At 36.7% G+C, this 72,089-nt stretch overlaps 1 protein-coding gene and 3 pseudogenes across 2 annotated transcripts; all 4 read left to right on the top strand.

Annotated features, from left to right (window-relative positions):
• The first annotated feature begins 7,666 nt into the window (after window positions 1-7,666).
• Window positions 7,667-8,529, top strand: LOC114298601 (putative receptor-like protein kinase At5g20050). The gene is made up of 2 exons (XM_028243213.2): window positions 7,667-8,310; window positions 8,427-8,529. Exons 1-2 carry the CDS (start codon window positions 7,667-7,669, stop codon window positions 8,527-8,529), a joined length of 747 nt encoding a protein of 248 aa, XP_028099014.2.
• A 15,503-nt stretch (window positions 8,530-24,032) lies between these two features.
• Window positions 24,033-50,316, top strand: LOC114275543 (G-type lectin S-receptor-like serine/threonine-protein kinase SD2-5; annotated as a pseudogene).
• Window positions 32,189-41,043, top strand: LOC114260899 (homeobox protein knotted-1-like 3; annotated as a pseudogene). Its single transcript, XR_014338239.1, has 9 exons — window positions 32,189-32,596; window positions 33,855-33,952; window positions 34,125-34,155; window positions 34,609-34,664; window positions 37,480-37,566; window positions 39,636-39,829; window positions 39,924-40,054; window positions 40,400-40,536; window positions 40,623-41,043. The product of XR_014338239.1 is annotated as a homeobox protein knotted-1-like 3 (transcript).
• A 7,294-nt stretch (window positions 50,317-57,610) lies between the features above and the next one.
• LOC114275544 (G-type lectin S-receptor-like serine/threonine-protein kinase SD2-5 pseudogene) lies at window positions 57,611-59,190 on the top strand (annotated as a pseudogene).
• The last annotated feature ends 12,899 nt before the right edge of the window (window positions 59,191-72,089 follow it).

Raw genomic sequence — 72,089 nt, forward strand, 5'->3', positions numbered from 1 at the left:
CCCTTTGTCACTCATGTGACCCAGCCTTTTGTGCCACAAATTTGGTGACGCCTCATCTTATGCTACGTTGAGGCTATCTGAATTCACCTCCACATGAGTCTTGTACAATGTGCCACTTGCCAGTCCTCTAGCTACCACCAAAGATCCCTTTTTCAATTTCCATATGCCTTTGCCGAAGTAGTTCTCATAGCCTTGTTGATCTTAGGCTATCCCTAAGATAAGATTCAGGTATAAATCGGGAACATGCCTGACATCTTTTAACACCATTGTGCACTCAACTTTGGTTTGGATGCGAACATCATCGATCCCTACAATCTTCGAAAAATTGGAGTTACCCATCTTCACTATACCAAAATTAGGGATGAACAGCGGATATACCGATCCGCCAAAACACACCGAACCGAACCGATTCGCCGCATTTTGGACGAATGCGTGATGACGAGCGGACGGTTGCGGATTGATTTTCTCCAATCCGCCAATTTGGCAGACGGATGGCGAATTTGAGATTCCTTTGGCCGCAACCGAACCGCCAAACCGTGAGCACTCTTAATAATTTATAAGACTTTATGTTTTTAATTTGTTTAAATGTTTTGTTTGTGTTTTCAATTGAAAATGAATTTAAATATTCTATTGAAAAAAAGTTTTCAACTTGAATATATTTTTTGAATTGAAAAAAATAAACATATTATTTATCTATATTTTTTGGTTTTTAAATTTAATTCTAAAAATAATAAATAGAAAATATGATATATGCTGGTTGGTTTTTGTTTTTAAAAACATATGTAGATGTAACAATACAGAGACATACAATCTCTACCACTGCCCTGTTCATGGTTTTTGTGGTTTGAATTGTTATTATATTTTAAAAACCACAGATTGTAATACTTTATGTGGATGCATCATGCTGTGATTGTAATATGTGGATGAATCATGCTGTGATTGTAATATGTGGATGAGCCATGCAGTGATTGTGATATTCTAAAGCTTCAAACTTTCCTTTTTTGGATGAGACATACAGTGATTGTAATAGTTTTTTAAGTCATTGACTGTAATACTTTCTTTTTTTTTTTTTCGAGGAAGTACACAAGTTGAATTATATTGAAAATTTATAAAATCTTAAACCGCCAAACCGATTCGCATCCATTCGCCAAACTGCCAATCCACTCAATCCACATCCGCCCGATTGGCGGATAGATGCATATTGATTTTCTCCAATCCACCAATCTGGCGTACGAATGGCGGATTGGAGGTTCCATGGCCACAACCGACCCGCGCCCACCCCTAACCAAAATCACCAGCTTGGTACATACTAAAGAACTCCTTACGGGGCGTGGCATGGTAAGAAGCTGTTGTGTCTACCACCCACTCGGTGTCGCTGTCTAAAATGTGTAGGCATTCTTCTTCTTCAATAGAGAATAATGCAATATCCTCTGAGACAGTATCTGTAGTGTTTCCATCTTCAATCTTTAGGTGTCTATTGTCTTGTTTTTGTTCTTTCTTCAAGGCATAGCAATATTTCTTTATGTGACCCTCCTGGCCATGGTGGTAACACTTGAACTTTGGCCAGCATTTACAATCTCTGGACTTCCCTCTAACTTGAGATATTCATTTGCTACGTCCTCTACTTTTGCTTCTTCCTCTACTTTTACCTCTGTCTCCACCTCTGTCTTTATTTTCTGAGACGAGAGCATATGACTGATCTCCACCCATGTCTTTCTTTCTGGCCTCTTTACTGAATAGAGCATCTTTAACCATGTTCATGGTTAGTTTTCCTTCTGGTGCAGAATTGTTGAGGGACACCACCAACATCTCCCAACTGTCTACCAAAGAACTGAGCAGCAATAGGGCCTGTATCTCATCATCCAACTCCATTTTGACAGTTGTCAGTTGGTTCACCAGATTTTGAAACTCATTGTTGTGTTCAGCAACAGAGATACTGTCTTTCAGCTTCAAATTCACAAGTCTTCTCATCAGGAGGGCTTTGTTCCGAGCAGTCTTTGACTGGTACATACTTTCTAGCTTCGTCCAGGGAGCATAGACATCAGTTTCCTGGGCGACATGGTGGAAGACATTGTGATCGATCCATTGTCTAACCTGGCCAATGGTTTTCTGATTCTTTCACTTCCAGTCTTCGTCATTTTCTGTTGTTGGTTTGACTCCATTAAGCTCAATAGGGTCAAACAAATCTCGGCAATAAAAGACATCCTCCATTCTGGGCTTCCAAATGGCATAGTTGGAAGCATTTAGCTTGATTATGGATCCCGAAGTCGATGTTAATTCCTCCATCAATACTTGTCTCTACAAAAAATAATCTCTATTTGAAAATCAGGCTTCATCGTTGAGTCTGGACTGGTTAAATTAGTCAGAAAAGCACTTCGGATTGCCAAAATAAAAACTACAAATTTTTGAAATTTGATTTGCAAAATCTAACCATATAGATGTGTCTGGAATATTCCAAATAGTTGGAAAGCACTATTGGATCATCAAAAACGGACTCAGAATGGCTCAGATCAAGCCAAAACAGATTGAACAGTTCAGATTGGTGAAATCTGGTGCGGCTAAGAAGCATTGGATAATTCCTCCGGATTGGCTGACGTCAGCGTAGCGTCAGCGGCTCAGCTTGGTTAATAGCTTGGCTTACGGCTCAGATCCGACTTGGACGACGTCAGCGGCCATCATTGTGACGTCAGCTAATGACGGTGGGATGACGTCAGCACCTGGCATACTAGGGATGACACGTGGGGCGCGTGGTACCACGTGAAAGCACATGGTCGCGGTGTCACAAAGTGCATGGGGCATGTGGGGCGCCTAAGGGCTCCTCCGGCGTCCATTTTCGACGGGGCTTTTTCTTGTGTGCTCGTCTCGTCAAGGGCTTCAACCTGGTGTGATCAAAAGTGGATTTCGACCACTTTGAATTCTGGACAATTTTTAAGAACACACTTTGTTTTTTTGAAAAACAACCAAAGCGTCTCTAACACCACTTTGTTAGAATTATGGACACCCAGACAATAAACAACAAACAATCACACATACAAATGAGACATAAATATTTACGTGGTTCGGCCCAATGCCTACGTCCACGGAACTGAAACGAGAGTTTCACTAAAATAGAGAAAATAAAAAATAGAGGAAGAGAAAGACTCTCACTCAACTCACTGCTCTATTTTTCTCAAATTTTTGATACAATTCATCATCTCCCTCCAGTTTCTATTTATACACAAAGAGAGAGAGAGATACGTAGACAAACCCACCATAATTTCTACCTTCTTTATGGTGAGAGTCAATAATGACAAGAACGTGAACAGAAAAGAGAGTCTTGCAAATGCCCAGCTCAAACTTTCACTTGCGGTGGAGGTCCTCGTATGCCATCCTCCTTAACTCTCTCTGTTTTGCATGCAAGTGGGTTGGAGCCAACAATCTCCATCTCCAATGGTGAAGTTACCTACTTCTTGGATCAATGACCCTTCAATTTACACTATGTATACCCAATTTGATGACTTACAACTGGCACCTGTCCTCGACGGATTGTCCGATGACTCAGCCCCACAATTGGTCTGTGGTTTTTATTGCCATACTCAAGAAATTAATGCTTCATGCCTCTTTGGTGTTGTAATCTTCGACAGCGTTGATTATGGCACGACAAATGCACTAAAACTAGTTTGGTCTGCTAATCGAGACCGACCTATTCAAATTAACGCCAGCTTATAATTCACTAAATATGGAGATTTGATCTTGAAAGACTCCGATGGCACTTTTGTATAGTCTACCAATACCTTAAGAAAGTCCGTAGTCAGCTTGAAATTAATCAAATTGGGAAACCTGGTCCTTTTTTATCGAAACAATACAATGGTTTGGCAGTCATTTGATCACCTAATTGACTCCTTACTTATTGGGCAGACGTTGGTTCCTGGGCAGAAGCTTACCTCCAGTACATCTGCATCGAACTGGAGCCGCGATTTGTATTCTCTTACAGTTTAGGATTACAGTCTATTGGCTTATATGGAATCCAATCCACCCTTGCCCTGTTTTGAATCATATTTATTTTTTATAAATTACGTCAAATTCAAGAATGGAAGCTTCAACAGGCAGCTAATCCCTGCTGCATCAACATCATCACCTTAGTGCATGCGGTTGGAACTTGATGGGCATTTGAAGGTGTATCAGTTAAGAGACTCGAATTGGACTGTGGTGGTGGATCTGCTAACATCACAAATTTGTGATGGTAAGTGTGGGTATCCCATGCCGTGTGGTAATTACGGTATCTGTTCTTTAAATGGATAATGTAGTTGTCTTGAGGAAGCCACTGACAGCAGCACTTTCAGGCTAACAAATTATTGGCAACCCAACCTTGGATGTTCCCCTGTTACACTCATTTCTTGTGACCATTCTAAATATCACACCCTTTTAGAGCTTAAGAATACTAGTTACTTCAACTTCAACTCAAAATACACATTCTCATACAACAACATTTATTACTGGGATGGAAAAACATAGTTAGAGGATTGCAAGATGAGTTGCTTGAAAAATTGTTTGTGCAAAGCCGCTTTCTTTGCGTATCATGCAGGATATGATTCAAAGAAAGGTTGTTTATTACTGTCTGAAGTCTTATCGTTTATAAATAATGACGAAGCAGTTGATAACATTATTGTATTTCTTAAAGTGCACAAATCTCAATCACCAACAGATTCTCCTCAAAAGAAATCAAGGCATGTCAAAATCATATTGGGATCCAGTCTTGGAGCTTTCTTTGGTGTATTTTTTATGGTTGCCTTATGTTTTTTCCTTTTCACAAAGAAACAAGAATCCGAAAAAGTTGATGAGTTCTTTATCGATCAAGTACTAGGAATGCCTACTAGATTCTCTTATGAATAGTTGAGAGTCATGACAAGTGAGGTCGATAAAAAGCTTGGAGAAGGAGGATTTGGGTCAGTGTTTCAAGGGACATTAATTAATGGCACTAACGTAGCAGTGCAGCATCTCAATGGTTTTTGTAACAACCCCGACCCATGATTAACGTTAATCTATGCTTAATTATGCCTAATAAGAAATTAACGTGAAAATTTGCACCATGTGTTGCTCTATTTGTGTTTATATCTGTTTAACATAGAAAGATCTGTTTATATTTTTATTCGATTTGCGAATTGAAGGCCTCATCGACATCCGATTCATAAGGTGACTTGATTTGCTTATTATTTAGAATTTTTAGAATTTTATGGTAGGTCCAATTGAAATTCGGTTTGGAATGATTAAATTAGATTAATTTAATGGCTCATTTGATTAGTCTTAATTATCTACCACTAGACAAGCCTATATAAGGCTTCTTGTGTATGCCTACTCACTCTTTTCGCTCATGTCAACACATTTTGAGCTCACACACACAACCAACGTGAGATAAGGAGAAAGAAGAGAAGTTGAGCTCTAATTATTGAGATTGCTAGAGAACTTGTGAATTTGGACTTAGGAACTCAAGGATCAAACTTCTAGCTCTGATCTTGACAAGTTTAGGTAAGAATCCAACCCTTTGTTTGAACAACTATGAAGTGTAAGACATGAACTCTAGAGATTTGAGTTGATTAATGTAAGAATTGGGTTAGAAATGAAGAGCATTGAGCCATACCATGCATGCATGCATATTTTCTCATATTTTGAGTTTAATTTCCAAGAATTACCTTATGCATGTCTTGAATTCACCTTAATTTTGGAAAATCATCAAGTTTCATGTTGTTTTGTAACATTTGATCATGTTTTGAGAAGATTAAGTTCAAAGAAATTCATGTATGTCATGTTCATGGAACATTCATAAATTTTAAGTTGAATTTTTGCACAATTGGCAAGCTATTGGGCCATGATTTCTTGAAATAATCCTTAATTCATGATGTTTTATGAGTTTCTAAGTGTTCCCTTAAGTTTTGGCCCAGAAAATTGAGCTTTGATGCTTTAATATTGAGTCTTGAAGCTTGGAAGCAATTCTAGAAATTCCAGAATTTTGCTTCCACGCTTGAGCGACGGATTCCATGCTCGAGCAACCACTCTGTGTCTCACACTTCCGCTCAAGCGACCAAGGGCCAGTTCGAGCGTGAAATGCATGCTCCCAGAAGTTCATACATTTTGTAGTACGCTCGAATAACAACAGTTGCGCTCGAGCGAGGGCATGTCTCTCACGCTCGAGCGAGTGTCGAGCGAGCGTCAATCGGGAAAAAGCAACCAGTACTTTTTCAAAGTTTGCAGACCACTCGAGCTAAGGAAGTTGCGCTCGAACAGACCCTCACATTTTGCATGTCCACTCGAGCAAGGAAAGCCACGCTCGAGCATGGACCCTATTTTCAACAAGTTTTGAAAAATGTTTTTAAGTACATTTTTGCATCGTCATTCCATCATAAGAATTCCTAGGCCAAGATCAAGACACTACGATGAGGATAAAGGCTAGGAACACACTAAGAACAAATGAAATAAGTTATGTACAATCCGAGCATGTGTTCCAATGTATGTATCTGTCATGTTATATAGGTCACGCGCCTCAAGTTAAGCAAATTGCTTGCTCTACTCGTCTATTTGGAACCATCGGTTATTTGTGAGTAATAACTTAGTAAAGTCGTGTTCAAGTTAAATTATTTTCTGTCTATGAATAAGATCTGTTTTTATGAAATGTTATGAATGATTCTCCAATTTTCGATAAGTATTTATGACAAGTATGTTATCTATTCCCGGACCGAAGGTTCCTTATGGAACTGACAAGTTATCTGTACTCGGTTGGAGATTCCTTTATGGAACTAACAAGTTATCCGTTCCCAGTCCGGAGGTTCCTTTATGGAATTGACAAGTTATCCATACTCGGCCGGGGGTTCCTTTATAGAACTGACAAGTATAATCTATGATGCTCTATATATTATCTATTAGCGCTAACGGATAAACCATTTATGATCAAGCATGAATTCTGAATTCTCTATATGATTTGAATAAGAATACGAATGTGAACTAGCTTAGTCATGGGACATCATTCATTTAACCCTTTACTCTATTATTATTCACTGGGTTCCCGCTCACTATTTATATTATGTATGTAGGTGATCAGGCACATGACCAGGCCCAGAGTTGAGGACTTGGCGTCTCAGTTTTTGTCAACCAACCTTTGCACCTCCCAAGGAGATTCTAGATTAAGTTAAGTCTAGTGGCTGTGTTGTTATAATTATATAAGATTTTGTTCTTTTCCTCCCTGAACAAGTTTCTTTTTTTTTATGTACATGAAATGACGTATAAATACTGCATTTTTTAACGTCACTCGTATGTTTATAAAAGTTTAAGATTATCTATCCCATGTATGTCTTCACAGCTCGATGAACTATGTATATTTTATGTATTTACTTCCACAGCCCCTAATTATACATTATTATGTTATGAAGCCCTTGGTAATCCAAGGATTACTGGCTGGTTATGACGCTAAATCTATAGGGGCGGGTTTGGGTCGTGACAGTTTTGGTCAAGTTAAGCAGTCATTCTTAGCTGAAGTTGAGACAATAGGCAACATTCACCATGTCAATTTGGTGAGATTAATTGGATTTTCTGTTAAAAAATCATATCGACTTCTAGTTTATGAGTACATGTCCAATGGATCTTTCGAAAGCACCAAGAGCTCACTCTTGGATTGCCATCCAGAAGGAAGATCATCATGGATATAGCCAAGGGACTAGCCTATCTCTATGAGGAATGTAGGCAAAAGATATTTCACTTGGATATCAAACTCCAAAACATCTTCTTAGATGAAGACTTCAATGTGAAAATTTCTAATTTTGGATTGTCAAAACTAATTGAAAAGGACCAAAGCCAAGTTGTACCAATGATGAGGGGAACACCAGGTTATTTGGCTCCCAAATGGTTGAGCTCAATTATCATTGAGAAAGTAGGTGTCTATAGCTTTGGTGTCGTGGTCTTGGAAATGTTGTGTGGGCACAAAAATATGGATAGATCTCAACCTAAGGAAGATATGCATCTACTAGGTCAGTTTAAGAGGAAAGCGGAAGAGGAAAGACTTCTGGATATCGTTGATAAATACAATGATGACATGCAAACACATAGAGCAGAAGTTGTGGAGATGATGATGATTGTTGTGTGTTGTCTACAAAGTGATTTTTCCAGGAGGCCTTCTATGTCGGTAGTTGTGAAGGTCTTGGAAGGTTCTGTAGATGTTCAAAGCAATTTGGATTATAGCTTCACAACTCCTGTTGCACCAAGAGCAATCACAGTTGCCGGTAACCAAGAGGATCACATTGGTGCTGCTACTTCTTTATTTGCATCAGCTTTATCAAGACCAAGGTAAAGAAAGTAGACTAAGAACAAATTAGAGTTGATTGCTTAAAGTTTTCTTTTTCTCTCTCTCTTTTTTTTGTCTTTGGTTTTTTGTTTCTTTTTCTTGGACTGATAAATTTTAGGATTTCGATTTACTCTAGAAACATTGCAATGCATGGGAAGAAAACTGTCAAAACATGCCATGAAGGCTTTGTAAAATTCCCTGTTCACACCATTCTAACTTAAGTCTTGTACAAATTTTACTAGCAATCTTACAATCTAGTTGTGGTTTGAAATTTGTACAAAACTTATCTAAGAGTTGAATTTCAGCTTAATTTAGTGAAAGGTCTTGGTAAAATTGCATGTTCACTCACCCAAATCCTCTAAGGTCTTTCATGTATATATATAGTAAGTAAGGCCCTCTTCTACTTAAAGTGCCTAATTGGGCGCCTAAGTTGCCTACCCCTTGAACCACCACTTGTTTGCTGTCACGACCCCAAACTGCCCCTAGTAGGATGGTGTCATGATGGCCGGTAATTCGAGATTACCAAGGCCTCTTACGAGGATTCACACACACACAGAGTATAAATAAGGGGCTTACAAATGTGGAAGTAGTAAATTAAAATCCAAGTGGTCCAAAAGAGCTGTGCATAGATCAAATGAAATGACATACATAATATGATTTTACAATTGGTTGATTAATAAACAAAACATGTTACATCTTGATCAAAAGGGCTTCTTAAGCCGACGTATGCAAAATACAAGTATTACAAGTCGAGAAGCATAATCTTCAAGATTGCCGACATAAAACTAATCGCGCCGACATGACATGAATCCAAAACTTGTAAAACACATCTAGGCGTCGCCGCCATCCTGCTCATCACCTACATATATATATATATATAAAGAGGGTGAGCTTGGATACTCAGTGAATGGTACAAGTGATAAAGGTTTGCATGAATAATAGCCGAAGTCTTTTCAGAACAATAAATATCACAACTTATACAAATCAAGGATGAACCCAAATCATCCATCAAATCTTTCAAAGTTCCAAGAGATGCTTACTAGCATCAACATATTACAAAATGATGACATACCGAACAACAAACCCACGCGGTAAACCGTCAGTGGCAAAACAAGGGAATAATCGACCCGGAATCAATTAAACAAACCCACCCGCACAAGGCCGTCGGTGGCAAGGGAGATATCTTGAACAAGAGTGCTATAAAAGTTTAGAGTCCTCTAGCACAAATGACCTATGTTACAAAGGCTTAAAGTCCTCTAACATGAAAAGGACTTGTACTACGAAAGTTTAGAGTCCTCCAGCATAAGGGACTTTCCAAGAATGTCATCCAAAACAAAGCTAATACTTGATACACAAAATAGGGATAATCATTCATGCTTGATCAAATACTTTTCAAAACAAAGCAAAGCAAAGCTTATCAAAACATGATAACATAGCTTTATTAAAAATACCACTCACATAGTTCTTCGGGTGTAGGCTCAAGGCAAAGATCAAAGACCTATAATCACATGGCAAATACTACTGAAGGAACTTCAAGTAGACAAGAAGAGATGCTCAAAGATGGATATGAAATGCATTCTCAAAACAAGCTTTACATGAATGCAATGATCCCGGCATTCTTCAAAACTAAATCGAACCACACAACCACTGTTTCTCATCACGGGAAAACATGCTGGGCACCAACCAGGTCTTGGCCGAGGTCCCACACCTTCTCGCCGAGATGTGGTCCCGACGGCCACATTCAAAAGCGAAGTCGGGAAAATCTAGGTTTCCCTTTGAAGAACATGACGAACAGGAAGATGAAGAACATGCATGCTTAAATCATGGCTTGTTATTACAAAAATCAAAGATTTCATGCTATGAGTTCGAAAACATGGACCTGGGTGCCCATTCTTGAAGATCTTAACAAGACAAACACAAAACATGGTTCTTGATACAAACTTTCAGATCAAAACAAGACTTTTCTTCATGAACACATGAACACTATCTTCTCTTTCTAAAACTAACTTTAAATCAATGCATGGCATGCAGAACAGATTCGATCGTGCAATGCAACTAGATGATCTATAAGAACAACAAGAGTAGATTAAGATTCTAACCTCAAAACTCGAATCTAACGGTTCAAACTCCAACGATCAAGCTTGGAAGTCTACTCTCTCACTTAAAACTTCTTCCTCTTCTCCCTAGAGCGTCTCTCTCAAAAAGGCAAGATTTGATACAAAATGATATGTTTTCTCAACAGTCACAGACTTAACCCTCTGCCAGGACACGTGGCATTAGCTGATTGGTTCCTCACCAAAAGGTAATTGACTTGACAAGACAAGACTATGACAAAGTGTGTTCAACAAGCTTAGACGGTAAGAGCACTCTGGCAAGTGATGATCTCAGCTAAGGACAAAGCTTCGGCAAGTAGGGTAATAGTGACATCAGCTTGGGAGGACAACACTCGACTAAGCTATGCCACACCTTGGCCTAGATGTGGCACACCTCGGTCTAGGTCATACCAATCCAGGAACAAGATCACTTAGGTGCAAGGACAACATCTCGGCCTAGATAATACACATCTCGGCCTTGGTGCTGCACACCTCGGCCTAGATAGTGACATCCCGGCCAATATGCCAGGGCGAAGGTGGAGGTCAACCAAAGTGATTCCAAGGTACTGCTAAGTGTAAAAGGGGTTCAAAGGTGACTAGGCTAAGGATGACCTCGGCAACACGCCAGGTAAGGACAAAGTATGCGAGTAACACTCAAGCAAAGCAAGGCAAGATTTGCAAATGCAACATGACAAGACAAGATCATACATAAATGTATGCAAGTACGACTAAGTTGGGGTGAGGGTTGTTACATTTGCAGTAGACATGGTATGATAGCATCACCAGTGTGGACTACACTTGCCCTATTTGATGAAGATAAATGATAAGCACCATGTAAGAGGGGTTAACTCGAGCCCACTAAATTAATTGGGCCCAATCAAAAATCCCAAAAATTGGTGAGCACGGAGAAATTATTGCCAAATGGGCCCAAGTGAATTCCATTGAACAGGCCCACGAGAAAGCCAACAAATTGGGCCAAGGAAGACCTATCAAGCAGATGTCTCTAAAGATAGTTCAACAAGCCCATTCGAGGAGGCCCAGATCATACGGGGGTCCGAGGAGGCTAACCATTGCTTTCAAAAAAGATGAAACCCTCGAAGAAGATCCATTCTCCGAGGTATTGGCTTAGTCTTGAAAGGATTCAGAACCACGAACCTAGAGACCTATTTGAGCTCGGACTCAAAATGGTTCGAATCCACAAACCTAGAGATCTGAAGCGCTTGGCTTCGAACGAATTCGGATGCAATTTAGAAGCTGCTCCATTAATGAGTCCTAGAACACTTGTGGGCTCGAAGCTTTCCGGGATCTACACACCAGAACCATGGGCGTGATGGAGTCCGAACAAAGGACCCGATCCCGAGGATTGTGAGTGGAGATAAATTCACTCTTCAGTTAAAATAGCCTACACTCGGGTCGAGGTGGCACGATCTAGGGGGTTCATGAGACTCGGCAATATTTATGGCAGGGCGTTCCCTTGAACTACCCCTCACCCTTCTGCGGCAAGGCATCCTCTGGGACTACCCCTGACCCCTTAGGATAATTGGAGATCATTGGTTAGGTGTGGCTAAGAAGAAGGATTCGCCGAGAGGTTGATCGCATCTTCGGGGTTTTCTTCATCCTCGGAGAGGTCACCTCCTCAGACGGGGTGGTTAGAGAGAATATTTCTCATATGCCTTACACATGGGCTCTATCCTACATCATGAGGTGCCTATAAATAGCACCCACCCATAGCTTTACAAGGGATAGATTTTGGAGAGACAACTCTCGGGAAAGAACTAATTTCCCTTCTCTATTATCAACCTTGAGAGTAAAAGTGAAAGATCCATAGGAGAGCCTTGCCATTATTCTCTCTCTAACTACTTTGCTTTCTATTTCACCCAATCTCTTATCTCCATCATCTCTTTGCTTTTGTGTTCCTAGTTGTGACTATTGAAGAATCTAAGCCTCTCATCATTTCTAGAGAATTCGAATTTTCTTCAAAGATCTTCGAAGATCTTCAAATTTTCCAACAACGTTCTTGAACCCTCTCATACATTTGGCGACTTCACTAGGGACACAAATTGGTTAATGGTTTGAACAAGATTCGAAATCTACACAACTCCGGTGAAGATGGCGGGAGAAGAAAAGGTTTATCAACAATGCTCTTCCAATGGTGGTGATGAGAGGACTCAAGTTCAAGACTCACCTCTCATCCTTGAGGCCATTCAAGGACTCCAACACACTCAACAAGATATTCTCATGACCCTTCAAAATCTCACCCATACCATATTGGTGATGGGTTCGCATTTTGCACCACTGGCAACAAATGGAGGTCAAGTCAGCGCTGGCAAGAATCAACTACTTCATGGTGATGTTGGGAATGGTCAAAATCATTAAGACCCACCCCCAAATTCTCCTTGAAGTTGCTCAAAATGGTGTGCAAAATCAAGTGCTAGGAGGAACAAGTCATGGCCAACCTGTGGCCCATGGAGCGCAAAATCACACAACCGAAGGATCAAGCCATGGTCCATTAGTGGTTAGAGGAGTCTCCGGCGCGATGAATGGTGTTCCAGTGGTGGTGGAAGTTCAAGGAAGGCCTACGAAAATTTCTCTGCCAAATGGTGCTCTGCCCATGCCTAATTTTGTTCCACCAATTGTAAATTCTACTTATGTACCGAGCAGGTCTCCTTTGGTTCTGACGCTGAGTTTACAAGTCCAACCCGGTATAGCCGCAGCGTGCAATAGAATTTATGGGACCCAATTAGTGTCCCATCATCAAATGGCTTGTCCATGGGTGCTGATGGCCAATATCATCATGTGTCTTCACCGATGGTGAATTCTCAACACCCAAATGGCCAAGTTGCTCCAGGCTCGGTCTTCAGGTCTACAATTCAGTTCTGGGAATACCACCATCAAGTTCTCTCCCTCAACAATTTCTCACTCTCGCCGATGTGCAAGCCATGTTTGATCTCGAACGGGGCAAAAGGATTTTACCCTCTTTGCCTGATCCGAATGTCAAGCCACCATACCCTATCGAGATGTTGAGTTATCCATACTCGGAGGGATACACGATGCCGAAGTTCATCAAATTCAATGGCAAGCAAGGAAATACTCGAGAACATGTTGTTCGGTTCATCGAGACTTTGGGGATTCATGGTTCAAATCATGTCCTCAGACTGAGAGAATTCTCCAAGTCCCTCACCGACCGAGCATATAGTTGGTACGTTAACTTGGCTCCAAACTCTGTTCGAAGTTAGGAGGAGATGGTCAACCAATTCCATGCCAAATTCTTTTAAGTGGCCGAGAAAGTTACCTTATGTAAGGAAAAGCAGCAGGAGGGTGAAGGCATTCTCGGATATGTGAAGCGGTTCCATGACAAAGCCATGGACTATTATGAGGCTGTGGAGGAAAGCTACTTGATCCAAATCTGTGTTGAAGGGGCATTGAACGGGTACAAAATGCTTCTTGTTAATCACAAGTTACCTACTTTCTTGGTACTAATTGAAGCATCTCAAAACATCAACGTACCTCAGTCTCAAGAGATCGAGTTCGACATTAGTTATAAAACCAGCTTTAAGACATCCCGAGGACCCTTTGTCACTGCAGCTTCCGCATCTTCTGCCCGAAAGTCATAGGGGAGGAATTCAGAGGTCAGAAGAGAAAAAACTACGAAGAAGACACTCCTTCTCCGTGTAGTGTTGAGGATATGAAGGTCTCAGTTAAAGAATCGGTGCACGCGGGGAACTGAAGTTGGCTTCTATCGAAGAGCTTTTGCCGAAGAAGGACTGCGAGGGCCCCAATTATTGTGTTTCCACCGATCACTAGGACATCCTACAGAAAAGTGCCGAACGCTTAAGAAGATCTTTAGAAAGAAAGTCTAAGTAGGTGAGTTAGAGTTCAAAGAACAAGGCCCCAGGATATCTTGGAAGACATGGCTATGACGGCATATCACGGCCACAACCCAAGCAGTTAGTGAAAGCTTTCCAAATGACCTTGCAACTCTAGGGGCAAATATCAACATTCCACAGAAGAAGTTTATCTATGACATTTACAATTTGCATTTACTGCATTGTCCAAGAAGTTTTATCTTTCTGTTATGAAAAAAAATTTATTTCCTCTATATTGTGTATCTCCATTAGAAGTTATTTTTTCTATATTGTGTATCTTCATTGTGTTATGTTGCTTAAGACAGTTTTTAACTTTTTGTCGCCCCTTGAAGAAGAAGGAGTAGTAGACTCGGTTGCCAGCCAGGAAGGATTTTTTCTTTCCAAATAAAGGAGTGTGCTTCCATCCAGACTTTTGAGGGACAACCCTTGTTTCCATTTGGATTTCTGAGGGACAACCCTTATTTCCATCAGTGCAAGCTTCGAGGGTCTTTCTTGTTAAAGTAGAGTGTGTGCTCCCACTCAGACTTTCGAAGAACAGACCTCGCTTCCATCAGTGCAAGCTTTGAGGGTCTTTCTTGTTAAAGCAGAGTGTGTGTTCCCACTCGGACTTCCGAAGAATAACCCTTACTTCCATTAGTGCAAGCTTCGAGGGTCTTTCTTGTTAAAGCAAAGTGTGTGTTCCCACTTAGACTTCCGAAGAATAGCCCTTGCTTCCATCAGTACGAGCTTCGAGGATCTTTCTTGTCGAAGTAGAGTGCACTCCTACTTGGACTTTCGAGGAGCAACCCTTGCTTCCATTGGTTGCCGAAGAAGAGAGTGTACATCCACTCGGAATTTAGAGGGACAGCTTTACCTCCGCTTGAACTTCTGAGGAACAATCTTTACTTCTGTTAGTACGAGCTTGGTACCCTCGATTGCCGGCCAGAAGGGATCTTTCTTGCCGAAGTAGGGTGTATGCTACTTTCGGACTCCTGAGGGACAGTCTTGTTTCCGTTCGGACTTTCGAGGAACGTCCCTTGCTCTCATTAGTGCGGGTTCTGAGGGCACCGGGGTCGTGGAGTTCTTACGAGAATTCATAGCTACAACGATTACACAAAATTTTGGCATCAACTATTTATTTCTCGAGTACCCACAAGATCAACAACAACAATATCTCCATTCTAGTTAACCTCGATCAAAGCAAATATCAGAGAGATTTCACTATTGTAATACTCAAAACATTCAACATTATAATTCTATTAACATCAAATTTTAATTACCAAAAGTGCTTCAGGCCTTGTTTCTATTTCAGAACAAATTCAACAATAGGAGTTCAGAATTCAGATATGGGATTGAAATATAAAATTAAAATTACACAAATCCTGTATTATCTACCTCAAACCGAAATTGTAAATTCTCAGAGTATAAATCAAGTTTTACAAGCGCAAGGGTTTACCTAAATTTGAAGTCAGAAAATCAAGGAAAGAAGGGTTTGGACTTGTATTTACAAATCTGAGGCAGTAAAAAAAGAGGGTTTCAGAAGTTTACCCACGAATCGCTGAATCACGAAAAGAGGGTTTTGAATTTATCCTCACAAATCCGAAACAATGAAGAGAATGAAGTTTGTTAAATGAAGACCAAGACTGAACAAAATAGAGAGTTTGAGATGGCACTGGAGGGCAGAGATGTAGTAGTGACAACGGTGTCGAGTGATGACAGTACTTAGAGCAAAGGAGCAAGATAGGGCCGTAATGCGAACAAGGCATACCCGAGCTGACACCACTCAGTTGAGTAGATCAGCGGCACAAGAAGCGAGCAGCATGCGTAGGGCCAGCACAGGTAAGGTCACAACGGATAGGGCTAAGTGGTTGTGTTTGTAGGCCGTGGTTGACGACGGCAACATGCAGTGTGCAAGTGATGGTAGTCTTCAGTGGTTATAGAAGAAGAAACAGAACTTAGTTGAAGAAGGTGAAAATATAAAACCTAGTCTTCCAATCTAAAGAGAGAATATGCTGAGAGTAGGGTTTGGCAAAAAGGGCTAAGGATGTATATATATATATATAGTGGGCCTTCAATATTCTAAAATATATATGGGCGAAACATGGCATAAAGGTAAAAAAAAGATTTCTTATTATATTATTAGTTGTCAATCTTATCCATAAGTTATGATGAGTCATAAATCTTATCCAAAAGCCACATGAGGACAAAATATTCCTGAGGGCGTGATGCGAAGTATGACCGAAGAAGTGGAAATATGTATGTCCGAGATATTCAAAATTTTCCATACATGCAAGGGCAAAATGTAAAAGGGGTTAACTTGAGCCCACTAAATTAATCGGGCCCAATCAAAAATCCCAAAAATTGGTGAACTCGAATAAATTATTGCCAAATGGGCCCAAGTGAATTCCATTGAACAGGCCCACGAGAAAGCCAACAAATTGGGCCAAGGAAAACCCATCAAGCAGATATCTCTAAAGATAGTCCAATAAGCCCATCCGATGAGGCCCAGATCATACGGGGGTCCGAGGAGGTTAATCGTTGCTTTCAAAAAAGATGAAACCCTCAGAGAAAATCCATTCTTTGAGATATTGGCTTAGTCTTAAAAGGGTTTGGAACTACAAACCTAGAGACCTATTTGAGCTCGGACGCAAAAGGGTTCAGATCCACGAACCTAGAGATCTGAAGCGCTTGGCTTCGAACGGATTCAGATGCAATTTAGAAGCTGCTCCATTAATGAGTCCCAGAACACTTGTGAGCTCGGAGCTTTCTGGGATCTACGCACCAGAACCATGGCGTGACGGTGAGTGGAGATAAATTCACTCTTCGGTTAAACTAGCCTATACCCGGGTCGAGGTGGCACGATCTAGGGGGTTTATGAGACTCGGCAATATTTACGTAGGGCGTTCTCTTGAACTACCCCTCACCCTTCTGCGGCAGGGCGTCCTCTGGGACTACCCCTGACCCCTTGGGATGATTGGGGATCATTGGTTAGGTGTGGCTAAGAAGAAGGGCTCGCCGAGAGGTTGATCTCTTCTTCGGGGTTTTCCTCATCCTCCAAGAGCTCACCTCCTCAGACAAGGTGGCTAGAGAGAATATTCCCTATGTGCCTTGCACATAGGCTCCGTTTTACATCATGAGGTGCCTATAAATAGTACCCACCCATAGCTTTACAAGGGATGGATTTTTGAGAGACAACTCTTGGGAAAGAACTAATTTCCCTTCTCTATTATTAACCTTGAGAGTAAAAGTGAAAGATCCATGGGAGAGCCTTGCCATTATTCTCTCTCTAACTACTTTGCCTTCTTTTTCACCCAATCTGTTATCTCTATCATCTCTTTGCTTTTGTGTTCGTAGTTATGGCTATTGAAGAATCTAAGCCTCTCATCGTTTCTAGAGAATTCGAATTTTCTTTAAAGATCTTTGAAGATCTTTGAATTTTCCAACAATGTTCTTGAACCCTCTCATACATTTAATCTTGGATGTTCTGAAATTACTACCTTATCTTGCAAAGCTTCAAAATATCGCAAGCTCATAGAGTTAAGTTACCTACTATTACCCATATAATATACATAGTTTTTACAATTTTAGGGGCTGCAACCGCTCCCCCTCACCCTCCCTAGATCCATCCATGTCAGGTCAAATACTACGAACACGTAGACACGATGAGTAGTTGCAAGCAACATGTTTAACTAAATGCTCTTGCAAGGCTGCTCTATTTTGTTCAAGTAAAGTGCACAAAAAAAATTCAAGTGGAAAATGCTCTATATATACTAATAGAGATGATCTCAATGAAGGTCAATATAAAATGCAGGTTAAGTCAGCAATCAGATTTGTAATCAAACTGGTATCCAGCCTCGGAGCGTTTTTTTTTTTTTTTTTTTTGGCCCAGTCTATGTGTCATATATAGTTTTTGTATGTGTTTTCCTTTTCAAGGAAGAAAAGAGAAAGTGTTGAACTTGAGGAGGATTATTTAGATCAAAAAGTACCAGGAATGACCATGAGATTCTCTTACGATTGAGCTCAAAGTCACTAACTGATATAACTTCAAAAGGAAACTTTGGCAAGCATGATATGGATATTGGTCTTTGAAGGAACTCTCTTCTAAGCAATGGCAACAAAGTTGCAGTGAAGCATCTTGATGGCTTAGGCCATGTCAAGAAGTGCTTTTCTTGGTTGAACAAGTTGAGATAATAGGTAGCACTCACCATTTGAACTTGGTAAGATTAGTGGAACATTGTGTCGAGAAATCACTGACTTCTAGTTTATGAACGACACTATTTGGTGCAGTTTATGGCACTGTTTATAACTCTCTCTCTCTCTCTTTTATGTTGAAAGTTCATGTTTGTTTAGTACAGTTTCCACTTACAACTGACAAGACAAACATAGCTATAAGTTGGGTTCAACAAAAAAAAAAACTTATTAGGAAGAAGCAAGGGGAATGTGTCATGGTATTGGAAATCGTTTGTGTATGGAAAAATTAAGATGGTGTACTTCTTGTCAATTTCACCAATACCAAGACCACTAGAAGCTGTTGGCCAGTGCTGTCTGTTACTCACTGCATTGCTGTCATCTGTGCTTTGTTAGAAAATGTTGAGGGAAATTTTATACAATAAACCATAAATATTACTATAAAAAAATCAATAAATATATCGTAAATATGTAAATAAAAACTAAAGTAAATAAATATAAACTAGTGATTATGAGAGACACCTAATCACTCTTTCAAAATTGTTATTATCTACTTACGTGATGTTAGGGAAAATATGTGATTCCCTACAAGTAAATCAATCAATGGGAATAAAAACTAATGCGGAAAAATTAAATCAAAGGCAACACAAGAATTTTTACGTGGTTCCCTCAATGTGAGGTACATCCACGGGATCGAAATCCGATTCTACTATCAACCAAATAGTTTCCAAACGATTACAAATGAGACACGAATGGTCTCACAAAACCACCCTTAGGCGAATTCCAAATAATCACAAATAAACAAGAGGAAAGACCTTACCAAATAGATGAATAAAGAACTTCAGAACCAGAGTTGTAGAAGATCCAAAATAATGAACCAAATCAACCCACCAAATAATGATCAAACAAATTGATGCTTCACAAACCAAATTCCACCGAATTGATTAGCCCGAAATCAATTAGCAGCTACACTGTTTACACCAAATTGAATTGCAGCTACTGCACTTTTTCAGAACACACACAAAACAATATATATATATATATATTAATAAAATTTTTCAAAACGCGTAATGTGTTTTTTTTAAAATTTTTTTTAATTAAAATTGAACTAACTAAAATATTGTTTAAATTTTTTTATATTTTAAATTATTTATATATTAGATGTTTTATAATAAAAATTAAACATTTATAGAATAATTTTTATTTTTTTTTCATTTATTTTTGATGTGGAATTTTATAAGTTTTTATAATACTTTTTAAAATTTTGTGTTAATCATTTCTCTACACCAAATTGACGAAATCAAACTGTAGCACGTTGTCTGTTTTGGTTCCTCCACCAACAAAACTGAAAGATTTGATTTAGTGTTAAACTTTTTAGAAACTTTTATTTTATTTCCCAACCTATAACTCAAAATTAATTCAATTCATATTCTTTTACTAAGATTAATTTTATAGCTAAAATATTCACACAAAAAAATTATCAAATTTATCTGGGCCTTTAATTGTCATCTATAATAAAATAGAAATTGTTGACCGGGTATCAAAATTTCATTTAAAATTTCATTTTATCCCTTAAATTATCTCTAAAATATCAATTAGACACTTGAATATTAAAATAAAATCAAATCAAAAGTAAATATAAAATTAATATTATTAAAAAAAATTGAATTAATTCTTTAATGATAGTTTGAGAGGCAAAATGAAAACAATTTGGATTATAGCTTCACAACTCCTGTGGTACGAAGAGCAATCACAGTTGTTGGGCACCAAGAAGATGCCATTGGTGCTGCTGCTAGTCCATTATTTCCTTCAGTTTTATCAGGACCAAGATAAAGCAAGTAGAATTCTACAAACAAATTACAGTTGATTGTTTAAAGTATTGTGTATTTCTTTCTCTCCTTCTGTTTTAAATTTTATTTTATTTTATTTTATTTTTTGGGTCTAATAAGTTTTAGGATTTCAATTTACTCTAGAATTAAACATCACTATACAAGGGAAGAAAACTGTGGAAACATATCTTGTACAGTTTAATTTAAGAGTTTTATTTGTGCAAATCACACCCCATGATACCAGGATTAAGTGTTTTAGATAGTGTCTTCTTCCATTGATAAAATTTTGACTCTCTCAATTATATTCTTCCTTTCTATCTTTCTTCAAGTTCTTCCATCATCATTGCCATAGAACATACAGAACCACATGAATGTAGTGGACAAAAGTAGATTTTCCGTAGTTTTAATTCAAACATTCTCAAGTTCTGTAGTAAAAGGGAAAAGTATCGATATTTCGTGAGAGATAATGTGAGTTTCCTATGATTCAAGTAACGATTCAAGTAAAACAAGAGAATATCAATTAGTGGGTTTTTAAAACTTTCTTTTCAAAAGATGTGTAAGACGGACATAAACCGGCTTATAGTTTGGAGAAATTCAGAGCCATTTTATGACTAAAATTAATTTAATTAATGAAATATGTTCTTGAATTGCTTGGAAAGAAAACCTCTTGTACATCTCTTAGTCTACAGAATGTGCTTTTTGTTTTTTTTTTTTTTTTCGTCTTGAGCTTGACTGGGAACACAAAAAGAGTGACACATTGAACAAAAAATTCACTTTCAGTTGCCATGTTTTTCTCCTTTGCTTTCCCATGTGTTGCACTATTTTTCTTGCAATCACATTTTACATCGATTCTGCGCATTTTTGTGTCGAGCATTCAATGGTCAAACTGTCCACTACGAAGACCAAGTTCTTGGAATGCACATTTGATTCTCTTACTATGAGCTCAAAGTCAATACTGATAATTTCAAAAGGAAACTTCGGCAAGGACAATATGGATCGGTCTTTGAAGGGACTCTTCTAAGCATTGGCACAAAGGTTGCAGTGAAACATCTTGATGGCTTAGACCGTGTCAAGAGTCTTTCGTATTCAATTCACCATCTAAACGTGGTAAGATTGATCAATTGTTGTGCCGAGGAATCACAGACATTTTAGACCGTGTCAAGAGTCTTTCATATTCAATTCACCATCTAAACTTGGTAAGATTGGTAAGATGTTGTGCCTAGAAATTGCAGACAAGTAGTTTATGAATGTATGTGTAATGGTAGATATTTAACAGGAAACAAGAGGTTGCTCTGCCTTGGCTAATCAGAAGACAGATCATCCTTTGACATAGCCAAAGGACTAGTCTATCTCCATGAAAAGTTCCAACAGAAAAATAGTTCACCTAGATTTTAAGCCCTCAAATATCCTTATAAAAATTTGTCTTGAAGATTGAAAGCAACGGTCAAGATTAAAAGCAAGGCATCCAATGGCTATAAGATATATTTAACTTTGTCTTGAAGAAAATGTGTCCGCGTTTTTTAGAGTGGAACCAAACAACCTTTAAAGGACCACCACCACCATTGCTTTCCCAAAACAAAAACAAAGACAAAAACTGGAAGAACTGGAAGAAACAGAGCTCTATTGGAATTGGATAAACATAGACATAGACATAGACACAGACCACCACCACCACCACCACCACCACCACCACCACCATGGCACCACCAATGGGTCTATCTTGCACTATTTGTTATCATTTTGGTGCTGTTATCATCTTTTTCATAGCGTCTGTACCATTCTTCAACAATGCCCAATTTGCACCTCCAATGGCAAACTTATCTACTATTTGGATCAACAAACCCTCAATTGACAATAGTTTCAACGTTTTTTCTCCTTCAATTCTCAACCCCGTCCTCGAAACATCATCATCCAATGGCTCGCAAATGATCTGTGGCTTCTATTGCCCTTCTACTCAACAAACTCAGCCATCATCATGCCTCTTCGGTGTTGTAATCTTACGAGGTAAAAGAGCATACAAGTCCGTTACAATGAACCCGCAACTGGTTTGGTCAGCTAATCGGAACCGTCCTGTTCAAATTAACGCCACCTTACAACTCACTCGAGATGGAATTTGATATTGCACGACTCCGACGGCACTTTCGTATGGTCTACCAATACCTCCGGAAAGTTCGTCTTCGGCTTGAATTTCACCGAATTGGGAAACCTGGTCTTCTTCGGCAGAAACAATGCAACGGTTTGGCAGTCATTTGATCACCCAACTGACTCCTTACTTGTTGGTCAGACTTTTTTTCCTGGCAAGAAGCTCACCTCCAGCACATCCGCATCGAACTGGACTACCGGTTTGTTTTCTCTTAAGTTTCATGAGGATAACAGTCTGGTGGCTTATGTAGAATCTAATCCACCCTTGCCCTATTTTGAATCACATTCAAATGTGAAATATGTCAAATTCGAAAATGAAAACTTTAATGGGCAGCTAATCCTTGCTGCATCATCGTCGTCACCTCAGTTCATAAGGTTGGATCCTGATGGGCATTTGAAGGCTTATGAGTGGACAGGATGGAATTGGAATGCGGTGGCTGATCTGCTGACATTAAGCATGGGTGAGTGTGGGTATCCCATGGCGCGTGGCAATTATGGCATCTGTTCTCCAAATGGTGGACAGTGCGGTTGTTTTGAGGAAGCCGCTGGCAACAGCACTTTCAGGCAAATAAATTATAAGCAACCCAGCCTCGGATGTTTCCTTGTTACACCCATTTCTTGTAACAATTCTCTATCTCACACCCTTTTGGAGCTTAACAATACTAGTTACTTTTACTTCAACTTCTTACACACATACGCATCCAAAATCTTTTACTTGGATGAAAAAATGGCATTAGTGTTGGGGATCGTGGGCACACCAGGAAATACAAACAAACAATAACACGAGTTTTAACGTGATTCGGCAATCCGGCCTACGTCCACGGGAGCGATATCACTATTTATCAACAAGAGGAGAATTACACACTCAACTCACACTCTCTGTCTCTCTATATAGCTTATTCTCTCTCACTCTAATAACACACACAGAGTATGCACTACTCTTGTATATTGCTCTCAGCCTGTCTGTGTATCTTATTCGTTCTCTTTTCACCATCTCTATTTAAACACTTAAGAGAAGGTGGAGAGGAAAGCTGGCCTTGCACATGGCCAGCTTGATGCCAGCTTGTTCTTTCTCTTTTGTTGGTTGGAAGCTGCCCCACCATGTGGGTAGTGGGTTGATGCCACCCTTACCATGTGGCTGCCACCCTTACAATGGGTTGATATCCAACAATTAGAGGATTGCAAGACGAGTTGCTTGAAAAACTGTTCATGCAAAACTGCTCTGTTTAAAAATGATTTGGGCTATAATTCAAAGAATGGTTGCTTATTATTGTCTGAAGTCTTTTCTTTTATCAATAATGACGGAGGGTTTGATAACATCACTGTGTTTCTTAAAGTGCAGAAATCTCCGACTGCTGAGTATCCTACTCCTTCACCAACATATTCTCCTCAAAAGCAATCAAGGCATGTCAAAATCATATTGGGATCTAGTCTCGGAGCTTTCTTTAGTGTATTATTTGTGGTTGCCTTCTACTTTTTTCTTTTTAGAAATAAAGGAGAATCCGATGAACTTGATGAGTTCTTCGTTGATCAAGTACCAGGGATGCCTACCAGATTTTCTTACAAAGAATTGAGAGTCATGACAAGCAATTTCAATAATAAGCTTGGCGAAGGAGGATTTGGGTAAGTGTTTCAAGGGACATTAAACGATGGCACCAAAATAGCGGTGAAGCAGCTCAATGGTTTTGGTCAGGTTAAGAAGTCATGCTTAGCTGAAGTTGAAACAATAGGCAACTTTCACCATGTCAATTTGGTGAGATTAATTGGATTTTGTGCTGAAAAATCATATAGGCTTCTAGTTTATGAGTACATGCCCAATGGATCCTTGGATACATGCATCTTCCAAAAGCACCAAAAGCTCACTCTTGGGTGGCAATCCAGAAGGAAGATAATCATGGATATAGCCAAGGGACTAACCTATCTCCATGAGGAATGTAGGACAAAAGATATTTCACTTGGATATCAAACCCCAAAACATCCTCTTAGATGAATACCTCAATGCGAAAGTTTCTGATTTTGGATTGTCAAAACTAATTGATAAGGACCAAAGCCAAGTTGTGACAATGATGAGGGGAACACCAGGCTATTTGGCTCCAGAATGGTTGAGCTCAATTATCACTGAGAAAGTAGATGTTTATAGCTTTGGTGTTGTGGTCTTGGAAATGTTGTGTGGGCACAAAAATTTTCATAGTTATAGCGATCCCGGTTTTCCCTTTTTATATTTGTTGTATTCCGGACTTTGGTTCCGTGGAGTTGGTGGTTGTATACCTCGTTGTCATCCTTTACTTCTTTTGTTTGAGTTTTGGGATGGGTTGAGCATGTTTTGAGCAGGTGGGCTGAGCCTTGGTCTAAATTTTTGTTGCCAGGTTTTTAGTCGTTCCATTCGAGCGGGTCGTATAACGCTCGAGCGGAGATTGCACACTCTCAGTATTTTCGTGGTCTGCAAAACTTCTGCAGGTGTGATTTCTACGCTCGAGCGGATTCCCTGCGCTCGAGCGGGTGGCGCTCGAGCTGGCTTGTTGGCGCTCAAGCGGGTAGTACATTTTCGGTGTAAGTTCTGGGAGGAGGTAATCTACGCTCGAGCAGACTGGTTTTCACGCTCGAGTGGATATACTTTATTCTTGTGTCTTGGAGCTCGAGCGGCCCTTCTTGCGCTCGAGCGGACCTAGTTTTTTGTTCTTAACGCTCGAGCGGGAATGCCGTATAACAGAGGGCAGCTGGGCATTTTGAATCATTTTTCTACACTTCCTCTCTCTCTCTCTTACTTTCTAAAAAGATATTTTGAGAGCCTCTCTCTCTAGAAACTCCCTTCTCTTTAGGGTTTGATCTAGTTAGAGTGTTTCCCTTTCCTTTGCCCTTTGTAAAAGTTGTGTTGATCGTCGAGGGCTTCATTTTGATCCGTGGATCTTGTAGTTTGGAGCATTTTGGTTTTCTTCATCTCCTTCCCTTGGGCTCTGAATTTGAGGTAGGGATTCCTACTCACTCTTATGGTCTTTGACATAGATTTTTGGTTGCTTTGATAAAGTGTTGAAGTTGGGTAATTTTGGGACTTAGGGTTTCAAAATGTTAAAAGAGGGTTTTATTATTTTGATTCTAAAATGTGTAATTTGGGTTTCAAAATAATGGTATTGATGTTGGTTGTTGATATATGGACTATTGAGTCATTATTGGAAAGAGGGGTAGAAAACCCTAATTTGTTGTATAAATTAATTGGTATAATTAATTTGGGAAGATTGTGGTTATATGGAATTGAGTTAGAAATAATGAAATTGGCTCATTGTATAGTAGAATAGTGGAGTTGGATTTATTAATCACTCACTTTTGAAAACATTGATATTTTATCTGTTGAAGCTTTTATTATCTGTTTAGAAATAATTGCTTCGGCTACCGGTGGAGGGTAGTTTTCATTGTTGTAGACAATGCATGATGATTAGGCAAACTAAAACTAATCAATTGGTTATGTCATAGAGTATGACGGTTGATAGAATACATTAACATTCTGTATTGATTGATTGCGTATATGACCTATGTGTATATACGTTGTGTATGTGGGAGGAAATAGGGGATGTACTCCACGTTTAGGGGAAGATAGGGGATGGACCTCTAAACCGGATGTTGTTTGAGAGGAGTTAGGGGATGAACTCCACTGATACAGCTCATATGCTTGTCAATTAACGTGTTGATATAGCTTATATGCTTATTTGTTGAAGTGTTGATACAGCTCATATGCTTATCTTTGGAAGTGTTGATATAGCTAATGTGCTTATCTGTTGAAATGTGGATACAGCTTGTATGCTTATCTGTTGAGATGTTGATACAACTAATATGTTTATCTATTGTGAAATGGGAAACGTTTAATATGAGTCACTGTCTCATATAAGTGGTTGGCCAAGTTCTGAGTCGTTGCTGTAAATTGTGAAATTGATAAGAAATGGAAAATGAAATGAAACATGAACACAGTGGTCATGAAATGGAAATGGGTTATGAATTGATTTATGGAACTTGAACATTTATCAATTGCTAATGTCTTAGTTATTGCTCATATTGTGTTTAGCATATCTCTACTGGGCGTTGGCTCACCCTATATGGGACATTATTTTCAGGTACAGGTAGCATGCCACCTCCAAGGACATAGCTTGGATGGTTATGGGAGTTGAAGACTTTTTTTGATTATTTTGTTTGTATTACATGTATATCAAGCCAAGGGCTTATTTTGTATAGAGTTAGTACTCTTCTTTTGTGTAACCAAGTGTTAACTTGGAAAACTGTAAGCCTGTAGGGCATTTGCTTTTGTTGTTAACATGTAATACTGTTGTAAGAACTACTCTGATGAATGGAAAAACGTTGATTTTCTTATATCACTGCATATCTGAGTGATGGATATTATGTATTATTTTGAGGGCGTTACAACTTGGTATCAGAGCGTACCGGGTTCGAATACTTTGGGTACGTGGGAAGTGATTAGGATCACAATGGGTTTGTCTCGCTTGATAGAGACTTAGATGTAGTGTTATGTGCTTATATGATAACATGTTTATGTGACTATATGGGTATGGAATGTAGTTTCTAGGATGTTGATTGGATCCTTGGATTTCTGGGAGTCTTGTTGGAAAAGCACCTGATCAATGCTGTTTCTGATCGGAACTCTAGTAATGCCTCGGGACTGTCATTATTTGGAAATGAAATTCGTAATTGCTTACGTGATTATGTGCTTATGTGGAGTGAATTACAGTTGTTCATGCATTAGGACGTGAGTGTTATAGCTTCGGCACATTTGTAAATGTGCTAATAGTCTTGGTTACCTTTATTAGGATGTCAGGACGAGGACGTGGTAGGCATGGCAGGCGTGGTAGGCAAGAGATGCCTTTACCGGATGATATTCCGGCACAGCAGGAGGGAGTTGGTCAGGCCAATGTGGCCGAGCCAGCGGGTCAGCAGGCTATGAGTGCCTTGGCCCGAGAAATAGCAGGAGCTTTGGGTATTCTCAGAGCTGGGAATCAGGATCAGGCCCACATTACTGAGGCAGGGCCTTTTTTCTTGAAAAGGGAGTTCTTTCGGTCTAACCAGGACGAATTTGTTGGGGATCCGAAAGAGCCACTTAAGGCTGACGAGTGGGTGGAATAGATGGAGAAGACGTTCGAGATGCTTGGCATCGAGGACGGAGCATTAAATGTGACCTTGGCATCCTTCCAACTGAAGGGAGATGCGGATCAATGGTGGAAGTACGAGAAGAGCAGTGTCGGTGGTGCATGGGAGGCGTTTGTGAATGCTTTCTAGGAGAAGTTTTATCTTCAGCTGCTAGGGAGAAGTTGAGGGAGCAGTTTTTCCAGCTTAAATAGCAGGGTTTGTTAGTGGCCGAGTTTGAGGCTACTTTTACCAGTTTGTCTAGGTTTGCACCTGAACTGGTGGCGTCCGAGGAACGCCGTTGTCACTACTACAAAAATAGTTAAAGATCACACTTTGACAAAAAAAAAGATCTCACTTTTATTGGAAGTGTGATAAAAAAAATTATATTGATATTTTAATCACACTTAATTTGATTAAGTGTGATAATATTTATTTTTTATGTCACTTTTCAATTAAGTGTGATTATATATATATTTTTTAATCACACCTTCTAATTAAAAGTGTGATTATATATACACTACTACTTTTTAATCACACTTTTTAAACAAAGTGTGATTATATATATATTTTTTAATCACATTCTAATTAAAGTGTGATTGTTTACATATTTTTTAATCACACCTTTTAATTAAAGTGTGATTATATATACACAATTACTTTTTAATCACACTTTTTAAACAAGTGTGATTATATATATATTTTTTAATCACACATCCTAATTAAAGTGTGATTATTTATATATTTTTTAATCACACATTTTTAATTAAAGTGTGATTGTATATACACTACTACTTTTTAATCACACTTTTTAAGTAAGTGTGATTATATGTATATATTTTTAATCACACATTCTAATTAAAGTGTAATTATTTATATATTTTTTAATCACACCTTTTAATTAAAGTGTGATTATATATACATTACTACTTTTTAATCACACTTTTTAAATAAGTGTGATTATTTATATATTTTTTAATCACACATTTTTAATTAAAGTGTGATTGTATATACACTACTACTTTTTAATCACACTTTTTAAGTAAGTGTGATTATATATATATTTTTTAATCACACATTCTAATTAAAGTGTAATTATTTATATATTTTTTAATCACGTTTTTTTAATTAAAGTGTGATTATATATACACTACTACTTTTTAATTACACTTTTTAAGTAACACTACAAGAAAAGTGGGCTTATGAGACGGAACTTTTTGCGACGGCAAAAATGTGACCTTTTGAGACGGCACAATTTGCCGTCGCAAAAAATATGACTTTTTGAGATGGCACAACTTGCCGTCGCAAAAAATGTGACCTTTTGAGACGACACAATTTGCCGTCGTAAAAAATATGACTTTTTGAGACGGCACGCCTTGCCGTCTCGCAAAAAAAAAAAAAGTGACTTTTTGAAACGGTACAACTTGCCGTCGCGAAAAATATGCCTTTTTGAGACTGCACAACTTGTCGTTGCAAAAAAATGTGACTTTTTGAGACTTCATATATATAGTTACAAAATGGTTTAAATAAATGCAATGGTATTTTTCTATCATAAAAAAAAATTAAAAAAAACGACGTCGTCTTACTCTTTTGATATAACATTTCTCTTTTCATCTTCCTGTCTCTCTGTCTCTATCTCTGTCTCTCTTCTCTTTCTCTCTCTCACTCATCACTCTTCTCTGTCTGTCTGTCTCTCTCTCTTTCTCTCTGTGTCTCTGTCTCTCTTCTCTTTCTCTCTCTCACGCATCACTCTTCTCTGTCTGTCTCTCTTTCTTTATGTCTCTGTCTCTATCTCTCTTCTCTTTCTGTCTCTCACTCATCACTCTTCTCTGTCTGTCTGTCTCTCTTTCTCCTTGTATCTCTCACTCATCTTTCTTCTTTCTCTGTCTCTCTCTCGTTTATCTCTTTTTGCTATTCTCTCTCTCTCTCTCTCTTTTTGTCTATCTCTCGAGCATCTTTTGTCTCTCTTTTTTTTTTGTCTCTCTCTCTATCTCTCTGTCTCTCTCGTTTTTCTTTATTCTCTCTCTCTCTTTTTTTTCTATGCCTCTCTCTCATTAATCTCTTTTCGCTTTCTTTCTCTCTCTTTTTGTTTATCTCTTGTTCATCTCTTGTTTCTCTGTTTTTTTCTGTCTCACTCTCTCTCTATCTTTTTCTCTCTTTGTCTATCTTTATCTCTTTCTCTCTCGGTCTCTCACTCATCACTCTTCTCTTTCTCTGTCTACCTGTCTGTTTGTCTGTCTATCTGTCTCTCTCTCTCTCACTGTTTTCGCCTTCCTCACTCTCTCCCCCATCTCTTCTCTATTTATTGAGCTCCCTCTCGATTTATCGATCCAACCATGTTGGGGACCCCCAGTGGGCGGTGACCCCCAGCACCCCCACCTCCACGTGGGGGGCTGTGAGAGCAAGAGTGAAAATAAATAAATAAATAATTTTTTTTGAACCAATCAGAAAACAGTGGGGGTGGTAGGGATCACTCCCACTGGGGGTCTAGGGCATTTTTCTTATCGATCCACTACAAGAAAATGCACTTTTAACGACCACTTTGTCGCTTTCTCGCTCATCACTTTGTTTCTGTTTCTCTATCTTTCTTCTCTATCTGTCTCTCACTCATCTCTCCATCTCACCACCCATCTCCTCTACCACATTTACCACTATTGCAAATGCCATTCCACTACCACCACTACTACCACTGTTGCCACTCCACCTCTACGATTACCATTACTACCATCATCGCCACCACTCCCTTACCACCACTACCACTACTACTACCATTACCTCTCATCCACCACTGCCACTCCATCTCCTCTGTCTGTCTCTCCCTTTCTCTATGTGTCTCTGTCTCTCTTCTCTCTCTCTGATCATCACTCTTCTCTGTCTGTCCGTCTCTCTCATTCTCTCTGTGTCTCTGTCTCTCTTCTTTTTCTCTCTCTCACTCATCACTCTTCTCTGTCTGTCCGTCTCTCTCATTCTCTCTGTGTCTCTGTCTCTCTTCTCTTTCTCTCTCTCACTCATTACTTTTCTTTGTCTGTCTGCCTCTCTGTTTTTCTCTGTATGTCTCGTCCATCTCTCTTCTCTCTATCTCTTTCATCTATCTTCTCTCTCTGTCTCTTTTCTCTCTCGCTCTCTCGCTCATCTCTTTCTGTCTCTCTCTCGTTTATCTCTTTTTGCTCTTTCTCTCTCTCTCTCTATATATATATTTTCACCTATTTTTCATCTTCCTTTCTTTCTTTTCTTTCTCTCTCTCACTCATCACTCTTCTCTCCCTGTCTGTTTATTTCTCTCTCTCTCTCTCTCTCTCTCCCTTTCTCCCATTTGTGTTTGCGTTGCTCACTATTTCCCTTCCGTCTTTTCTATTTACTGAGCTCCCTCTCAATTTATCGATCCACTACAAGAAAATACACTTTGAGCACCACTTTGTCTCTCTCTCGCTCACTACTCTGTCTCTCTGTCTCTGTCTCTCTCTCTCTCCTCTATCTGTCTCCCACTTATCTCTCTCTCACCACCCATCTTCTCTACCACTTTCACTACTACTGCAAACGCCATTTCACTACCACTTTCACTACTAACACGGTCGCCACTTCACCACTACGACTACCATTACAATATTTTTCATTAAAATATTACCCCTACTTCTACCAAATAAAAAATAATAATAATTTTTTTTTTCATTAAAAAAAAATGAAACAAATAAATTTTCAAGCTTAGTAACCAAAATAAAATAATTTTTTTAAAAAAATTTTATTTTAACAAAAATAAAGTTTTTTTTGCGACGACAACCTCTCTCTCTTTTCTTTCTCTCTGTCACTCATCGCTCTTCTCTGTCTGTCTCTCTCTTTTTCTTTGTGTCTCTCGTCCATCTCTTTTCTCTCTATCTCTTTCATCTATCTTCTCTCTCTGTCTCTCTTCTCTCTCTTTTTTTTATCTTTTACTCATCTCTTTCTGTCTCTCTCTCGTTTATCTCTTTTCTCTATTTCTCTCTCTCTATATATATATATATATATCTTTTCACATATTTTTTCATCTTCCTCTCTCTCTGTCTGTCTATTTGTCTCTCTCTCTCTCTCTCACACTCATCTATCTCTCGCTCACCACTCTGTCTCTGTCTCTGTCTCTCTCCTCTATCTGTCTCTCACTTATCTCTCTCTTACCACCTATCTCCTCTACCACCTTCACCACTACTGCAAAATGCCATTTCACTACCACCACTACTACCACGGTCGCCACTTCACCTCTATGACTACCATTACGACTACCATCGCCACCACTCTACTACCACCACTACCATTATTGCCATTACTACTACCATTACCTCTCCTTCACCCCTGCCACTCCATCTACTCTACCACTACCACAAATTTCACCACTAATTTCCTTCGCCATCACCACCACTACCATCATCTCTTATCCACCACGTTCGCCACTACTGCCACTCCCTCTCCTTTACCACAAAATATTACCTCTACTTTTACCAAATAAAAAATAATAATAAATTTTTTTCATTAAAATAAAAATAAAACAAATAAATTTTAAATCTTAATAACTAAAAGAAAAATATTTTTTTTAAAAAAAAATTCATTAACTACAAAAAAAAAATTATTTTAACAGGAAATAATTTTTTTTGCCAACGGCAACCTTAAACAATAAAACATGATTTAATCTTCTTCTTCTTCTTCTTCTTCTTCTTCTTTTTTTTTTTTTTTTTTTTTTTTTTTTTTTTTTTTTTTTTTTTTTTTCGCGCTATGTTTCCCTCCCTTTTTTTTTTCATTCCCCCCCTTTTATTTCCATTCTCGTTTTGTAAACACTCCCCCCAAACCAAAAATCCCTAATCTCTTCACCCCTCTCTCTCTCTCTCTCTCGATCAATCGATCGATCTGTCGCCAAGCAGCGGTTTCTATCCCTAATCCCTAATCTCTTCACCCCTCTTCCCAGTGTTTGTATAAGCTAGAGACATTTTTTATGAAGTCCAAAACTACGTGGTTTTGGCATAGAGTTAAAATAAACCCTAGTGCCCCCATATTGTTCTCATTCCAAGATCTGTCGCCAAGCAGCGGTTTCTCTGCCTCACAGGTATGTCTCTATGGCTACTCTCTCTCTACCGCTCTATCTTTCTTTTTCTGGTTGTATGTTTGTGAAGGGCGGGGGGGATTTCAGTGGCGGGGATGTGGTAGTGTTGTGGTGGGGAGGAGGATAGCGGATCTGTGGTAGGGAAGGAGGAGCGGGTTTCAGGATTGGAGGGTGGGGTGGATGGATATGGGTTGTTGGTAGGGGAAGAGGGTAAGGGTGGTTTTCGTGGTAGACAGGTTAGCCGGTGAAGAGGATTTCGGTAGTGGTGAGGTTAGCGGGGCTGTGATGGGGGAGGGTGTTTTTGGTGGTCAAGGGATGGCGGGGCTGTGTTGGGGGAGGTGGAGGTGGAGGTGGAGGTGGAGGTGGTGGTGGATCTGTGGCGAGGAGTAGCTTCTTCGATTATGAGTTCAATTATGAGTTCCCTTTTTTTCTTTTTTCTTTCTTTTTCTTGTAAGTACCTGCAATTAACCTTCATTTCAATTTCAATTCATTATATATGGTGCTAGTCTAGGGTTCTAACGAAATTTGAGTTCCTCTTGGTGAAAATACCATTCGAATCGAATCCAACAGCTTCTTAGTTAATGACTATGTTATATATTGTGTTTTTCAGGTTATTTGCTGATTGCATATTATTGTTGCTAAATATGTGATTTTTTAGAACAGTGGAATTGTCTTGCTAAGCTCTATAAGCAGTTATAATGGTGTTATTTTGTAAACTACTATGATGGTCCACATTTGATACGAACAAATATGTGTTTATGTACCCAAATAGTTGTGATTTTTAGAAATTTGTGCCATTTTTCAACAGCAATTTTCTGTTTTTTGAAATGCAGAAAATAGAAAACAGTGAAATTTTTTCAGAAAATTGAGTTGACTAGAACCAGTTTTTCAAGGAATACGAAAAAGTTGTTTCCTTTACTCCATTTTTCAAATTGTTTTCAGTTTCTATAAAGACATGTTGCAGAGAAATGATTTTTGAAAACTATTCCAAACAGGTGTAATTCTTTAGATTCTTGCTTCCTCTTCTTCTTCTTCTTCTTCTTCTTCTTCTTCTAATGAGATTCTTGCCTGTTTGACTCTGTTGTTCACTTGTTCTTGTAAAGTTAAGCAAATTGTTGAGGCTTTCTCTCATTTATGAGATGCTAATTGTTTTGAATATTCCTTCTTTGTAGATTTACTGTTTCAAATGGGTTAATCTATTTTCTTGCATAGACATTGTTACAAACACTTTGTGGGCTGATTTGACTTTGGTCTCTTGAAGGTCTCAAGGAACATTGATCTGGTCTATGGAGGAGGTAGCATAGGCCTCATGGGTTTGATTTCACAAGCTGTTCATGATGGTGGTCGGCATGTCATTGGGTGAGACTTTCTTCAATATTTTTGGCCTAAAAAATCTCAAAAAAAGACTTTTAAAGATCAATAAAGAAAGCATTGTTAAGTAGCTAAGATCAATGAGTTGGGTATGTAGTTTGCTATTGGTTTTGTTCTCTATTACAACTAATTTTTTTGTCATGTTATTGTCTCTCTGCAGAGTTATTCCCAAGACGCTCATGCCTTGAGAGGTATGTCTCTATGCTACACCCCCAAAAAGTCTTAAGCCTTTTCTTATTTAATTGACTACTTAAATAAAAATAAAAATAAAAACCCCATTAAACTGACTTTTTGATGAATGAGGGTTAGGTTTAAGGCAATCCATAACTTCTGAATGACATTGAGATCATATAACCTCAATGTGGATTAGATCAAGTCTTAAAAAATGGTCATTGAATGTTTTCAAAGTGTCGAAATCTAGATGATGCATAATACATAATCTTATGAAGCAGTCACAACTTTATTGTATTTTTCTAGATGCATAATACATAATCGAGTATAGACCTTAATCTTGTTTGAGAATTTTTATTTTTCAATTGACTTTATTGTATTTTTCTAGATGGATGATGATCATTATTCAGAATATGTTGTTTCTAGCATTTCAATATCTAATGATTATCTTATGAAAATCCTGATAATGGAAGGGACTCAGTTTATTGGTGTGTTTTTGTCGGGACTTCTTGTAAAAGAAGGCAACCAGGTATCAACCCTTCTCTTTACATTTTAACATTTACATGTAATGATTTTCTTTTCCCAATTGTTTTAACTTTCTTAGCCATCTTTTCCACCTTATGGTGTGCAATTAAAATTGGGTTGACAAATTCCTTGCTCTTGACCTTAGATACGATTAGAATCAATAGCAATGCTTTCTTCTTCTTGTTCTTCTTTAAGAAATTAATTGACGCGAACAATAAATCTCATAACCTCTGATTGAGAAAGCTTTGAAGTTGTTATGATAATATAATTTTTGCATTTTTCAATTGAGGATACCCTGAACTCATATTTGATTGAAGTTAGTTAGTTAATCAATTAGGGAAATGTGATATTAATTTTACCATTTATATAAAACGCATCTAAATAAAGTTTTAAGAGTGTAATGCATTCACAAAATTAAAAGATGTAGAAAGTGATGATGATGTGACTCAAAGCCAAGATCATTTTCAATGAATCTGAAAGTTGAAGCAACAATTTCATTAAATATTTTTTACTGTCAAAGATGATCAGCATATGCTACTAGATGATTCTGTTGCTTTAAAGTCATTTCCAAGTAAAGTCGTTTCCAAGATAACCAAACACATTATTGTCTCTCTGCGTCGCATCTTAATTGGACATTTCAAACTGTAGACCTATTAACAATGAGAATAAAGGCATTTTAATAATGATTAGGTTAGGTGTACGACGAGTATGTGGAAAAACATGAACTCATTGATTAACTCCAATTTTAGGGTTTTAGTTTCCTTAAGAAGGTAGTACAACTAAATGCATTAGTTAACTATTTTGTGTTGTTGAATTAAAACTGCTTCAATTCTTAGGCTCTTGTGGATGAATTTGAGTTTTCTCTATTGGAAATTCTACAAGAGCTTGAATTGGTTCCCACATCTAGAGAACTTGGATTGAATGGTAGTAAAATTTTCTTAATGCCATACATTTTGGATTTTTAGTTAATTAATTAATTTATTTCTCCGAGGTTTGAGTGCTTTAATTGAGAGTCATGAAAGGTGTTTCGTCACTGACAAGAGTCTACACTTGTACATCAGCTATATTGTGTAAACATAGCGGCATACATCCTGCAACCCTGTCAATTAAATGGAAAGAGGTTAAAGAACTTGAAAGCAGAATTTCCTGATAATAATAAGGTTTCTCATTTTTTGTACCTATAAATTTGTAGGAAGAAAGTTTCCTAGAGATAAAACTACTATTCTGCATGGGTGGATGAATTTTATATGGATATATTTCATATGAATAACTCATGGATGTGGTAGTAGAAGAGTTCTTCTATTTTTCCCTGTGGTAGTTTTGCACTAAATAGTATTTTATGATAAATCCCCAGCAGAGGAAAATTGGATTGTGTGCACAAAGGATTGAATCTGCTCTCAATTTCAAACTATATACTAGAACAGTAATGAGTGATCTTTATTGATCTTAATGATATGGAAACTTCCAAGGTTACAATTTCAGGAATGACAGAGTCATAACTTTCATCTTCTGCAAGGTATTAAACTGGTGTATTATGATTGAAACTTGTTTAGAAGTGATAATCTTGCCTTAAAGATGGATAGTGATGGTATGCAAAATGAGAACATAATTTGGAATCTTATGTGCCTTGTTAAGGAGTTGTTTTAGTTCTTTCAATTATCCGATTTCACTTTTTTTGAATGCCAAAGTCAGTATTTGGTGGCAGATACTTGAGCATATTCTGAGACACTGATTAAGAACTTGAGTCTTGCAGATCACTTGGTGTTCTCAAGCTCTATGGTGCTCATGTTTTTGTCATGACATTAGAGCCATATAATATTTTCTCATTCTGCCTAATCACAAATCTGTCATATAAATCCACGAAAGCAGTTCCTGAAACCTGAATATAAACAGAACTTTATGCAGACTACTATATTATGTTTAGGTTCTTAATTGATTTTTTGGGAGCTAAATATAATGAATTGCGTGGAATTACAGTTCTTCATTCCACTGGGTTTTGCTTATGTACTGTTTGAACATATGATTCCTCTTCCCTTCAGAACTGGTCAATGAATAAATAAAAAAAAAAAGAGAAGTTTATTCTCATTTTTTTCAGTACACATGAGATTGAATGCTAAAATTTGGTCAGAAAGAATTTATGCACCCATTTCTCTGGAAATAAATCTAGTTCTCCGGTGTTTTACAGTTAAGTTGCCTAAATGATCAAATAATGGACTGCTATTTGGGAGGAAATATTAGGATATCCAACTTCCCACTACTTTTCTTTTTGTCATTCTATGTCAGGCTTTTTGGGATCTTTAGTTGACATGGTGGAATTATGAATCATTTTGTAAAAATAAATCTGCAAAAAATTCTTGTGTCAACAGAAAACACCAAGCACGATGCAGACTCCTTGACGCTTCACATGATGATTAGCCGATCTTTTTACAAGTCCTGATGAACTTTGCTTCATGCTTGGGAGCCATTTTAATATTTGTCAAAATAATATATTCTATGGGTTATAAAACCTAAATTCTTGCAAGAATACCACTAACCATCAATACGCTTACAAGGCTTCAAAAATTTCCATTTACTAATTTCTTTGAGCAACTGTCGTGGTCATAAAACGACTGCATTATATTATTTTAAGACTTATTTTGATACATAAACATGTTCTACATTCAAAACAAAAGTTTTTTTAAATGGAACCAACCCGAGATCCCCTACCCCTAAAAAGTAAGGGGAAAGGGTATGGGACTAAAGCCAAGGCCTTTTTCCTTCCATCAAGAATACAAGTAACCATCAATACGCTTATGTACTCTTGCTCTGTTCTTTTAAAGAACAACTGCAACAACATGTTCGTGTGCATGCAATGGAAGCAGTAATGGCTTGCTGGGAGATTGAGCAATCCCTACAAAGCTTAACAGGTATGTTCATTATTTATTCTTTCTAGATTTGTTCATTTCTCAGATTTCTTGTGTACTCCAATAGATTCCAGGTTTCCCCAGAATTTGAAATCCTTTTTCCGCAGGCCAATTTTTACTTGCTTTCTTGTAATGATGTTGATTATCATACAATTTTTTGACAGTTCGAGACCTTTAGTGCTGTTACTTACATTGGAGTTTACATAACTTCTCATGACCTTACATTTTTCTTTAGTTTGTTGATATGAATTAAGAATGGTACATATCACCTTCCTTGGTAGGTAGGTAGTGATATTTTGCTTTTGAGGAAGAAGAAAACTTCAAAACAGAACAGGACTACTGGGAAGGTTTCTAATTTGGTTTTCCAAATCCAAAGAATCCTCTGGACTCTCAGAGCATAGCCCTTTACTAGGTTGAATGAGTTTATTGCTTGTCATCCACCACCATTGGCATCTTGACTAAATCCAATAATTTACCCTAAAGCCCAAGGCCTCATGAAATCATTGCACTTCATTCTTAGTTTTCAATGCATATGTATACTCAGCCTCAGCTTAACTACACATGAGCACATAGATACTTCATGCTGTGACCCAGTTAACTGGTAGGTCAAAGCTAAGAATTTGGTTTTTTATTTTTTAAATTATTATTCTTATTCTTATTATTTACTTCAGTGAAGATAATGTATTTTCCATGTAGATTATTTTTCTAACTCCTCTGGTGGCTAGACTTATATTTAGGCCTCGTTTGGCATGTCAATGTTTTAGCTTAAAAGCCTAAAAGTTACTAAAAAAATCAAAAAGCCTATAACTTATACCAAAAAGTTAAAGATTCCCTTTTCTCTCTACTTTTTGCACATCTTTTCGTAAAAAACCAAAAAGCCATTCTAAACATACTAGTTTTTTTTTTACCTCATATTTTAGCCAAAAAACCAAAAATTTACTAAAATAGTCTGTTTCCAAATGAGGCCTTAGTATATGAGAATATAAAATCATTTAGGCACAAACTCTTGTCGAGCAGTTGATTACTTATTGTGTGTGAGATAATTCCTATGTCAACTCCATTGAGAAGCATGAAGCAAAAAAACTATGATTAAAATTCCCACAAGCATCAATAGGCTTCGATTTTTAGATGCTCAAATCAACACATCCATTACTCCTAAAATTATGTTGTGTTGCTACTTGTTAGTGAATGCATTCTAATATGATCTACATAATAAAATACCTTTCAAAAAAAAATCCTTTTTGTAGCATAATTGCTGAATTTGCAGAAGGAAACTGGAAGTGTGGAATTGTTTTTCAACAGATGATTATTAATAATTGAACCCTCTGAGAACCAGCTTGAGGCTGGACAAATGAGGAAGCATATATAAGTGCTGCGAGAAAGTATTGAGATAAAGGTTTTGGGTGCAGTGCTGCACAATTTTTATATGCATGGGAATGCTGTATTAGCCCATAACACTTAGTGATATGAGTCCCTTGCTTCTGGACTACTTCATGTTCAATATTTTCCATTCTATCTGTAATTAACATTTCGAAGCCTTCAATGCTACTATCTATCTTCATGGATATAACCCACCCAAAAAAAAAAATATCTTCATGGATATTTCTCATTACATTGTTTTTACTAGCAAATTCTCCTGTGTCTGGCATGCTAATATTCTTTCTATTACTTATAGAGGAATTAGTGATTGCTTTAAAAAAATGTACTCTGCATGGTATCTATCTGATTCTTAAGCCTTTCCGTATGACGGTTTATGACATTTCACAAGAAGCACCTGTAACTGAATACCTAGTGTGGCTGTGATGACCCTTGAGAACCATGATACATGCATATACATTTTTACAACACGGAATTGGTTACGTTTGATTTTTTTTTTTTGGTCTGACCAAATGTAGATCACTTGCCTTATTGAGATAAATATACAATATCTAAAAAAAAAATTGTCAAAGGAACACCTATTGCTTTGTTTCTTCTGCAGATAAACCTGTTCTTATGGTAAAGTAGCAAGATTCAAGAATCAAAAGCATAATGAAAAATTATAAAATGGAATTGTACTTTACCATGTTGAACAGGTGTTTCTCCTGGAGAAGGCACAGGGGCAACAATGTCTGATGATGACGATGACCAAGTAGACAGTGACACAAACTTGTTTGATGGAAGTTTGGAGGGTGCTGACATCTTGGGTTTTGGTCCTCTCGTCCCAACAGATAGTGAAAGATCCTTGATGGAGCGTGTGAGGCAAGAGCTGAAGCATGAACTGAAACAGGTGAGAGACAAATATTTGATTGTGGACACTTTTCTATGCATATATTGCCGTCAACTAATATTTTTTTTCTTTTTTTTAAAATTTTTTTTTATAGGGTTACAAGGAGAAAATCGTTGACATTAGGGAGGAAATCTTATGCAAGAGAAGGGCGGAAAGCTCCCTGGTGATACCACTTCTATGTTGAAGGCTTGGTGGCAATCACATTCTAAGTGGCCGTACCCAACTGTAAGTTTTCATGATTGAGAAGCACAATGACCTTTGGCTTTGAATGGGTTGCTTTCGTGCTATTAGTTTCAAATTTGGTAGGTTAGAGCACTAATGGGTAAGCATTAAGCTCCAACTAACCATGGTTATTGGTTTGGACTTGTGCTAAAAGTTTCGGGCAAGTTTGCTCTCATGTGCTCTCCATAACATTAAAAGGACACTGAATTTGCCTTTTATTGTTTGACTAAATTGATCTGTGATACTGCATGCTGCAAGAATTAAGTGGTGAGTTTGTTGATACTGCTTGCCGCAAGAATTAAGTGGTGAGTTTTTCTAAATCACCGTGGTTAATTGTTGTTCTTTCAGGAGGAAGACAAGGCAAGATTGGTCCAAGAAACAGGGTTGCAATTGAAACAGATAAATAATTGGTTCATTAATCAGAGGAAAAGGAATTGGCACAGCAATTTTTCCACTTCTACAGTCTTGAAGAGCAAGCGCAAAAGGTATGCCAATTTGAGCACATGTAATTTCATCATTTTATATTTGTCGAGGGCTTTCGCCAATCTTAGTTTGAAACAAAGTAATGCAGGTGACAACAGCGGTGATCGTTTCATGTGAGTGAAGGACAAATTCGTAATCCAATCAACAATATATTTCTTCATGCCTCCACTCCAGTGATAATCCAGAATCAGTGCATGTATCTACATAACAAAATAGGACAGTATAGTGCTGCTTGTGAACATTACAGCGTGCAAATGAGAGAATAGGTACACAGGTATGTATGCACAAAAGACTGCAGATGGTATACTGTATGTGCTGTGATATCATTAGGAAGTTCAATTATTAGAATATATGACAAAACTGAGTTGGGTAGCATCATATATTGGCGGTTCATGATTTTGTTTACGTTTTACATATCTGTGAGTAAGAATAGAGACGGGTTGTGGGTGTATAGTGTAATAATCTCTTTCATAGCAATCATAAATTTTCTAGCAGTGTTTAGTAATGTAGTCTCAATAGTTGTTGCATCTGTTGAATGTATTTAGTAGTTACAATATTTTTCTTCTTTCCCTTTTGGCATTTTTTGACACTATTAGAAGTCGTCAAGTGTCCTCTTAGTCCAATTTTCCTTCATTGTAACAGTTGTATTTTTAGTTTGGGAAAAAATTGAGGCATCATGTCTGATATGGGTATGTGTATATATATATGGTTATGATAGGAAAGAGCGGATGATGTTAGTGATGGTGTTTTTTATTTGATGATGATGTTTATATAGGGAGCAAGGGTGAAGAAATTTTTTCATGGTGGGGTGTAAAAGTCTCAAGTTAAATCAGTGATGGTTAAATTGGAAATTTTCTTCATTGGATGTTAACATACCAGCAGGACCACAAGCTCATGTTCGGTCTACTTTTTTCCCTTAAATCCTTGACTGCACAAAATGGATCCAACAAGGTTTGTTTTGCTTCTTCAAGTTTTGAATTTCAAACATAATATGTTTGCGTGAGTATTTTGATTTCCCATAGAAATTAAAAAAATTTATTTGATTATATAAAACAGAAAATGTTTCGGTTGTGCAAAGAAAACTAATAATTTGACATGCATATACTGTTTGTTTTGGGATCCATAAGATGGTATTAGAAACACTATAACTGGTTCTAATGCCATATGTGATATGTTGATTCCAGTAACAGAAAACTCTTCCTGTATCATCTATTGGCCTTATTAACTCCATATTTATTCTTAGCTTGGAGATTGATTAAATTTTTGTTGAAATTTGCATATGTTTGTTAGACATATTTTGTTTGGTATTGGAGTCTCACACTGTGATAGATTCATGATTCAGCACTTGTTTGGATTTGAAGCTAATTTTTTCATTGAGGTCCAAATGTTGTGCCAGACATTGTTTTTAATTATTTTGGTTGTGGTTGGTGTTCAATGATTGTATGATTTACATGGGACTCTTTTGGACTATTTTAATTATTAAATGTCTTGTTTCTCAAATAATATTGTCATTTTCTACAAGTGCATATCTTGAGTTTAAGATCACTTTTTTGTTTTATTATTAAATTATTCTAGCTTAAGAAAGTTTGAAATTATTCATGCCTTGATGATTTATTTTGGCTTCTACAAGGGTATCAATATCTTTTGTAGCTTTATACTATTTGTGTGGAGAATCAAAATAATTATGTCATTTTTTGTGGCTGTGGGGAAAGGATTGGGGCAGTTTAACAACTGGATAAATTACATTATTTTTGGTGTGATCTAAATGTAAGTTTATAAATTAATTAGTAAGTTTATTCATATGCTTCTGGCGGTTTTTAAATTAATTTGTTTTTTTATTTTTCAGGTCAGAAATTTCTTGGAGAGATGCAAAATATGGTCAAAGAATTCAAGAACTTACTTTTTTCAAGTTTTTTATTTTTTATTTTTTAATGTATGTAATCACAGTTAATTTTTTTTTTATTAATTTCTTTGTATATACTTTTAAACATTTAACTTTCATTTATGAAATATATGATATTATTTCATTCAATATATGGTTGTGATTCAAAATATAGTATATAGTGTGTATTATATTATTCAAATGCGCGTGCAAAAATAATATTGATTATTCTTTAAATATGTCAAATTTTTTTTTTATCACAGGTTTTATTAGTTATTAATCACACTTAAAAGGTGTGATCTAAATGTTTTTAATCACACTTAAAAGGTGTGATCTAAAGTTTTTAATCACATTTAAAAGGTGTGAACTAAAGTTTTTAATCACACTTAAAAGGTGTGATCTAAATGTTTTTAACCACACTTAAAAGGTGTGATCTAAATATTTTTAATCACACTTAAAAGGTGTGATCTAAATGTTTTTAATCACATTTAAAAGGTGTGATCTAAAGTTTTTAATCACACTTAAAAGGTGTGAACTAAAGTTTTTAATCACACTTAAAAGGTGTGATCTAAATATTTTTAATCACACTTAAAAGGTGTGATCTAAATGTTTTTAACCACACTTAAAAGGTGTGATCTAAATGTTTTTAATCACACTTAAAAGGTGTGATCTAAATATTATTAATCACACTTAAAAGATGTGATGAAAGCATTTTTTAATGACACTTAAAAAGTGTGATTAAAAATGACCATTTTTAATCACACTCCTAAAGACCACACTTTAATAAAACTTAAAAGGTGTGATTAAAAAACATACATCACACCAAAAAAGTGTGATCTTTATCTATATTTGTAGTAGTGTGTTTTGAATTTGAGCAGAAGCTAAAGCGTGGACTCAAGTTGAGGGTTGAAGGGTCTTTTATTCGAGAGTATAGACGTTTGGTGGATGCTACAGCTCATATGGAGATTATGATGCAAGAGGAGGATGAAGGGCAGAGAGGCTCCAAGAGGAGCCAAGATGGTCAGGGTGACGGCAGGAGACAGAGGGGTTCTAACCCTCAGCAGTCTCTGGGTGGTTTGGCTAGATCGACCTTTTCAGTGCCGAGTGCGGGCTTTGGGAGAGGTAGTCAAGGAGGCTTGACTTGTTTTGCGTGTGGCCAGCTAGGTCACAAGTCTTTGGTTTGCCCGCAGAAGGGAGGGGGTCAGCGAGCTGCTTCTTTTTCAGCTAGACCTCAGGGCCAGAGTCAGGGCAGGGGCCAGCCTTTGTCTTGCTATCAGTGTGGTCAGCCTAGGCACTTGAAGAGGTTTTGCCCACAGTTGAGTGCCACTTCGGGAGCGTCTGGTTCTAGGCAGACGCAAAGTTATCAGCTAGCTCAGTCTGTGCAGGCCTCGAGGGCCAACCCAGGAGCTTCGTCATCCCAGTCTGTGCAGCAGTCTTTTGCTCCTAGAGGTGAGCAGGTGGATCAGGGGCCTACAGGGCGCGTGTATGCTGTTACCGCGCAGGACCTAGTACCGGCTCCATCAGTAGTGAGAGGTACTTTTTTGTTTTGCAACTCAGTTGCTAGTGTATTGATCGATACGGGTGCGTCTCATTCTTTTGTATCTGCTGCATTTGCATCTGTGTTGGAGTTGGAGTTGGCACTATTAGCATCTCCTATTTGTGTAGTATCACCTGTTGGGGGTGAATTGATTTTGAAACACGGATGTAGAGCTTGTGATATAGAGGTCGCCGACCATAGGCTTCCTTTTCCCTTTGTTGTTATGCCCATGAAGGGTTTTGATGTTATTTTGGGTATGGATTGGCTATCATCATACCGGGCTGTTATTGATTGCTACCGCCAGAGGGCCACAGTTTGTACCTTGAGCGGGGAGTGTTTCCATTTTTTGGGGGATCGAGTTGGTAGTGTGTTGCCACCGATGTATGATCCGCGAGGGCGGAGTGAGCTTAGTGGTCTGCTTGCTAGCTTTATGAGCGGTGAGTGTGATGAGACCCAGATCGTATTGCCGAGGGTGGTTTGTGAGTAGTAAGATGTTTTTCCCGAGGATCTCGTTAGTTTGCCACCTCACTGAGAGATAGAGTTCTCTATTGATTTAGTGCCCGGCACGGCGCCGATTTCTATGGCACCTTATCGTTTTGCCCCAGCCGAGTTGAGTGAGTTGAAGATTCAGCTCCAGGAATTGCTAGATAAGGGTTTTGTTCGCCATGGGGAGTACCGACCCTCTTTGCTAAAAAGAAAGATGGTGCCTTGAGATTGTATATTGACTACCGAAAGTTGAATCGGGCTACGGTTAAGAATAAGTACCCTATGCCCTGTATAGATGATTTGTTTGACCAATTGAAGGGTTCCCGTTGTTTCTCTAAGATAGACTTGAGATCGGGTTACCACCAGTTGAGGGTCAGGGAGGAGGATATTCCGAAGACGACATTCCGTACGCGGTATGGCCATTATGAGTTTTTGGTGATGCCATTTGGGCTCACTAATGCACCGGCAGTCTTTATGGACTTGATGAACCGGATCTTCAGGGAATTCTTAGATCAATTTGTGGTCGTTTTCGTGGATGACATTCTTATCAATTCGCCCTCTGAGGAGGAGCACGAGGAACACTTGAGAGTGGTGCTTGAATTGCTTAGAGCCCATAGGTTGTATACCAAGTTTGGAAAGTGTGAGTTCTGGCTAGGAGAAGTCAAATTATTAGGCCATGTGGTATCCGGGGAAGGGGTGTCTGTTGATACATCCAAGGTTGTGACAGTGCAAGATTGGGCACAGCCTAAGAGTGTTTTTGAGATCCGCAGTTTTCTGGGATTAGCTGGGTATTACCGCCGGTTTGTGAAAGATTTCTCCAAGCTAGCTTCGCCGTTGACTAGGTTGACGCAGAAAGGGGTCAAGTTTGTGTGGAGTGAGACTTGCAAAAAGTCGTTTCAGGAGTTAAAAGTTAGATTGACCACCGCTCCGGTTTTGATTATTCTGGAGAAAGGGTTGGATTATACAGTTTATTGTGATGCCTCATGAGAGGGTTTGGGTTGTGTGTTGATGCAAGAGGGGAAAGTGGTAGCTTATGGCTCACGTTAGTTGAAAATACACAAGAAGAATTACCCTACACACGAGGCACTACCTTTATGGTGAGAGGCTCGAGGTGTTCTCGAACCACAAGAGTTTGAGGTATCTGTTTACACAGAGAGACTTGAATTTAAGGCAGAGGAGATGTATGGAGTTCATTAAAGACTATGATTTTGAGTTGCACTATCACCCGGGAAAGGCCAATGTTGTGGCCGATGCCCTTAGTAGGAAATCCTTTAGTGATGTAGCTTGTATAGCCATCCGGGAGTGGGAGATGTTGGGTGCACTTGGCGAGTTTGATTTGCTTCTGGGCGAATCTGTTGAGGCTGCGGCCTTGTTTTCTGTTGTTGCACAGCCTACACTTGTGACCCGAGCGTTAGAGGCACAGAGAGGTGACCTTGGGGTAGAATCCCTCCGAGAGAAGATCTCCAGTGGGAAGGTTGAGAAGGGTTTGACGGTGTATCCCGACCAGAGTGTGAGATACCGAGACTGTTTGTTTGTGCCGGAGTCTTGCCGAGAAAAAGTACTCCGAGAGTTTCACCATTCACGTCTTGCGGTGCATCCGGGAGACACTAAGATGTATCGGGATTTGGGTCGCCAGTTTTGGTGGCGGGGTATGAAGAGAGATGTGGCTGTTTTCGTATCAAAGTGCCTTACTTGCTAGCAAGTGAAGGCCGAGCATCAGAGGCCAGCGGGTTTGTTGCAACCCTTGCCTATTGCTAAGTGGAAGTGGGAGCATGCTACTACGGACTTCGTTGTAGGTCTTCCGAGGACTCAGCGGGGTAGTGATGCCATTTGGGTGGTTGTAGACCGGTTGACTAAGTCGACGCACTTTATCCCTATGCGCGTGAGAGATTCTGTAGATCATCTCGCCGACTTGTATATTCGGGACGTAGTGAGATTGCACGGGGTCCCAGTGACGATCGTCTCAGATAGAGATCCTCGTTTTACGGCTAGGTTGTGGCAAAGTTTGCAGAGTACCTTGGGCACTAAGTTGACCTTTAGTACGGCTTATCATCTTCAGACTGACGGGCAGTCCGAGCGTGCTATTCAGATCCTTGAGGATATGCTTCGAGGTTGTGTCCTTGAATTTAGTGGGACGTGGGAGAGGCACTTGCCCTTGGTGGAGTTTGCCTACAACAACAGTTTTCAGTCTAGCATTGGTATGGCACCGTTTGAGGCCTTGTATGGCCGACCGTGTAGGTCTCCAGTGTGTTGGGCCGAGGTGGGTGATGCACCTTTGTTGGGTCCAGAGTTGGTGAGGGAAACGACGGAGAAAGTTAAGCTTATCCGTAGGATGCTTGTTACAGCCTAGAGTCACCAAAAGAGTTATGCAGACCGTAGGAGGAGGCCTTTGGCGTTTGAGGTAGGTGATCATGTTTTCTTGAAAATATCACCTAGGCGAGGTTTGATGAGGTTTGGGAAGAGTGGGAAGTTATCCCCTCGGTTTATCAGTCCCTTTGAGACCCTTGAGAGGATTGGAGAAGTCGCTTATCGTTTGGCTTTGCCACCGCAGTTGTCCGGGGTTCATGACGTGTTTCATGTTAGTATGCTCCGGAAGTACGAGCCGGATCTGTCCCATGTGTTGGATTGGACCGATTTGGAGGTAGATAAGGATGCCTCGTATGAGGAGAGACCGGTTCGGGTCTTGGATAGGCGGGATCAAGTCTTGCGAGGCAAGACCATTCCCCTGGTCAAGGTTTTGGGGAAACATCATGGAGTAGAGGAAGCCACTTAGGAACGCGAGTTGGAAGTCCGCGAGAAATATCTGGATTTGTTTGTTGATGTGTAACCGTGCATTGGTAATTTTGTAATATCGTCGAAATTTAAGAGCATTATATATGTCTTAAGTTGTAAAACATTGTGAATGTTTTGGTTAATGGGAATTTGTTATAACATTGCATATGTTCAATGTATTATAGAAATGGAGATATATCATGAATGTTGAATATGATATAAAAATTGTGAAACATGTATGTAGAAATTGTTGAATTTCGGGAAAAGCATGTTGTTGATACATATTGAGATATGTGGTGAATTGCCTCTTGAATAAAGATGGAAAGACCGGTAATGGGTCGAGTTGTTAAATTTCGTATTGTAATAATGTTGGGAATTGAGAAAACCTATTTTTGAAAACTTGTGTTTAATTTCGGGGACGAAATTCTTTAAGGGGGGGAGGTTATAGCGATCCCGGTTTTCCCTTTTTGTATTTGTTGTATTCCGGACTTTGGTTCCGTAGAGTTGGTGGTTGTATACCTCGTTGTCATCCTTTACTTCTTTTGTTTGAGTTTTGGGATGGGTTGAGCATGTTTCGAGCAGGTGGGTTGAGCCTTGGTCTAAATTCTTGTTGCCAGGTTTTTGGTCATTCCGCTCGAGCGGGTCGTATAGCGCTCGAGCGGAGATTGCACACTCTCAGTATTTTCGTGGTCTGCAAAACTTCTGCAGGTGTGATTTCTACGCTCGAGCGGATTCCCTGCGCTCGAGCGGGTGGCGCTCGAGCTGGATTGCTGGTGCTCGAGCGGGCAGTATATTTTCGGTGTAAGTTCTGGGAGGGGGTAATCTACGCTCGAGCGGACTGGTTTTCGCGCTCGAGCGGATATACTTTATTCTTGTGTCTTGGAGCTCGAGCGGCCCTTCTTGCGCTCGAGCGGACCTAGTTTTTTGTTCTTGACGCTCGAGCGGGAATGTCGTATAACAGAGGGCAGCTGGGCATTTTGAATCATTTTTCTACACTTCCTCTCTCTCTCTTACTTTCTAAAAAGATATTTTGAGAGCCTCTCTCTCTAGAAACTCCCTTCTCTCTAGGGTTTGATCTAGTTAGAGTGTTTCCCTTTCCTTTGCCCTTTGTAAAAGTTGTGTTGATCGTCGAGGGCTTTGTTTTGATCCATGGATCATGGAGTTTGGAGTATTTTGGTTTTCTTCATCTCCTTCCCTTGGGCTCCGAATTTGAGGTAGGGATTCCTACTCACTCTTGTGGTCTTTGACATAGATTTTTGGTTGTTTTGATAAAGTGTTGAAGTTGGGTAATTTTGGGACTTAGGGTTTCAAAATGTTAAAAGAGGGTTTTGTTATTTTGATTCTAAAATGTGTAATTTGGGTTTCAAAATAATGGTATTGATGTTGGTTGTTGATATATGGACCATTGAGTCATTATTGGAAAGAGGGGTAGAAAACCCTAATTTGTTATATAAATTAATTGGTATAATTAATTTGGGAAGATTGTGGTTATATGGAATTGAGTTGGAAATAATGAAATTGGCTCATTGTATAGTAGAATAGTGGAGTTGGATTTATTAATCGCTCACTTTTGAAAACATTGATATTTTATCTGTTGAAGCTTTTATTATCTGTTTAGAAATAATTGCTTCGGCTACTGGTGGAGGGTAGTTTTCATTGTTGTAGACAATGCATGATGATTAGGCAAACTAAAACTAATCAATTGGTTATGTCATAGAGTATGACGGTTGATAGAATACATTAACGTTATGTATTGATTGATTGTGTATATGACCTATGTGTATATACGTTGTGTATGTAGGAGGAGATAGGGGATGTATTCCACGGTTTAGGGGAAGATAGGGGATGGACCTTTAAACTGGATGTTGTTTGAGAAGAGATAGGGGATGGACTCCACTGATACAGCTCATATGCTTGTCAGTTAACGTGTTGATATAGCTTATATGCTTATCTGTTGAAGTGTTGATACAGCTCATATGCTTATCTTTGGAAGTGTTGATATAGCTAATGTGCTTATCTGTTGAAATGTGGATACAGCTTGTATGCTTATCTGTTGAGATGTTGATACAACTAGTATGTTTATCTATTGTAAAATGGGAAACGTTTAATATGAGTCACTGTCTCATATAAGTGGTTGGCCAGGTTCTGAGCCGTTGCTGTAAATTGTGAAATTGATAAGAAATGGAAAATGAAATAAAACATGAACACAGTGGTCCTAAAATGGAAATGGGTTATGAATTGATTTATGGAACTTGAATATTTATCAATTGCTAATGTCTTAGTTATTGCTCATATTTTGTTTAGCATATCTCTACTGGGTGTTGGCTCACCCTATATGGGACATTATTTTCAGGTACAGGTAGCATGCCACCTCTAAGGACATAGCTTGGATGGTTATGGGAGTTGAAGACTCTTTTTGATTATTTTGTTTGTATTACATGTATATCAAGCCAAGGGCTTATTTTGTATAGAGTTAGTACTCTTCTTTTGTGTAACCAAGTGTTAACTTGGAAAGCTGTAAGCTCGTAGGGCATTTGCTTTTGTTGTTAACATGTAATACTATTGTAAGAACTACTCTGATGAATGGAAAGACGTTGATTTTCTTGTATCACTGCATGTCTGAGTGATGGATATTATGTATTATTTTGAGGGCGTTACAGGTCTCAACCTGAGGAAGATATGCATCTACTAGGTCTGTTTAAGAGGAAAGCAAATGAGGAACGACTTCTAGATATCGTTGATAAATACAATGATGACATGCAGAAAAATAGAGTAGAAGTCATGGAGATGATGAGGGCTGCTGTTTGGTGTCTACAAAGTGACTTTTCGAGGAGGCCTTCCATGTCAGTGGTGGTTAAGGTCTTGGAGGGTTCTGTAGATGTTGAAAACAATTTGGATCATAACTTTACAACTCCTATGGTACCAAGAGCAATTACAGTTGCTGGTCAACAAGGGGATGCCATTGGTGCTGCTACTCCATTATTTGCATCAGTTTATATCAAGACCTAGGTAATGAAAGTAGACTCCAACAATCAAATTACAGCTGATTGTTAAAAGTTTTTGTATTCCTTTTCTTATGTAGTGAATTATAATGTAAGATTTTTATTTGTGCAAATCACACTCCATGATACCAGGATTAATGGTGTTTTAAGTAGTGTCGATAAAATTTCAACTCTCTCAATAATATTCGCGCTTTTTATTTCTTTAAGTTCTTCCATCCTCATTTCCATAGAACATACAAAACCACTTGAATGTAGTGAGCAAGATCAGATTTCCCGTAGTTTTAATTTAAACATTCTCAAGTTCTGTAGTGAAGGGGAAGAAGATAGATACTTTGTGAGAGTATGTGAGTTTTCTCATGATTCAATTAAAACAAGAGAACATCTATATAGTGGGTTACAATTCAAACTTTATTGTCCAAAAGATGTGTCAATGAATAGTAAATTAAGTTTGAAGAAGGAATAAAGCCGGCTTATATTTTGGGCAAATTTAGTTCCATTTTATGACTAATTAATTTGGTAAAAATTCACATTCTACTTGCCATGTTTTACCCCTTTGCTTTCTGGAACCTACTGATCTTTCTTTCTTTTTAAGATGGGTGGATAGCTTCTGTCTACCCCTTTCCATTTTCAATTCCTTCTAGCAGATATGGTATGATAGCATGGCAAGTGTGGACTGCAGTTACTCAAAAGTGGCTAACAGCAATACAAGCAAACTATTTTAAACAGATAAATAAGAATAATGTTTGAGGGCCCGAAATTAGGGGCTCGAATTTGGCTCGTTTTGGGTTTTGATTTTTTTTTTCTTCCTTTTCTTTTCTTCCTTTTCTTTCTTCTTCTTCGTTAAGTTGAACAGAGGTGAGAGAGAGAACACAGAGGCGAGAGCGAGAACGCAGGTCGTCGTCGTCGCAGCTCGTCGGCGTCCCAGCTCGTCGGCCGATCTCGCAGCTCATCCCTCGTCGCTCGTCGGCATTGCAGCCCCGCCTCCACCTTTGCCTCCACCCGCCTCTGCCTCCACCTCCACCTCCACCTCCGCCCGATTTTGTTGGCTCCTCCAGTTCTTCTTCTCCTCCTCCTCCTCCTTCTTCTTCCCCCTAATTTCGAGCCAAATTCGAGCCCCTATATTCGGGCTATGTATCATCTCTCGATAAATAAATGATAAGCATCATAATCTTTGATGTTCTGAAATTATTCCCTTGTTCTGCGAAGCTTCAAAACATCACAAGCTCATAGAGCTAAAGAATGTTACCTACTTCAGTGTTGAGGTTGACTTGCCAAATACTATGAATACACAGACATGAAGAGTAGTTGCAAGCAAGCCTGTTTAAGTAGTTGCTACTGCAGAGCTGCTCTATTTTGTTCAAGTGAAGTATCCAATAAAAATTCAAGTGGAAAATGCTCCATATAAATTAATAGAGATCATCTCAATAAAGGTCAATATAAAGTGCAGGTTAAGTCAATAATCAAATTTGTAATCAAACTGGTATCCAGCGTTAGAGCATTTTTTCAGTCTCTTTATTATAATTTCTATCTGTGTGTTTCCTTTTCAAGGTAGAAAAGAGGAACTGATGAAACCGAGGAGGATTATTTAGATCAAGAAGTGCTGGGAATGCCCATGAGATTCTCTTACTGTGAGGTCAAAGTCACTGATAAAACTTCAAAAGGAAACTTTGGCAAGGATGATATTGGTCTTTGAAGGAACTCTCTTCTAAGCAATGGCAAAACCAAAGTTGCAATGCAGCATCTTGATGGCTTAGGCCATGTCAAGAAGTCTTTTTCTAGGCTGAACAAGTCAAGATAATAGGCAGCGCTCGCCATGTGAACTTGGTGAGATTGGTGGAACATTGTGTCGAGAAATCAGAGACTTTTAGTCTATGAATGGAACATCGTAAGAGTATCTGGTGCAGCTTCTATTTACAACTTATACGACAAATAATTTTTTCAACAAAAAAAAAAAAAAGAAAAAAAAGAAAAAAGAAAAAAGAAAAAAGAAAAATTTCATTATTGAAATGCGAGGGGAAGGTGTCACGGTATTGGAAATCCTTTGTGGCTGGAAAAATTTAGAGGGTGTACTTGTCAATTCCACCAGTACGAAGAACACTAGAAGCTGTTGGCCACTGCTCTCTGCTACTCCATCCGTTGCTGTCATCTGTGCTTTGTTACAAGATGTTGGGTGAAATTTTATACAATAAACCATCTATATTTCTATAAATATGTAAATCAAAAGTAAAGAAAATAAATCTTGGCTTGTCATTATGCGAGGTACATAATCGCTTTTTTAAAGTATTAATAGATAATGCACAACTCCAGGATACAAACAAAATTACTATTAGTACTTATGACGTTTGCGCAAATAGAAAAAGGTTAAGAAACCGTTTATAATTAGAAATATATATGAAAATAAAAATAAAAAAACAAGAGAAGAAAAACAAATTAAAATGTTGAAAGTTAATGTCTTATATAGACATTGTATTGTATTTAGGGATGGCAATGGGGATTAATGGGGTGGATATTAATTTCCCATCCCCATTCCCCTATAATAAATTTTCCCCATTCCCCATTCCCCATTCCCCATTCCCCATGGGTACCACCCTCCCCATTTCTTAATGGGTTTGGATTTTTCCCAACCCACTTTAATTCCCATTTTTATTTTATTTTTATTTTTTATATTTAATGTTAACAACTTTTTTTTTTTTTTAAGGTTCACAACAAAAGCTAAATGTACCTTCAATTTTTTTTCTTTCTTTTTTAATATATTTAATGTTAACAACAATTATTTTTTTATTTTTTTATTCTTTATTTTAAGGTTCACAACAAAAACTAAATATACATTCAATCTTTTTTCTTTCTTTTTAAATATATTTAATGTTAATAACCTTTTTTTTTTTTTTTTTAAAGGTTCACAACAAAAGTTAAATGTACCTTCAATCTTTTTTCTTTCTTTTTAAATATATTTAATGTTAACAATTTTTTTTTTTGTAAGATTCACAACAAAAGCTAAATATACCTTCAATCTTTTTTCTTTCTTTTTTAATATATTTAATGTTAACAACTTCTTTTTTCTTTTTTTTTCTTTTTTTTAAGGTTTTAGCTAAATATACCTTCAATCTTTTTTTATTTCTTTTTTAATATATTTAATGTTAACAACTTATTTTTTTATATTTTTTTAGATTCACAACAAAAGCTAAATATACATTCAATCTTATTTATTTTATTTGGTTCAACAACAAAATCAAATACACATTAATTAATTAATTAAAAAGTTTGTTTTATAATAATCAAATATATAATTTTGAGACAATCAAATAAGTTTTAGTAATTAAAAAAAAATGTGAAAGAACGTGGAAGATTAAAAAAAAATTACAACCATCTCTCTCTCTCTCTCACTCTTTTCCCCTACATGTTATAAGAACCTGTTTACAATATTATAAGAGTCTGTTTGAAGAAATAAAATGTGAAAGAACCTGTTAGACATTAAACCATCTTTCTCTTAGCAAATTTGAACTATTCATTTTAATTTATCCAAAATCTAATTATACCTTTTAACAAATCTGAACCACTCATTTTAAGATATCTATGTCTTACCACACCCAATCCATCCTCCATCTTCTTCCTTTAGTCCCCCACGAATTTTGTTGTTTGTTACTTTTAAAAAACAAAAAATATTTTTTCAATTAAATTTTTACTAATTTCGCAACACCATCACCACTATTCTCACCTTCACCACAGCCACGACCATCACCATAGCCACTACCATCACTACCGCCATCACCCCCACCACTATGTTACAATCTCTACTTTCACCTTCGTTTCATCACCACCACCACCACCAAATATAAAAAAATGTATTTTTAATTTTTTTTATAAAAATATTTTTCATTAAAAAAAATTTTCTATCTAAATAAATGAAGCATAACATTGGGAAACAAGTTGATTTCAGTTAAATCTGTTCATAACTAAGAAAAATTCTTTTATTTAAAAAAAAATTATCTAGTAAGACTTTGTATCCCCTTTTTGTTTTTCCAGCACATAAATCTTTGTACCCATCTTTTCTAACCAATCACGACTCATGCTTGTTTCGATTCTCTACAATTTTCCTATTTTCAAATACATTCATATATATATATATATATATATATGTTGTATAAATTGTGTGATAACATAAAACAAATAGATTCATACTCGTTAATTGAAATTTTAGAACAAGCAAACCATTCTAAAAATTACAATACATAACAAAATAAAATAACATAGAAAAGCAAACCGAAACATGCACTAGACAATATCCTTAATTTTTTTAAATAAATTAAAAAAATTCTAGATATGCATAAAATTTGACAAGAATAATGTGACAATATTAATTAAAGTGTATTTGATTTTATTGTTGAGCCAAATAAAATAAAATAAGATTGAATGTATATTTAGCTTTGGTTGTGAATCTTAAAAAAAAAAATGATTGTAAACCTTAAAAAATAAAAAATAACAATAAAAAAATAAAATAAAAAAGATTGAATATATATTTAGCTTTGGTTGTGAATCTTAAAAATTAAAAAAAAAAATGGTTGTGAACCTTAAAAATAAAAAATAATAATAATAAAAAAATTAGAGGTATATTTAGCTTTGGTTGTGGATTTAAAAAAAAAAAAAAAAAAAAAAAAAAAAAAAAGAAGAAGAAGAAGAAGAAGAAGAAGAAGGAGGAGTTGGTTGTGAACCTGAAATAAATAAATAAATAAATAAAAGAAAAAAGATTGAATGTATATTTAGTTTTGGTTGTGAATCTTAAAAAAAAAAAAAAAAAAAATGGGGAAATTAGTGGGTATCCATCCCCAACCCATCCCCTGTGGATATTCAAAGAATATCACCTACCCTACCCAATGGATAAGAAAAAAGAGAAAAACCCATGTATTTGGGTTGGGTCTCCATGGATACCCACAGGGTAGGTTATCCATTGCCATCCCTAATTGTATTTTTATTAGGGACACATCCCTTAGTTTTAAAAGAACACATTTATTCGTTTAAATTTGAAACACTAAAATATTTTCAACACAAGAAACTTAAAATTTTAGAAACAATTACATGAACTTTACCATTGAAATAAATTGATGATGATTAGTTTTGAATGACGCTGCTTTTTTCCAAAAAAAGAAAAAGAAAAGAAAAGCAGGTAAATTTCCCTGATCTCTCTAAGAATTAGAGAAAATAAAACAAGTCTTATATTTTTAGCATATTATACCGACCTCCCTTTTAATTTGGGCAAAGGGACCAGAGTAATGAAGCTGATATAAAGATGTAATGATAAATAAAATAAAATTTGCATTTCAGTGTAAAACAGAAAGAAACGTCATTTTTTTTTTTTATTTATATGACTAATCGTATTGTTGACAAAAAAAAAGTACGAAGTGTTATATTAACTAAAGTTTTAGAAGTGTCCAATACAGTTATGTCAAATTTATATGATTTATTATATTATTTTCAAATGTCACAAGAGATTTGTTAATTCGCAATTGGCTAAAATTTTTAAAAAGTAAAAAAAAACGAATATAACAACTCAACCCATTATCTCTATTTTTGTACACGTCATTTTGTAAGAAATTAAAAAATTATTAAGAAAATCAATTTCCAAATAAATCCTTGTTATTAAAAAAAATCAAATTTGAAACAAAATTCATGTATAACACAGGTAGAAAATTAGTACAAGCAAGTAGCCAATGCGACCACCGGGGTGGTGGCGGCATGAAAAGGGGCTGGACTTCCACACAAGTGAGCAGAGCTCAATTCTTGGCGGCACAATTAGCAACCCGTTTATTAGGTGAAGCTAACCGTGCTATATTCCGCTCGCGTGACTCTACATCATGTGTTGGGGGTTGAAGAAGAATAAAAGAATTGAATAGTTTAGTCTAAAATGGAGACTAGCCTGTGTATATATACTGGTATAGTATATTTTACTTTCATTTTATCTTTTTCATTAAAATATGAACAAAAAAGTTCATAAATAATTGTGATTTATTAGAAATTTTATAATTAAATTATTTTAAATTTTCAAATTAAATGATTTTTCATAAACAAAATTATAAGTATACGATTAATAATTTTTACAATTAAAATTTTAAATTTTAATTAAGTTAAAATTATTTATAAAATTGTTGTTCATATTAAATAGGAAGGGTAAAATTAGGATAAGACACATCATTATGGAGTAATGGATTTTTTGAAAACTTTTTATTACAAATAGAATTAATTGTCCATATTAAAATTTGATAAGACTCATTAAAAATCTTAAGAGCAATATAAGACTTATTGATTATTTTCCCCCCAAAAAAATCATTCAATGCGACTGAAATTTTTATTTTTGGTTTGTTTTTCAAAACATGTAATTTGTTTCAATTTTAAAATTTTTTATATTAATAAAAGTCGAACTATAACTAAAAATTTATATTAAATTTTTTATACATTAGAAGATAAGTGACTAATACTACTCATTTTGTAATAAAAATTAAGAGGGGTAATAACTTTGACTTTTTTCTTAACTTATTTTTAATATGAAATTCTATAATTTTTTTTTTTTATAAAATCTTTTAAAATTTCATGTTAATCATTCATCTACACCAAATCGACAATATCAAATCGTAGCATGTTCCTTGTTTGTTTGGGAACCTAACCAACAAAGCTGAAAGATTTGATTTGGTGTTAATTTTTTTTTTTTTAAATAAAATTATTTTACATCCCAAATTATCATTCAAAAATCAATTTAACCTCTATTCTTTTAGGAAAAAACTATGGACATAAGAAAATGATATAATTTCATACTTTTTGAGTTATAACTAAAAAAAAAAAAAGTCATAACCAAGCACAAAAAAGTCATAACCAAATATTTTAAAATAATATCATAACTAAAGAAGAAAATTACGTAACTAATGATGTATATGGTATGGAGGTGTGCATAATAGAATTCTCCATTCTTTTTAATAAGATTAATTATATAATTGAACTATTTGCTTTTTGATCAATTTTATTTTCGCCATTAGTTGTGGTCTATAATCAAATAGAAGTTTTTCATGTAGCATCAAAATTTCATTTGAAATTTTATTTTATCCCTCAAACTAATAATTATAAGCTTACATTTCTATTTTATAGTCATTAGATATATAATGAAAATCTTTTATTATAAACTTGTTACAGAGATTATCAGAGTCTGATTTTTTTGTGCATGTATGAGCCAAGAAATGTGTGCTCCTTTTTTTTGACGTAACAAAAGGAGTGGGGAACGTAAACAACATTTCAAGGACTCATGCAATAATTCTTGTAATAGTGATTTAAGAGTGATTTGAAATGCATCTGTGTTGTTGTTGTTGTTCTTGTTGTCGTTGCACTAGTAATCAAGAAGAAGAAACAGAGTTCTAATGGATCTGTGTTGTTGTTGTTGTTGTTGCACTATTTATTATTATGTTACTGCTGCTGTTGCTATTATCACCTTTTTCTTATCCTTTTCACCTTTCTGCAATGCCCAACCTCCATCTCCTGCTGCTGTTAAAAGTGCTGCTGCTCCATTTACTGTTGTTTCTGGTGGTCCATCTCCACCTCCAACTCCACCTCCACCTCCACCTCCATCTCCTACTCCTGTTAAAGTTACTACTGGTATAGTCATCTTCCTCTTCCACCTCCACCTACATCTCCATCTCCTACTCCTGTTAAAGTTACTACTGGTATACTTCGTCTTCCGCTTCCACCTCCACCTCCTTCTCCATCTCCATCTCCATCTCCATCTCCATCTCCATCTCCTGCTGTTGTTGCTGCACCATCTCCATCTTCACCAGCAGATTCTTCTCAAAGAAAACCAAGGCAACTCATAATAATCATACTTGGGTCCAGTCTCGGAGCTTTCTTTGGTGTATTTTTTGTGGTTGCCTTATGCTTTTATCTTTTTAGAAATAAAGGAGAATCCAAAGAACTTGATGAATTCTATGTCGATCAAGTACCAGGGATGCCTATTAGGTTCTCTTACAAAGACTTGAGAGCCATGACATGCAATTTCAACGATAAGCTCGGGGAAGGAGGATTTGAATCAGTATTTCAAGGGAAATTAAGCGATGGCACCAAGATAGCAGTGAAGTGTCTCAATGGTTTTGGTCATGTTAAAAACTCATTCTTAGCTGAAGTTGAGACAATAGGCAGCATTCACCATGTTAATTTGATGAGATTAATTGGATTTTGTGCTGAAAAATCACATCGCCTTCTAGTTTATGAGTATATGTCCAATGGATCCTTGGATACATGGATCTTCCACAGGCACCAAGACCTCACTCTTGGGTGGCAATCCAGAAAGAAGATCATCATGGCTATAGCCAAGGGACTAACTTATCTCCATGAGGAATGCAGGCAGAAAATACTTCACCTGGATATCAAACCCCAAAACATCCTCTTAGATGAACACTTTAATGTGAAAATTTCTGATTTTGGATTGTCAAAACTAATTGATAAGGACCAAAGTCAAGTTGAAACAATAATGAGGGGAACCCCAGGCTACTTGGCTCCTGAATGGTTGAACTCAATTGTCACAGAGAAAGTAGATGTTTATAGTTTTGGTGTCGTGGACTTAGAAATGTTGTGTGGGCGCAAAAATTTGGATAGGTCTCAACTTGAGGAAGATATGCATTTACTAGATCTATTTAAAAGGAAAGCAGAAGAGGAACACCTTGTGGATATCGTTGATAAATACAATGATAACATGCAGATACATAGAGAAGAAGTTGTGGAGATGATGAGAGTTGCTGTGTGGTGTCTACAAAGTGATTTTTCAAGGCTTTCCATGTCAATGGTGGTTAAGGTCTTGGAGGGTTCTGTAGAAGTTGAAAACAATTTGGATTATGACTTCACAACTCCTGTGGCACGAAGAGCAATCAGAGCTGCCGGTAACCAAGAGGATGCCATTGGTGCTGTTGCTGGCCCATTATTTCCGTCAGTTTTATCAGGACCAAGATAAAGCAAGTAGACATCAACAAAAAAATATATTTGATTGTTTAAAGTATTTGAGTATTTCTTTCTCCCCCTTTTTTTTTTTTTGGACTAATAAGTTTTAGGATTTCAATTTATTAGTCTGTAATTAAACACTGATACAAGGGAAGAAAACTGTCAAAACATGTCTGGTACAGTTCCCCGTTCACACCACTCTTAGTTGGATGTGGTTGAAATTTGTAAAGACTTATCTAAGAGTTGTATTTCTACTTAATTTTGTGAAAGGCCCTTTAAAATTCCCTGTTCACACACCCACGTCCTCCCCAAATATGTGGTGAACTATAATTTAAGAGTTTTATTTGTGCAAATCACACCCATGATACCAGGATTGATGGTGTTTTAGGTAGTGTCTTCTTCCACTGATAAAATTTTGACTGTCTCAATAATATTCTTCCTTCTTATCTTTCTTCAAGTTCTTTCATCATCATTGCCATAGAACATACCGAACCACATGAATGTAGTGAGCAAGATTAGATTTCCCATTTTTTTAATTCAAACATTCTCAAGTTCTGTAGCAAAGGGAAAAAGATAGATATTTTTATAGGATGTGAGTTTCTCATGATTCAAGTAAAACGTGAGAATATCAGTTAGTGGGTTTTTCAAACTTTCTTTCCAAAGATGTGTAAGACAGAACAAAGCCAGCTTATATTTTGGAGAAATTCAGAGCCATTTTTTGACTAATAAATTTGGTTGATGAAATTTGTTCTTGATTTGCTTGGAAAGAAAGAATTTTGTACATCTTTGTCTGTGGAATGTGCTTTTTTTTTTTTTTTTTCTCCCTCACCTTGAGCTTGACTGGGAACACAAAGAGAGTGTGACATGATGAACAAAAGAATTCACATTCACTTGCCATGTTTTTCCCCAACAATGCCCAACCTGTTGAGCATTCAATGGCCAAACTGTCCACTACATAGTTCAAGTTCCTGGAGTGCACATTTGATTCTCTTACTATGAGCTCAAAGTCAGTACTCATAATTTCAAAAGGAAACTTTGGCAAGGACAATATGGATTGGTTTTTGAGGGGACTCTTCTGAGCAATGGCACCAAAGTTGCAGTAAATCATCTTGCTGGTTTAGGTCATGTCAAGAAGTCTTTTCTTGGCAGCACAAGTCAAGACAATAGGCAACATTCACCATATAAACTTTGTAAGATCATTCGGATATTGTGTCAAGAAATCGCCAACTTTTAGTTTATGAATAAATGTGTAATGGTGGATATTTAACAGGAAACAAGAGGTTGCTCTGGCTTGGCTAACCAGAAGAAAGATCATCCTTTGACATAGCCAAGGAACTAGTCTTATCTCCATGAAAGTTCCAACAGAAAAAAAATACACTTAGATTTTAAGCCCCCAAATATCCTTATAAAAAATTGTCACCTTTGTGTCACTTTAATTATTATTTTTAACAATAAACACCTTAAATCAGTAAAATTAGTTCCCTTTGTTCCAAAATCATATGAATTGATCACTGGTATAAGGAGCAAGGAAGGGAAATGTAGTCCCTCTCTAGTCAAATTAATACCAATTTGTAAATGAGATCTGCACATGTAATTGAACTGCATCGTTTTTACCACTAAATTAATACCAGGCCAAACAAGCTTGACCAATAAAAAAAAAGAAGAAAAAGAAGAGAGAATGAAAGCCAAGAAATACTATCATTACTCTTTTCCTTGTAGTTGATGTAAATATTATTGGAGAATAATTTTATTTTTTTTCCATGCCTCTTTGATTTGCTCATATGAGCTTTCATAAAAATTTATTAACATCATTCATAATTTCAAACAAAGTGAATTAACAAGTTAATTGTTAAACTTGATAGTCCAAAAGACTAATATAATCAAGTGTAATAATTTGTGGAGTAATGTAAGAACCCGAATATAAAAATTAAGTAAATAATTAAATAATAATATTACAATCTCAAATATTTTAGTGGTAAATCTTAAAGTGCAAATTAAATATTATTGGAGGATCTTTTAATTAATTTTAAAATCTAAAATAAATTTATGGTGAAAGTCTTTGATTTAGAGGCAAGATTTATTATTTAAAAAAAATAAAAAAAAAAATTAGTGACAAATTAGTAAGCATATTTTGATTTAATACTATTTGTAATTTATTTAAATTAATGGAGAGAGAAAATAAATTAAAACAAAAGATAATATTTTAGGGCCTTTTGTTTAGATACATATGTAACCCTAGGTTGCCTAAAACAAGAGAGCAGCAGCAGCCTAATACAATTTATACAATAGTAGTAGCAGCCACGGGAGAGAAAGAGGTTGAGAGAGAAGAAGAAGAAGAAGAAAAAAAGGGGTTGCAAACAAGGAAGAACTTTTGGGTGTGTGGTAGGTCGCTATCTTTCTTCTTCTCTTTGCTTTTGTTCTTTATCCTTACTCTATTGTTATTTAGTTCATTGATGGAGAGGTTGTAGGTTTATGTATTTTGTATATATATATATATTGTTAAGAAATCTGAGTAGTTAAATTCATGTATAAAGAATGGGTGTAATTCTTAGTCCAAAAATTCTACACAGAATCACAAACTTTAAAAATCAAGAAACTATATCACATGGATGAATTTTAAATTGAAATTTTTACAGTAGATTAATTACATATTGAATTGCATATCTGAATTTTCTCATAATTTTTGGGAGTCAAAATCTATATTAACTGTTGCGTTCAAATCTGTCCAGAAGCTGGTTTAAAACAGTAACTGCGGAAGTGTTGTTCTCTTTGGGTATAAATCCGAAAATTATCAAATCAGCGTCATTAGAACCGGTAACGAGTCTAGTTTCTTATATTTTTTGCCTTGCATTGATTGCTCATGTACACTAAGAGAACCATTAATTTCTTTAAAGTGTTGTAGAAAACAACTTGTTTAGATATAATTAATTGTAGATAATTATTTTGATAAGCAAATCAAGTAAAACCAATTGGGTTTGAAACTTAGGATATATTAGTCGATATCTGGAGGGTTTTGAAATTTTTCGAACAGCGTGGACTGGGTTTTGTAATTTTCAAAGTTAGCAAATAAATTGGGAAAACTTGTTTAAAACTCTGTTTTATCTTAAAGTTACTTTTAGTTAAGTTTCGGTCGGAACCCATGTCTTGGGAAATTTTAGACCTTGAAGAACATGGACTTAGGTATTATTTAAGAGTAATGGTGAGTGGGGTTGAGCTGTGTTAGTGCGCTTTAGTGTGGGATACTTAATTTATTATTCTTTTTAGTATTTTTAAATTAGTAGTGACGTGTAGTCTTCATACTTGGTTCAGGGCACTAGATGGACTTTTATACTCTATTCAAGGATTACATTATTTTGTTTCCAGCTGAGTATTTTCATGCTATATATTTTTATAAATGTTCCCCTACCCTGAACTGTTGGAAAATTAAATTGTTGTTTCATGACCAAACTGTTTTGATAAATTATTATATTATCAATGGAATCAAATTATTTTTGAAACATGTGTGAACTTGGCATACTGTAAACTATTTGTTTTGGTCTCATGTTTATAATGGTGAACTACCATGTTTTGTGAAACTGATGTGTATTGATTATTGGGACCATCTGTGTATTTTAGTCCAGGGAAATTATTCCACTGTGTGTGGTGACACTAGCCACTAGGGAACAGATCCGGGTTGGGCCGTGATGACCCTAGTGCTCAATGATTGTAAGGAAAAGATCTAGGCTAAGCTAGGTGACCTTCAATTGGATCATCTAAGAGAAAAGGCCCAGGTTGCCACCTTGAGGATGACTCTTAGTTCGGTATTGGATCCAACGGGGCTTATAGCCTTGAGAACTGTGTGACATGTTACTTGTTATTTCTTGGTACCAAAAAAATTATTGGTGTTCATGTTGTAATCTGTTTTAAGTGAAAAATGTCATTTATCATGTTCTTGAGAGACATGAGTATTTTAATTGTTGAACTATGGAACCTTTTTTTTTTTTTAAACAGATTGTCTTTACCAAACTGTATGTCAATCTAGTTTCTGTGATATATATCTTATTTTGGAATTGAACCCTGTTTTCAAATCTGTATTTACTATCCATGTTGCTACTCACTGAGCTATCAGTTGATTTAGTTGTTTATCATTTTCAGGTGTTAGAAAGACTTAGAGTGGACTCATGGTGTAGCGGGGACTCAACTGCATGGACCTTTAGGACATTCATTTATTTTGTTTTAGCTTGTTATGTCGGGTTTTGTGCATACATTGTGGTCGGGTTTTTTTATTATTTAGAATTATTTTATTTTGTGGGTGGTTTGTGTTCCATTTAGAATATATTTTTGGAAGTTGGTTATGGTTGGTTTTACCATTTATACTTGTGACTTGTCACCGGATTGGGTTTTGATTTATTTATTTATGGGCTATCATCACATTTATTGTTCATGGTTTTGGGTTCATGTTTAGGCTTACGTGTGCCTTGGGTTGAGTCCTTGTGGGCCACGGCCGGTCATGCCCTTATTTGGGGTGTGACAATTGTGGTATCAGAGCTGTAGGTTTATCGAGTTACATGTCTTGCATTTCATTATTTAGACGAGGTCTGAGTCCCTGTAGTCCTTAGTAGTGTGTGGTTGAGTTAGTTTTGTTTAAACTAGTGTTGAATCTTTCTTGATTTCATTTTGAAGGTTAAGAGTAAGTACCTAGATATCTATTTGGATTGTCTATTCCTTGTGAGCCTTTGGATGCATGTATTGCTCTGTCTACTCCATTAGGAGAAATAGTAGTGTTGGGAGATGTCTGTAGATCTTGTGAGGTAAACTTGGATGGTAGGATTGTTCTGGTGGATTTGATTTCCTTAGAGGTGAAGGATTTTGATGTGATTTTGGAGATGGATTGGTTGACGAAGCATCATGCCTCTATTGATTGTTTTAGAAAGAGGGTAGTTTTTACTATGCCGGGGCAACATGAGTTTTTCTTTCAAGGAGATAGGAAAGGATCTACTATCTGTTTTATTTCTTCCCTTCAGGCTAATCAAATGTTGAGAAAAGGGTGTCATGGTTATTTAGCTTGTGTGGTGAGTACCGAACAGCCAGAGCAGAGGTTAGAGGAGTTGCCTGTAGTGAGGGAAATTGTTGATGTTTTCCCAGAGGATCTACTTGGTCTTCCTCTAGATTGTGAGGTAGAATTTTCCTTTGGCTTGGTCCCCAATACAACACCTATCTCTAAAACGCCCTGTAGAATGGCACCATTGGAGTTGAGGAAGTTACAAACTCAGTTATTGGAGTTGCTAGACAAAGGTTTTATTAGGCCTAGCGTCTCACCTTGGGGAGCACCTGTGTTGTTTGTGAAGAAGAATGATGGGTCTATGAGATTGTGCATTGATTATAGGGAACTGATCAAAGTCACAGTGAATAATAGGTATCCTTTGCCACGTATTAATGACCTATTTGACCGATTTCAAGGAGCTTAGGTATTCTCTAAGATTGACTTAAGACCAGGTTATCACCAGTTAAAGGTAAGGAATGAGGATGCTCCTAAGACCACTTTTAGAACCCGTTATGGACATTATGAGTTCTTGGTGATGCCTTTTGGTCTCACAAATGCACCAGCTGCATTCATGGATTTGATGAACAAAGTATTTAAACCCCAGCTGGATAAATTTGTAGTAGTGTTTATTGATGATATCCTAATTTATTCGAGGAGTAAGGAGGGGCATGAGCAGCATTTGAGGGTAGTATTGCAGATCCTTAGGGAGAAGAGACTGTATGCAAAATTTAAGAAGTGTAAATTCTGGTCGAGCAGTGTATCCTTTTTGGGTCATGTGGTGAGTAAAGATGGGGTATCTATAGATAGCACGAAGGTGGCAGCCATTGTTGATTGGCCACGACCTACTTCTGTGACAGAGGTACGTAGCTTTCTAGGGCTTGCTGGATATTACAGACGGTTTGTAGAAGGATTCTTCCGTATTGATTTGCCACTTACCAATCTCACTAGGAAATGGGAAAAGTTTGAGTGGAATGATGATTGTGAGTGTAGCTTCCAAGAGTTTAAATAGAGGTTGACATCAGCTTCAATCCTTGCCTTACCTACAGATGTGGGTGGTTTTGTGATTTATAGTTGTCACGCCCCAAAATTCGAACAATTAAATATTATATTAAGACTAACCCCAATCAATATTTCATCATCCAAATCTTAGAGGTGAAACAAAAAAACTAAATGCAAACCAAACCATCCACTATAAATTCATAACTGACCAATACCTCAACATCAAGGTAATAATAAATAGTCAAAACAATTTAAATAAAGTACAGTTACAAACCATGCCAAATTATTCCAATACTAAAGTCATTAAAAAAATAATAATAAATACATAAATTAGTATCAACCCTAAGCTCAAGAAAAATAAAAGAACTCCAAACGACATGTCTTACGATCACAGTTATGTCTTGTCACTACCAAAGCCTCTACTAATCCTGCAAAGGAAGCTCAGCTACGCTTAAACAGAACGCACCCGAGTTGCCAAGAGACAAAACGGGTCAGTATATAGGTATACTGGTATGAGTTCAAGATTTAATACACACGTGTCTACCAGACACAAACAAAAATACCTTTAATTCTTGTTACGGGAAAAGACAAGTAGTTCCAACTGCACCGAGACGAATGGGTAGTTTCCTGAGATACGGTGACATTTAGTTTCTTATCCGTACACAACGAAATATAAATTGATTATAAAATAAACAAAATAGAAATAGAAATATGGTGGGTCAGCCCTGCATAAAAAATTAGTAAGACCCACCATCCTGCAAAAAAAATAATGCTAGTATAAATTAATCATAAGTAACTTGTTGAAGAAGTATAAAAATGCACTGTTTCATGCTTAAATAATTTGAATTGATCAAAACTCAAAGAACAAAAGTTGTACAGAATCAAATTTCCTAAAAGGAATCTTGAACGAATTTAACATAAACTAAACAGATTGAGAGAAAAACTTGACAGAAAAACGTAGACGTAATTCATTCGAAAAATTTGAAACTAAAAACGTACAAAAACTGCCATAATATGATTTTTTTCGAAAAAGTTCAAAACACAAAAAGTGTACATAATAATGTTTTACTTTAGTTTACGCAAAACCAATAAAAATGAGCTTGTTTCGTGGGTTAAAACAGCCCCTAAAATCTGCATTGCTAAAATGAATCAAACCGACAATAATCTCCGATTATAAGTTCTAATCGATCTTTTTAATAAAAAGTTAAAACATAAAAGTCATCTAGAATCACGTATACATGCCTCTGCTCAAATTTCATAATTTATCGAGATCATTTACTATTTTTTTTATCATGTACAAATCAATATAATTCACACTATATTAATAAACTCATAATTAAATTTTTTGTACCTTAACTCCACCACTTCGGCCCTCCACTTCCGGCCTACACATATATCCCATGTGCCTCCCGTATACCTAACACCGCTCTGAAGCCAAACTTGCATGGAGATATCGTCCCGAGTTTGACTCACACTCCCCGGATGGTCAGCATATACGTACACGCGTAAATCAAAGCACTCGTCTACTCATGAGAACGAGGCAACAATATACATATATACAGCATCTCACTCATGAGAATAAACATAACAATGCCAAGCCTAAGGCATTCAAATAAATCTCATAATCCTCACTTTTTTTTTTTTTTTTTATACACTCTTTCTCCCCAACACTCAAATAAAACAAAAATCCATGGAGTCATGGTGGAATACAAGGAATTTATCTATAGATTCCTAATTAATTTTAATTCATATAACCATGAGTGTGATTACAACCATAAAATAAATCCATATAAAAACCCTAAACATGTCATACACAACTAATCAAAATAATTAAAATTCATCAATCAACTAATAACTCAAAACCTTACATACACAACTACACAAAATAATTAAAATCAATCAATCATCTAAAAACCCTAAACCTTACATACACCATTAATCAAAATAATTAAAATCAATCTATCATCTTTATACAAATATAAAATCGAACTAACATCAAATAAATAAATAAAAATAAAAACAATGAATTAAACATAAATCAAGGGAAGTAGGTTTTGTACTCACAATATTATTTTAAAAATCAAAGAAATATTTGGAGGATTAATAGAACCACCAAAACAAAATCCTAACCCCAATCTTCCTTTCCTTTTCTCCTCTTCTCGCTCCTTTTCATGCCTCACCCAACGCTATGTTTTGATTTCTCTCTCTCTCTCACGGCGCCGAAGCTGCAGTTCTGATTCACTTTTCCTTAATTTGATTTATAACCTAAAACACTTGTTATATGCCTAATAGTTATTATATTATATAATACAAATATAATTTAAATACAACCTAAATAAATATGATATATATATATATATATATATTTATGTTATTAAATAACTACAACATATATAAATATATTTTATAAAAACAATACATGTAACACCCTCTTCTTTTTCTTTTTCTTTTTTTGTATATATGAATATATAAATATTACTATTCTGATTGATTATATTCAATTAAATACCACATTAAATTAATTAAATAACACATTAATTTAACTAAACAACACATTAAATTCTCATGTAATCACGCAATTAATGAAGCCAAAAATAAAATAAGATATGATAATAATAATAATAAATAATGATTTAAGAAAATTAGGGTCGCTACAATAGTGATGCTTAACGACAGGGTTTATGATGTATGCCTATGCAACGTAGGAAAGTGATTGCTTATGCGTCACGACAGTTGAAAGTACATGAGAGAAATTGTCCTACGCACGACTTGGAGTTAGTAGCAGTGATTTTTGCTCTTAAGATATGGCGACATTATTTGTATAGAGAGTCATGTGAGATTTACACTAATCATAAGAGTTTGAGTATATTTTCACACAGAAGGAACTAAATTTGAGGCAAAGAAGATGGCTTGAGTTACTGAAAGATTATGATGTGAATATTTTATATCATCCGGGAGAAGACAAATGTAGTTGCAGATGCCTTAAGTAGGAAGGTCACAGTTGGAGATGTAGTTGCTTTGTCTATTGAGAGTTGTTTGGTGGAAGACATGAGACGTTTAAGGCTTGAGGTTGTTACACCTGGTGATAGGGCTTATTGTAGTCAATTGACAGTTCAGCCGACCTTGAGAGAACAGATTCGTTTAGCTTAGGAGATTGACCCCTAGTGTGAGCGTATTAAAGGAGAGATGGCAGACGGTAAGCATGTAGACTTTGTGGTTAGTGATGATGGGTTGCTTAGATTCCGTAGCCGAATTTGTGTTCCTGCTGGTGGTGATTTGAGGAAGGAGATTATGACGGAGGCACATAGTTCTAGTTATAGCATTTATCCTGGAAGCACTAAGATGTATTGGGATCTTCATGAACATTTTGGTGGAATGGTATGAAGGGAGACATTACAGAATTTGTGGCTCAGTGTTTGGTGTGTCAACAGGTTAAAGTAGAACATCAGAAACCTGCAAGGAAACTACAACCCTTACCTATACCAGAGTGGAAGTGGAATCATGTTACCATGGACTTTGTGTGCTGATTACCTCGTACTAGTAGTAATCACGATGCAGTTTGGGTAGTTGTTGATAGATTAACCAAGTCAGCACATTTTATTGCAGCACGAATGAACCATTATCTAGCTCGATTTGCACAGTTGTATGTGAAGCAGATTGTTAGATTGCATGGTGCACCTGTGTCAATAGTGTCAGATCGGGACCTTCGTTTTGTGTCTAAGTTTTGGGGTGCGTTACAGTCAGCTATGGGTACTTGGTTAAATTTTAGTTTAGCTTATCACCCTCAGACAGATGGGCAATCAGAGAGGACTATTCAAACCCTTGAGGATATGTTGAGGGCTTGTGCTTTGGAGTGAAGAGGTAATTGGGATGATTATTTACCACTTATGGAGTTTGCATATAATAATAGTTATCATTCTAGTTTGGGAGTAGCTCCTTATGAGGCTTTGTATGAGAGGAAGTGTAGGTCTCCTTTGTGTTGGTATGAGGTTGGTGAGAGGCAAATGTTGGGACCTGATTTGGTAGAGGATGCTACATAGAAAATTATCACCATCAGAGAGAGATTATTGACTTCTCAGAGGAGACAAAAAAGTTATATTGATTATCGTAGGAGAGATTTAGATTTTCATGCGGGGGATATGGTATTCTTGAAAGTATCACCATGGAAAGGAGTCATCAGGTTTGGAAAGAAAGGAAAGTTGAGTCCTAGATACATTGGTCTATTTGAGGTATTGGAGAAGGTTGGTGAGGTTACATACCGTGTAGCTCTACCCCCCAGGATGGAGGAGTGCATAATGTGTTTCACGTGTTTATGCTGAGGAAATATGTGTATAGTCTGTCGCATGTGATAGATTATGAGCCGCTTTAGAGTTGAGAGGATTTTTCGTACGAGGAGATGCCTGTTTAGATATTGGATTCAAAAGAAAAAATGTTGCGTACAAAGGTCATTAAATTGGTTAAGGTACTATGGCGTAATCATCTACTTGAAGAGGCGGCCTGGGTACGCAAGGACGAGATGCGCGAGAAGTACCCACATCTATTGTCATGATTTACTCAGGTTAGTTTGGTGGACAAAACTTTTCTTTTAGGTGGGGAGAATGTAAGAACCTGAATATAAAAATTAAGTAAATAATTAAATAATAATATTACAATATCAAATATTTTGGTGGTGAATCCTAAAGTGAAAATTAAATATTATTGGAGAATCTTTTAATTAATTTTAAAATCTAAAATAAATTTATGGTGAAAGTCTTTAATTTAGAGGCAAGATTTATTATTTTAAAAAAAAATTAGTGACAAATTAGTAAGCATGTTTTGATTTAATAATATTTTTAATTTATTTAAATTAATGGAGAGAGAAAATAAATTAAAACAAAAGATAATATTTTAGGGCCTTTTGTTTAGATACAAATGTAACCCTAGGTTGCCTAAAACAAGAGAGCAGCAGCAGCCTAATACAATTTATACAACAGTAGTAGCAGCCACGGGAGAGAAAGAGGTTGAGAGAGAAGAAGAAGAAGAAAAAAAGGGGTTGCAAACAAGGAAGAACTTTTGGGTGTGTGGTAGGTCGCTATCTTTCTTCTTCTCTTTGCTTTTGTTCTTTATCCTTACTCTATTGTTATTTAGTTCGTTGATGGAGAGGTTGTAGGTTTATGTATTTTGTATATATATATATATTGTTAAGAAATCTGAGGAGTTAAATTCATGTATAAAAAATGGGTGTAATTCTTAGTCCAAAAATTCTACACAGAATCACAAACTTTAAAAATCAAGAAACTATATCACATGGATGAATTTTAAATTGAAATTTTTACAGTAGATTAATTACATATTGAATTGCATATCTGAATTTTCTCATAATTTTTGGGAGTCAAAATCTATATTAACTGCTGTATTCAAATTTGTCCAGAAACTGGTTTAAAACAGTAACTGCGGAAGTGTTGTTCTCTTTGGGTATAAATCCAAAAATTATCAAATCAGCATCATTAGAACCGGTTACGAGTCTAGTTTCTTATATTTTTGGCCTTGCATTGATTGCTCATGTATACTAGGAGAACCATTAATTTCTTTAAAGTGCTGCAAAAAACAACCTGTTTAGATATAATTAATTGTAGATAATTATTTTGATAAGCAGATCAAGTAAAACTAATTGGGTTTGAAACTTAGGATATATTAGTTGATATCTGGAGGGTTTTGAAATTTTTTGAACAGCGTGGAGTGGGTTTTGTAATTTTCAAAGTTAGCAAATAGATTGGGAAAACTTGTTTAAAACTCTATTTTATCTTAAAATTACTTTTAGTTAAGTTTCGGTCGGAACCCATGTCTTGGGCAATTTTAGACCTTGAAGAACATGAACTTAGGTATTATTTAAGAGTAACGGTTAGTGGGGTTGAGCTATGTTAGTGCGCTTTAGTGTGGGATACTTAGTTTATTATTCTCTTTAGTATTTTTAAATTAATAGTGACGTGTAGTCTTCATAATTGATTCAGGGTACTAGTTGGACTTTTATACTCTATTCGAGGATTACATTATTTTGTTTCCAGCTGAGTAGTTTCATGCTACATATTTTTATAAATGTTTCCCTACCCTTAACTGTTGGAAAATTAAATTTTTGTTTCATGACTAAACTGTTTTGATAAATTATTATATTATCAATGGAATCAAATTATTTTTGAAACATGTGTGAACTTGGCATACTGCAAACTATTTGTTTTGGTCTCATGTTTATAATGGTGAGCTACGATGCTTTGCGAAACTGATGTGTATCGATTATTGGGACCATCTATGTATTTTAGTCCAGGGAAATTATTCCACTGTGTGTGGTGACACTAGCCACTAGGGAACAGATTCGGGTTGGGCCGTAATGACTCTAGTGCTCAACGATTGTAAGGAAAAGACCTAGGCTAGGCTAGGCTAGGTGACCTTCAATCGGATCGTTTAAGAGAAAAGGCCCAGGTTGCCACCCTGAGGATGACTCTTAGTTCGGTATTGGATCTAACGGGGCTTATAGCCTTGAGAACTGTGTGGCATGTTACTTGTTGTTTCTTGGTACCCAAAAAATTATTGGTGTTCATGTTGTAATCTGTTTTAAGTGAAAAATGTCATTTATCATGTTCTTGAGAGACATGAGTATTTTAATTGTTGAACTGTGAAACCTTTTTTTTGAAACAGATTGTCTTTACCAAACTGTATGCCAATCTAGTTTCTGTGATATTTTGGAATTGAACCCTGTTTTCAAATCTGTATTTACTATCCATGTTGCTACTCACTGAGCTATTAGCTGATTTAGTTGTTTATCATTTCCAGGTGTTTGAAGGACTTAGAGTGGACTCATGGTGTAGCGGGGACTCAATTGCATGGACCTCTAGGACATTCATTTATTTTGTTTT

This window comes from Camellia sinensis, chromosome 8 (assembly GCF_055761805.1).
Source record: "Camellia sinensis isolate YWXY chromosome 8, ASM5576180v1, whole genome shotgun sequence".
NCBI classification, from domain to species: Eukaryota; Viridiplantae; Streptophyta; class Magnoliopsida; order Ericales; family Theaceae; genus Camellia; species Camellia sinensis.

What these genes read in the sequence shown, in the direction of transcription:
- LOC114298601 (XM_028243213.2), top strand. Translation starts at nt 7,667, where the DNA reads ATGGATATAGCCAAGGGACTAGCCTATCTCTATGAGGAATGTAGGCAA. An exon ending in TCAGCTTTATCAAGACCAAG is followed by an intron (nt 8,311 to 8,426) that starts GTAAAGAAAGTA and finishes GATAAATTTTAG; the next exon opens with GATTTCGATTTACTCTAGAA.